The sequence below is a fragment of the Apium graveolens genome, chromosome 10 (genome assembly GCF_009905375.1).
Source record: "Apium graveolens cultivar Ventura chromosome 10, ASM990537v1, whole genome shotgun sequence".
NCBI lineage: Eukaryota > Viridiplantae > Streptophyta > Magnoliopsida > Apiales > Apiaceae > Apium > Apium graveolens.
Window position 1 is genome coordinate 175,328,752 of NC_133656.1, and position 72,089 is coordinate 175,400,840.

At 38.0% G+C, this 72,089-nt stretch overlaps 1 non-coding gene across 1 annotated transcript; it reads right to left on the reverse strand.

Moving 5' to 3' along the window:
- Positions 1 to 38,043: 38,043 nt before the first annotated feature.
- Positions 38,044 to 38,150, reverse strand: LOC141694347 (small nucleolar RNA R71). Its single transcript, XR_012563661.1, has one exon. It is a non-coding gene; the product is annotated as a small nucleolar RNA R71 (small nucleolar RNA).
- Between the last annotated feature and the right edge of the window lie 33,939 nt (positions 38,151 to 72,089).

Consider the following 72,089-nt stretch of genomic DNA (forward strand, 5'->3'; position numbering starts at 1 on the left):
CCAGGGGCGAATCCCCAAGAAGTGCAGGAAAGGATCAGGGCTCATGAGGCTGAAATCCAAAGGCTGAGGCGTGATTTGGAGGCTCACCAGGCCACCAGACCCCAGATACCTCCTAGGGGGAGAAATCCTCCTCCTGTCATAGACCTGGATGGTCCGGTACGAAGAAGGGCTGTTGTCCCAAGAACTGATCCAAGCAATCTCCTTCCCCTTGGAGATCCTAATGATCCAACTCCACCCTTCACAGAAGAGATAATGAATGCCCATATCTCAAGGAAATTCAAGATGCCCACTATCAAAGCCTATGATGGCACGGGAGACCCCGCTAATCATGTTAGGACATTCTCTAATGCACTGCTGCTGCAACCCGTGAATGATGCTATAAAGTGTCGGGCCTTCCCTCAAACCCTGTCGGGTATGGCTCAAATATGGTACAGTCGCCTGCCCCCAAACTCTATTGGATCGTTCAGAGAATTAAGTCAGGCTTTTATTAAGCAATTCATCAGTGGAAGAGTCCATGAGAAAAGTTCAGCATCTCTTATGAGTCTTGTGCAGGGAGCTAAGGAATCCTTGAGAGATTACCTGAATCGTTTCACAAAGGAGGCTTTAAAAGTCCCGGACCTTGATGATAAGGTAGCCATGATAGCACTGCAACAAGGAACTAGGGACGAGTTTTTTAAGATGTCCTTGGCCAAACGTCCCCCTGAAAGCATGTTGCAGCTCCAAGAGAGGGCAGGGAAGTACATCAAGGTTGAAGAAAGTATGAGGAAGACCGTAGTAAGTAATGAGCCCACTGGAGGCAAGAAGCGGAAAACTGATTTAGAATATATTGCAAAGGACAAATATCCTAGAACCGAACAAAACCCTGATTCAACCCCCAAGAAGGGAGGACCTAGGCAAAAGTTCACTGAATACGCTAAGCTGAATGCTCCTAGAAGTCAGATTTTGATGGAGATTGAGAAAGATAGAGATATTCGTTGGCCTAAGCCCTTGAAGGCTGATCCCGCCAAGCTAGATAAGAGCAAGTATTGCAGGTTTCACAAGGATGTTGGCCATGACACCGATGAGTGTAGGCAATTGAAAGATGAAATTGAGTTTTTGATTCGAAAAGGAAGATTAAACAAGTATACTGGAGATGGAGGGGATAAAAACAATAATGGAAGGAAGAACTTTGAAGATCGTAGGAGGGACCAAGATGATCAGGGGCGGAATCCCCAACCTAGAGGGCAGTTATAAATGCAATTTTTGGAGGACCGCGACGCCCTCGAGGACCTGTGATAAACACGATCTTTGGAGGTCCAACTGCTGCTGGATTGTCCAAAAATTCCGGAAAGGCATATACTAGGGAGGTTATGCATATTGTTGGAGAAGCCCCGAAGAGGGCCAGGACAGAAGTAACATTGGCTTTTGATGATTCTGACCTAGAGGGAGTGAAGTTTCCCCATGACGACCCGCTGGTCATAACACCGATAATAGGAAATAGCCCGGTTAAGAGGGTCCTTGTGGATAATGGTGCTTCTGTGGATATCTTGCTCCACGACACCTTTCTAAGGATGGGGTATAACGACTCCCAGTTGACACCAACTGACATGCCGATATATGGATTTGCTGGAGTAGAATGTCCTGTGGAAGGGATAATCAAATTTCCAACCACCATAGGTACGGAACCAAGTCAAGCAACGCAGATGATGGATTTCGTGGTGGTAAAGGCTAGTTCAACTTATAATGCTATCATGGGGAGAACAGGGATACATGCCTTCAAGGAAGTCCCCTCTTCCTACCATTCAGTCATGAAGTTTCCCACCCGAAACGGGATTGGAGAAGAGAAAGGAGATCAAAAAATGGCTAGAAGCTGTTATGTGGCCTCTTTGAGAGCGGATGGAGTCGGGGGGCAGGTTCTTCCTATTGAAGATATGGATGTTCGAGAAAATGACGAGAATAGAGGAAGGCCAACAGAAGAATTGGTTTCGGTTCCTTTAGACCCCGAGAATCCTGAGAGGATGACTTTCATTGGAGCCACATTAGAGGAACCCCTTAGAGGGAAGTTAGTGAAATTTTTGCAAGGAAATAGTGATGTGTTTGCATGGTCAGCAGCTGATATGCCAGGCATAGACCCGGAGTTAATTACTCATAAGCTAAACGTAGATCCAAGCCGGAAGACAGTGAAACAAAAGAAAAGAAATTTTGCCCCGGAAAGACAAGATGCCATAAAACAGGAAGTAGAAAAGCTCTTAGAGGCTGGTTTCATTGAGGAGATTTAATTTCCGGAGTGGTTAGCAAACCCTGTAATGGTGAAGAAGGCTAATGGAAAGTGGAGGATGTGTATAGACTTCACTGATCTGAATGATGCATGCCCCAAAGACTGTTTCCCGCTGCCTAGAATTGATACTTTGATTGATGCCACTGCTGGACATGAGATGCTGAGTTTCATGGATGGATTTAGCGGATACAACCAGATCAAAATGCATAAGGATGACATTCCAAAGGTATCATTTATCTCTGACTTTGGTGTTTATTGTTATCTTGTTATGGCGTTTGGTCTCAAGAATGCAGGAGCCACCTATCAAAGGTTGGTGAATAAAATTTTTAAGGATCTTATTGGTAAGACTATGGAAGTCTATGTTGATGACATGTTAGTCAAGAGTCTAGTAAAGACTGATCATATAGCCCTTTTAAGGGAAGCTTTTGAGGTCCTGAGGTACCACAAGATGATGTTGAATCCTACGAAGTGTGCTTTCGGAGTAGGATCTGGAAAATTCTTGGGACTGATGGTCTCAAAGAGGGGAATTGAGGCTAACCCGGATAAAATAAAGGCGATCCTGGACATGCAAGCACCAAAAACTGTTAAGGATGTTCAGAAGCTTACAGGAAGGGTTGCTGTGCTAGGACGATTCATCTCCAAGTCGGGGGACAAGTGTTTGTCATTCTTCAAGTCGCTAAAGAGCATCAAAGACTTTGTATGGAGTGAGGAAAACCAGAAGGCATTTGAAGAGTTAAAGAAGTATATGGCCCAGGCCCCGTTGTTGGCCAAGCCAGTTCTGAGTGAAGTTTTATTCTTGTACTTGGCTGTTTCAGAGAGCGCCTTGAGCGCGGTGTTGGTTAAGGAGGAGCTAAAAGTCCAGAAACCCGTGTATTATGTCAGCAAAATTCTGCATGGTGCTGAATTAAATTATTCAACTATTGAGAAATTTGCTCTAGCCTTGGTAATGGCTTCAAGAAAACTGCGTCCTTACTTTCAGGCTCATCAGATTGAGGTGCTAACGAATCAGCAACTGAGAAATATCATTCACAGTCCCAAGGCAAGTGGGAGATTGATTAAGTGGGCAATAGAGTTGGGAGAGTTTGATCTCAAGTATAAGCCACGTACGGCCATAAAAGCCCAGGCACTAGCGGACTTCGTGGTGGAATGTACCATACCCAACCAAGAAGTCGGGGGGCAGGAAGATACCATACCTCAAGACAAGGGAGTCGATAATGGGGACAGAGAGAAGGATGATAAGGAGAAAGAATATTGGGTTCTCTATTTTGATGGAGCATCAAAAACAAATTCCAGTGGAGCAGGGTTGGTTTTGCAAAGTCCTGATGGGTTCTTAATTGAGTATGCTATGAAGCTAGACTTCCCAACCACAAATAATGAGGCAGAGTATGAAGCCCTGATAGCTGGCCTTGGTCTAGCTGGGACACTTAGAGTCAAAAACTTAAAGGTCCGTGAAGACTCGAAGCTGATCATATCCCAGGTAAAGGGAGAATTTGAGGCAAGGGATGATACGATGGCTAAGTATGTCCGCCTAGTAAGGGCTGTGATGACCCAATTTAATGAATGCCATGTTGAACACATTCCAAGGGAAGAAAATGCTAAAGCAGATGCGCTATCAAAGTTTGCTTCATCTGAGATAGAAGAAAGTTCAAGAAGTGTGTACTTCCGTGTTTTGAAGACACGAAGCATAGATGTTAAGCTTGTGGCTCCCATAGGCCTGGGGACATCCTGGATTGATCCCATTAAGGCTCATATTCAAATCGGTTGGTTTCCAAGTGATGCAACTGAAGCACGGAAGTTAATTGTTCGGGCACTAAGGTACTCTTTGATAGATGGGATTCTTTACAAAAGATCTTTCGTGGTTCCCTACTTGAGGTGTCTCAGGCCCGATGAGGCACGCTTGGCTCTTGAAGAAGTGCATGAAGGTATTTGTGGACAACACTTGGGGGGCAGGGCCTTGGCTCATAAGATAACTCGTTTAGGCTTTTGTTGGCCAGAAATGATGGCTGATGCCAAAGAATACGTGAAGAAATGTGACCGCTGTCAGAAGCATGCACCTGTTGTTAGACAACCCCCCGAGATGCTGAACTCTATCAACTCGCCCATTCCTTTTGCTAAGTGGGGAATGGATATTTTGGGGCCTTTTTCCCATGGCCACAGCACAAAGGAAGTTTCTGATTGTAGCCATTGATTATTTCACCAAGTGGATCGAAGCCAAACCCTTGGCCAAGATCACAACTAAGCAGGTTGCACAATTCCTGTGGGAAAACATTATGTGCCGATATGGAATTCCCCGTATCCTCGTCACTGACAATGGAACACAATTCAACAATGAGGAATTCAAGAAGTATTGTGAAGAAAATGAAATTGAGTTACGGTTCACCTCTGTGGCTCACCCGCAAGCCAATGGGCAAGCGGAGGTAGCAAATCGGATAATCCTGGATGGACTAAAGAAGAGGATCGAGAAGTCAAAAAATAATTGGGTGGATGAGATACTTCCCATATTATGGGCCTATAGGACTACCTGTAGAGTCACGACAGGAGCGACGCCCTTCATGTTGGCATATGGGGCAGAAGCAGTAGTTCCGGTGGAGATATCACATTCCTCTCCAAGGATTCAGGCTTTCAATGCAGAAGAGAATGAAGAAGGGCAGAGGTTATCCCTGGATTTAATCGATGAAGTGCGAGATAAGGCTCATGCAAAGATAGTAGAATATCATAAAAAGGCTTCATTCTACTACAACCTAAGGGTTAAAGAAAGGTTTTTCAAACAAGGTGACCTAGTCTTGAGAAAGATAGAAGCTTCTGGGGTAGGACAGAAAGGAAAACTTGCCCCGAATTGGGAAGGGCCGTACAAAGTCAAGAGCGTTCAGGGTAGAGGAACCTACAAGCTGGAAACTATGGATGGTTCAGAAGTCCCGAGAACCTGGCATGCACAAAACCTGAAGGTTTACTATGTGTAAGATAGTCGAAGTACGATTCTCGCTTGTCATTATGACAAGCAGATTTAAAAGCACCTTGAAGCTTTGCTTGCGTAGGACTTTATATTCTATTAGAATTTACATTGTCAAGTTATTATTGATTAGGGTCGAACCCATGCTATGTAAGGTTTTGGAAAACCAGACTTCGTATTAAAGAGTTTGAAATTATTTCAATCTAAGGATGCTTAAAATTTAAGTGCATATTAAGTATTGTAAAGAAGAAAGAGGCAAATAAGGAAAACAGCATAGCTAATATAGCCCCGAAGGGTAACAACTTCTGACATAAACTAAAATCACATATTGTCTCAAAAAAGATATACAAAAAAAAACTTAGGCCTCGGAAGGTTGAGATTCTTCGGAACCACTATCCGAGGTCTCCTCGGACGTCTCAGTGGTCCCTTCAGAAGTCCCTGCAGAAGTCCCGTCAGAACTGCCTTCAGATGCTTTGGAGGATGCGGGAGACACTGGATTCTGAGGCGCAGCCCTTGGAGGTTCTTCCACCCTGATCTTCTTCGCAGCAGGCGCAGGGTCTTCTTCGGATGAAGCCTCCTCCTCCCCAGAGCTAGACTCCAGTTCTTTCCTCTTGTGGCTTGGGCTCCCTGAAGGGCCGTCTTTGATCATATCAGCAAGCTTATTAGTAACGCCCCCCAGCTCCGGAACTCGCACAGGGCAAGGAAAAGAGGACTACTCTAGGACTTCCGAAAATTCATCTTGGATGGCTTCCACAGCAGCATCCCAGCCCTCCTTATAGCTAACTGGGTGTAGGAGGGCATCGTGCTCCACCATCAAGTCCTTGAACTCCTGGGTGTCCATCCAGCCATCAAAGGCTTTATCCTTCTGCGCCTTCAGAATAACATTTTCGGCCCGGGCTGTTTCCAGGTAAGAAGTGGAAGAGGCCAGTTGAGCTTCAAGGGCCTCTATTCTCTGGTTGGCCTCCTCCAACTTCTTGTTAGCATCTTCCAGGCCAACCTTCCAAGCCTTAGCTTGGTGAATTGCCCCTTGGAAGTGGGCGTTAGCCTGCAAGAGAAACAGCAAAAGTATGAGAAAAGAAACATGAAGAGACAAGTATAAAGGGCATAAGAAAAGGACGTACCATCGCCAAAGCTTGGGCTCCGAAAAGCTCATTCCCCTCTAAGTCCTGTTGAAGGACAAAGTCTTGATAATCCACCGGGGAGATGGAATGCTTGGACCATTCCTTGGACAGCGTCGTGCTGCCAACGATTGAATCCTTGCCCCGGATACCCCAAGCAGGTTGAAAATAGGCCCCTGGCCTCTGCTTGGTGCGCAAAACTTGGCTGGGGCCTTCCTCGCTTGGCTCCGTTGCCTGGAGGAGGAACTCAGGGAAGCGGTCACCAAGGCGAGGGTCTTTAAAGACCTTCCCAGCCCTCTTCATCCTGGTTGTCTCCAGGTCCTTAGGCTTGGTAGCCTCCTCAATCTTCTCAGCCACTGCAACAAACGAAGTCAGTTGAAAAATCAATGGAATAGAAAATGAAGGAAATAAAAAGGAGGTAAGAAAGGGAACTTACTTTTCTTATGAACGGGCGAGAGGCCGCGTTCTACCAGGACGGTCTCCCGGATAAGGTCCCAAGAATGGGAAGTCCCATTGTCTTCTGTAAGGAGGTTGAAAGCTCTAGCCTCCTCCTCAGACAAAGTTATATCATTTGGGCTCCCATCCACGGCCAGCCCGAAGGACGATCGAAACAGGGAGCCCCAGTCTCCACCTTCCCAAACAATGAACAAAAAATCTTTCTTCCACCCCAAGTTGTTGTCGGGGATGGACTTCCCATTCACGATATGTGGAATAGTGGGGCGCTGTTTCAGAGAAACCCAACCCGGACTTTTATCAGGGCTGTTCTTGACCTGAAAAATCTTCCTGAAAATAGCAATGGAAGTAGGGACCTCGTGCTTGGCACATTGTGACAGGTTGCACAGAATAAGCCTCCAAGAATTGGGGGGGGAGTTGGCAAGGGCTGATGCCCACATCAGCCAACAACAAAGGAATGAATGGATGAAAAGGGAGTCTGATACATGCCCTTAGAGTATCCCTATAGATGCATAGCGCGTCCTTCTTCCACTGGCAGGCCCTGTCGGCCGGACCTGCAAGAACCAACTTAAAAGGTTCCTTGATTTTGAAGCAGCTGCTCAACTTTTCCAGCTCCTTGGGATCCCGTAAAGCACTAATATGATCGTGCACGTCCAGATGCGCATCAGACGGGTACTCATCCCCTCGAGTGTTGATCATGTCGATTAAAGAAGTGTACCTCGATCGGATAGGGAACTCACTGGACTTTCTAGCCACGTTCATCTTGGCCAAGCGAGTCATTTTCTTGTCAGCCATCTGCAAAAAGGAATATTCCAGAATATTCCTAGGAATTCTAGAGGATTCTAAACGGGGAAAAGCCCAATAAAAGAGGCCCACTAAGATTTGGAAAAGCCCAATAAAAGAGGTCGAGTAAGATTTGGAAAAGCCCAATAAAAGAGGCCCAATAAGATTTGGAAAAGCCCAATAAAAGAGGCCCAGTAAGATTTGGAAAAGCCCAATAAAAGAGGCCCAATAAGATTTGGAAAAACCCAATAAGGCCCAATAAAGAAGGCCCGACCCAAATCCAATTAGGATTTGGAAAATACAAATACCTTAAATTAAAGCCAAATGAAGAAGGCAAGTGAAAGACCAGGATTCAGGTCGAAATCCAGGTCGTGAATCCTGCCCGAAAACTTTCGAACAGGCACCCGAAAATAACAGGTAAAAAAGACCAGAATTCAGGTCGAAATCCAGGTCATGAATCCTGCCCGAAAACTTTCGAACAGGCACCCGAAAATAACGGGTAAAAAAGACTAGGATTCAGGTCGAATTCTAGGTCGTGGATCCTGCCCAAAATTTTTCACGAAAATAACAGAAATAATGGGACTGCATTGAGGTCGAAACTTCGACTAGGAATGAGGTCGAATAAACCAAGCAACTTACAAGAATGGGGATTAAAAACCCAGGTCGAAGTTCGACTAGGATTCTGGTCGAATTTCAGGTCGTGGATCCTAGTCGAAATCCTTCGACCAGGAAGCAAGAGAATCAAAGAATTTTCGAACAGGATTCAGGTCGAAATTTCGACTAGAATCCTGGTCGAAATCCTAGTCGAGGCTCAAGACCAGGAGCTAAAAAGTGGGGGAGTTTTCGACCTAGATCCAGGGTCAAAAGTTCGACTAGGATCCTGGTCGAATTCCAGGTCGTGGATCCTAGTCAAATTCCTTCAACCAGGATGGCAAGGCTGACCCCTATTTCGACTAGGATCCAAGTCGAAATTTCGACTAGGATCCTGGTCGAAAAAGGGCTGGAAATCTGAAAAATCAGAAAATTAGGGAAAAATCCCAAAAAATTAGGGAAAACCCCAGAAAATTAGGGAAATATCCAGAAAATTAGGGAAAAATCCCGGAAATAAGTGAAAAATTCCTGGAAATTAAGATAATTCCTGAATAAAAGGAAAATCATTGTAAATGTGTAGGTCGCTCCACACTTTACGGAAAAATGAAACCCTGTAAGGGAACGAATAGACTTAACTTCTACGAAACCTAATCAATATTTCCCAAAAGTTGGGGGCAAATGATAGGGAAAAATAAATTATGATAGTATAATTAAATACTGCATTAATTATTTAGCAAAAAAAAATACTGCATTAATTGTACAAGGTGTGAACTGCTAGACCCAATAAGAAGATGTATGACATTCAGACCAGAAATGTTAACATGCTGATCTGGCCTGATGGACCAGATCAGGCCTGATGGAACAAAGAAGGCCCAAAAACCCTGATTATTAATTAATTTTGTAATTAATTAATAAGGGAAAAATCAGCTATTGAGAAGAGTCCCGATAAGCATATAAATCCTTACAAATTATCCTCAAGGGGACCTAAAAGGATAAGGAATCAGTTTCCTACTATCTAGGACTCCAAAGTCCATTCTAATTATGAGACTTGCCCACCAAGTCTCCTATACCAACTCCAATTCAAGGACTCCCAACATCTATATAAGGGGCCTCACCCCACAGATCAGAACTACGTTTTTTGACTTGATCCTTGGCAATCAGCAAGGTACGTAGGCATCTTGTAAGGCAGATTGAGTCACGAAACACAAGAGCAGTCAAATCGAGCCTTGGAGCTCATGTTCCTTATTATTAAACACAACAATTATATATATTAGTTTTAAATCCATAACAGTTCTTTATAATTCACATGACTTCTCTACATAACTTTTTAACCGTTCATTATTCTTTTATCGAGAAGTCACAACTATACACTATGAATACCCATATATCTCGACATAACCCCTCCTTACGCTCTCGAGATCTCAATTAACCTAACTACTGATTTTTCACCATTCTCAAACTTTCAAGCTTTTTCTTTCTCAAAAATACTTATCCACTCAAATTTATATAATGGCATCAAACACCAACACTGTCAGAGCTGAAATTCCCAAGGATGGAATAAACTATATCACTTTTGTTGACCCAACACAGGCACCTGATAATTTCAAGTGCATTGTAAAGTTTGTTACTTATTCATATCTTACAGGGGCACTAACAGCAAACCCTATGTTGTATTTAGACATTCTCAATAAATTCTGGAACAACGATATTCTTACCACTCATGAAGATGGCAACCAAGTGATGACGATGGTGGTAAATTATAGTATCAAAGGGGTGGCTATGGAGTTTAATGTTCTTGACTTGAACAAAACAATGGGCATCTCTGCATAGAAGATTATGGAAGCATCTACTTTTCAAGAACTAGCTAAATTCATGGACTTCATCAATTACAGTAAGAAGATTAATTTAGCCGGGATGAATAAGAAGAACCTCATGAGATAATGGTCCTTTGTGTTTGATACAATCATAAGGGCCTTCACTTGCAGGAAGACAGGCTATGGCAACATTTCCAATATCGTCCAGAAACTGGTGTACTCCATGGCATATGACAAACACCTGGATATTAGAAGTCTCATTCTTGGAGAGCTAGACACAAGTCTCACAATGCCTTTGGTAAGTAGAGGTAAGGAAATCTTCTTTCCTAGATTTATCATGCATGTGTTAAATTACAAGGTGAATGATTTTCATCAAACACCGAGCATTAATACAAATCAAGTAGACATTTGTAAATCAGTCTCCAAAGTTCTATTTGGAAGACTGAATACAACAAATAAGGTAAAGGTAAGCCTAAATGTCACTAACTTTATCTTAGAAAAGTTTAGGACTTACCCTTACCCTGTTCCTGATATGAGGAGTAGTGCAATATCTAGTGAAGCTATGGCTCTTGCTCCTATAGCAACACAAATGCAGGAAAACCCACAGGAGCCTACCACAACTGAAACCACCTCTTCACAACCCCTAGATGTTATCAAACCAACTGATTCATCCTCTTAAAAGGATGAAGTTAGTAAAAAGAAGAGAAAGCATATTAACCTTGCTGTAATTAGTGAGAGTAGAGAGGAACCTATTGTGGATGTGTCACACCTGGTCAAGAAACCAAGAAGAAAGATGATAGAGCTGACCACTCATATTACCACCTCTGCATCTTCTCAAAAAAATGTAGTTGTAAACAAGGGAACCAAACAGTCTCTAGTGACATCTTCTCAACAAGGTATCATTATTGAATCAAACACTCTCCCAAGTGCAATCTGTAAAGAGTCTGCACTCCATCTTGAGCCAAACAGTCTGTAGTGACATCTTCTCAACAAGGTATCACTATTGAATCAAACACTCTCCCAAGTGCAATCTGTAAAGAGTCTGCACTCCATCTTGAGCAAACTCAAGATGGTGAAAGAAGTCAATAGCTTGGCACACACAATATTGATAGCACATCTCTAGAAACTCCCTCATTTATTCAGGGGAAGTTGCCAACACTCAACTCTGAGCTCACCAATCTTATATCTCAAATTTCTTCCTCATATAATAAAGAGCGTGAATCGACTTCTCAAGCTCTGCCAACATCAAGTGACACAGTTCATGAGACTGTGCTCACCACTCGAAAATAACATTCAGATGATGAGAGGACAAGTATTGAGTTGGACCTTGATGACATTATAAAAAACATAAGGGTTTCATATACACCACAACCTTCACAGGCTCAAAGGTTTGAGGGTGGTCCTCCTGAAGGGGAGCTACTTAAATCCTCTCCAATTCAATTGAAGATTTCTCTTGAAGAAACATCTCCCCTCAAATTACTAGCTGAAATTACACTTAAAATTGCAGCTAGGAGTCCAGTTGCCAATGATCCATCTATTAGGGAGGCAAGTATCACATCACATTTAAGTGCCAGTTCTTTTCAAGAAAAACAAGGGTTTGAGTCCATGGTACATGACAGTAACCTGGTCAACTCCGCTTCAATTCAAATGGAGGTCCACTCTTAAGATGATCAACACACTGTCATAACCACAATACCCACTGTGAGTCAAACTGTGACCTCTGTCACAGGTGTACCATCCACCTCGATCACCATTCAACCAAACACAAACATACCTTCCACCTCTACACAGGCTCCTAAACACCTCCTCACCACATGGATTCAAGATGCTCAAGATCAACCAAACTCTATAGATGATATGTTAGTAGATCAAATTGAAGGCCTAGCCAACATTGCTCAACAGTTACTAACATCTGAAATGACCAATCAAGATTATCAAGTTATTTTGCTATCTTACAAGGAGGAGGTTGAATACAAGCAAGCTAAGATAGTAGATAAAGCAGAACATGATGGAAATGTTGATGCATGGTTGTCTCAAACAGTCACTATTAATATGGAGGAGGCCTTGTCCAAGTTTAGGGAGGAGTATGTCACCATCTTAGGTATCAATGTCAATGTGCTTACCCCTCAAGAAGTATATGATGCCACTACAGAGGTCTACAAGGCACAAATCAAAGTCTTTAACCTTATGGGAAAACCCTTTACAAAGACTCTGGATAGTCATCAAGAATCTGTCAAGCAAATGGTGAGTGAGAGAATCGATGAACTTGTGTCTTCACAAATCGAAATAAAAAAAAAGTTCAATAAATTTATTGAGAAAATGGCCAGTTTCAGTTTAATAAGTGTGGAGTTAATCATCAAAAAACTAAAAGAATCATTTGTGGCTTTGCATAATGTGCTCCAAACTCAAATATCTCACAACAATGACACCAAGGTCAAGGTGGAGCAACTTCACAAGGCTAGATATGATTCTTCAGCCTTGATTATGGAAGAAGTTAGAAGAGTTATGCAGGACACCTTTGGAACTCAAGCATCTTCTAGTGCACCCTCCACTTCTTCCTCTACACAAATTCATGGCCTTAACATTCAAGTGGCTGATCTTCGACATTTCAATGCAGATCTAGTGTCTCAAGTAACACAACTAACTGGTCAGGTTCATATCCAATAGACTGATATAAAGACCCTGATAGACTTCAAGAATTACTTTCAAATGCAGATAAATATGGCATTGGGAGCTATCATGGGTGCTTTAAAGGTCCCTCTTCAAGAGACCCCTCAACTTATCAAGGCTCAACTATCTCATACCTCTATTGCACCTGATAACAAGCCTAAAGGGGAGATGAAAGCATCCAAGCTCAAAGCTATAAGTCAAGATAAAAGTGGTTTAGACGAGAGACTCAAGAGGGCAACTGAAGGTCTTTTGTGTTCAAAAAAATTTGGTGAGTTTTTGGAGTGCCTGAGAGTCTCAGTGAACCATAAACATCACACATACAAGATAACACTTGACAGGAACATCAACTTTATGAGGGTACTATTGGTCACCAAAGATATGCTAAGGGAGAAGAGGGTGGTTGTCAACATTAATAATTCTGGGGTTGACAAATGTGTACAGGTCTCACTAGCATTTATCAAATCCATAAGAGCCTCAGAACTTAATATCTTCATAAACAAAGTTAGAGTGATGATTTCAGAGGATACTCAATTTCTAAAGGAAATTAAGGGAGGCCAAGATGGAGCTTTTAGTGAGGCATTTCTAAAACCTAGCAAATGGGTAGCCTACATATGTCCAACCACCAAGAAATCTGCATTTTTGAATCCCAAAGCACTGTGTTATGAAAAATAAAAATTTACCGACGGTGATAAAATCTGAGCTAAAAGTGAAGAAGATCAAAACTGATGAAGATCTTGTGATGATCAATATTTTTTATAGGTACTCGATGCATGTTGATGTCATGCTACCAAAGACTGCTATAAATGATAAAGATGATGACTTGGATGATGGTGAGTGAAAGAAGGGTGAACACAAATATTTTTGCTCAAATCTAAGTAAATCCAGAAAAAATAGTGGTAGTCAAAAGATTAGAAAACATCACTAAATGAAAAATCTACAACTCTGCAAACCTCAGCCCAAAACCTTAGCCAAACAAAATCTTAAAACATCCAAACCTCCAAGCCTAAATTCCTTTACAAAATCCCAACCAACTTTCTACGTAAAATACCTATCTTGGCCAACTATACCTCCTTGAAGAAATTTACTATACCTTCATCATTCAAACCACCATTCAAAACACACTTCAAGTCTACTGGAAGAAAATCAAAGAAAATAAAAGTTGAATTGGGTGCTCTATGGAACTACTTTAATTAATAAATTTTTTACCAATTTTAGAAGAAATATAAGATGATGACTACAACAATCAACTAGCTGAAGAAATAGTCAACTCTGTGTGGAAACTCTGGGAGAGGTGAAAATTTATTTCAAAGATGGCACATTCAACTTACTCAACAAAGAAGTAATTGAAAATTACTCAATAATAGAACTTGAAAGAGTGATTAGTCTGATAATTGGGAAGGATGTTTTTACAAAAATGAGGAAGGTTGAGCCGGCTAGAAGGTTGAGAGAAAGAGGTGAAAGAAATGCAAGGGAGAAGGCTGAGAGGGAAGAAAATACAATCAAAAAGGCTAAGGAGATGGAGATGTTTGAGAAAAGATCAAATGAGCTAAAAGCTACAGGGTTGCGTCGAGCCTCTCCAGATGGTGCATTTCTAATATTCAAGACTCACAGATTGTCAAGGTACGAAATCAAATATCTTGACAGTTACTCAGTAAATGAATGGCTGAAGCTGGTGGAAGCTCTAAGGAGGACTGAGATAATTTAAGAACTTGAGTGTCTTGTCAAACTTAAGGATTTGATTTGGGAGCAACCGATATTTGAAAAGTTTAGCTGATTCTTTAAATATAACTGTAAGATGGATGTTATGAAGAAAAGCATGTACTTTGTGTATCTATTGGTTTCAAATTTTAGCTTGGGATTAGTCTTGTTATCATGCATGAATTTATGACAAATAATCTTCTTACAATTTGGGGGAGATTGGTGTGCAATACATGCCTTTACATAACAATAGAGATGTTGAAAAGCCAAACTGTATATAGAGAACTGGAGATATCGATAACTCATTCTACATATTGACATGAGACATCTCTAAACAGTAATGAAGATCTCGATAACAACTCAAATTACAGAATACAATCAACTTGAAGATTCAAGATTATCAGTCAACAAACCATTTTATCACTGAAATGGAAATTCTACAAATGTAGCTTGAGGAGTGCAAGATCAATGGCCTAAATGAACTGGACAAAGGAGGGTCACAGACCTAGAAGATTATATACATATTTGTTACACTTAAAATAGAAATAGACAAATTAACTTTAGAAAGTGTGTTAGTCTATTTTAGTATAAATCATGTAAACTGTGCATGCTGATCTATAAAACATGTCACGGGTTCTTTGTTTAGAAGTAACAAAATCAGATCTAGAAATCTTGTATTCTATCAAGAGTAGCTGAGTTTTTATTATTCAAGAACACATATTTGTAGCACAACTAGTTTTATTTAATATAAATCAGGTGAGTTTTGATAATTGTTTTTGTGTCTTTTACATTGAGTTAATTATCACTACAATTCATATCTAGTTGTTCAAGTTCCATAGCCTAAACACTAAACTTGATATTTAAGTAAGTAAAATCAAGAAAATATATTCACCCCCCTGTGTTGCATTTCATACCTAACAAACCCAAATTATAATAATTTAACATATACACATAACACATAATTTTAAAAAACACTGGTAAGATCAATTGGAAACTTAATTTAATTTGATAAAATTTGCATTTAGTCTATTTTACCATAAAAACAATGTTTTCTTGAAAACACAAAGAACAAGAGTTGTAGAGAATAAAAAGATTTTTTCAAAAAGTTCGGAATTAACGAATTATTTCTTACGATCAATTACTACAATATTTACTATATAACATAGTTGTGTCTGAACAAACAAATTTTAATAGTACATACAAGGAAGTAGAATATGACGTAGACATGATGTTATAAAACTTTAACTTCAAACCTACTTATTACTAGTATTCAAGTCTGGTCCATATTCTAAACTCATTACTCTAATAAACTTTTAAAACCTAATCATTATCAAATATTTTTTTTTATTAATCTCCTAAAATTTACGGGATATTACAATATTATGATGACTAATGGCCTTCGGAAACTCGACAAGAAAATACGTGGCAATTTTTTTTTCTTAATGATTGATATTTGTCCTTTTCACCCAAATTTATCGAAGGCCTACAATTATTTTTCATATCTCCTCTCACAACATAAAGGTTCAACATTGTAACGCTGGCATCATAAGAAATTTCAAGTTTCAAAATCGTCATAGATTTTTTATAATCTTTCGGGGTGATTTGAAATCAGAACTTCAAATCAAACGAAGATAAATATTTTAGATACAATAAAATTAGCAATTTCAACATGGTTAACAGATCTTCAACAAAAAAATATTTGCAAGTTATTTTTGACATTTTAAACTAAGATATACCGATGTCATTTTAAAAATTGTAGACCACATGTTTAAAGATCTCTAACAATTAAGTTTTCTTATCAAAATATTAAAAAAACTATGATGCAATGGATGTTGTAAAAGTTATTGATTATCATGACGAAAATGAAAGATAGACATGATTGTTTAGTGATGAACAACTAATAAATTAGTTTTAAAAGTTAACTTTTTAATATATTTAATTTTTGATCTGGGTACTCGTTCCAAGTACTATCGAATTAAACTGAATACTCCGGACTAGGTAAACTCACTTATTGAAACTTAATAAAACTGAATTATGATTTTGTAAAAACAATTCCAAATAAATAATAAAAAAATATTTAATGTTATAAAAAATGTCAACAATTAACAAAATAATATATATATATATATATATGTGTGTGTGTGTGTATGTGTGTGTGTATGTTTCTTAAATAACAAGTGGTGGTATTTTGAAAAAATAGAAAAAAACTACAAAAACTAAAGTAAAAACACATAGTCACGTAAATAATATAAACCAACATTTATTCACTCAAAAGTTAAAGTTATAAAAAAATAGTTTGACAAAAAAGAGAAAATGTTGCTTATCTAATAAGAATTTCAAAGTGAACTAAAAAACTATATGTTATGGATTAAAACTAATATATATAATTGCTGTATTTAATACTAAGGAACGTGAGCTTCGAGGCTCGATTTGACTGCTCTTGTGTTTCGTGACTCAATCCGCCTTAACAAGATGCCTACGTACCTTGCTGATTGCCAAGGATCAAGTCAAAAAACGTAGTTCTGATTTGTGGGGTGAGACCCCTTATATAGATGTGGGAGTCCTTGAATTGGACTTGGTATAGGAGACTTGATGGACAAGCCTCTGATTTAGGATAGACTTAGGAGTCCTAGGAAGTAGGAAGCTGATTCCTTATCCTTTTAGGTCCCCTTGGGGCTAATCTCTAAGGATTTATATCCTTATCGGGACTCTTTTCAACATCTGATTTCTCCCTTATTAATTAATTACGAAATTAATTAATAATCAGGGCTTTTGGGCCTTTTTTATTCCATTAGGCCTGATCTGGTCCATCAGGCTTAACCTTTCTGGTCTGAATATTATACATCTTATTATTGGGCCTATCAGCCCATTAATTATAAAATCAGGACTTATTTATCCCTATCATTTGCCCCCCAACTTTTGGGAAACATTGATTAGGTTTCGCAGAAGTTAAGTCTATTCATTCCCTTGCAGGGTTTCGTTTTTGCGTAAAGTGTGGAGCGACCTACACGTTTACAACGATTTTTCCTTTTATTCAGGAATTATCTTAATTTCCAGGAATTTTTCCCTAATTTTCTGGGATTTATCCTTAATTTCTGGATTTTTTCCCTAATTTTCCGGGACTTATCCTTAATTTCTGGATTTTTCCCTAATTTTCTGGGATTTATCCTTAATTTCTGGATTTTTCCCTAATTTTCCGGGATTTATCCTTAATTTCTGGATTTTTCCCTAATTTTCCGGGATTTATCCTTAATTTCTGGATTTTTCCCTAATTTTCTGGGATTTATCCTTAATTTCTGGATTTTTCCCTAATTTTCCGGGATTTATCCTTAATTTCTGGATTTTTCCCTAATTTCTGGATTTTTCCCTTAATTTTCTGAAAATATTAACATTTTTCAGAAATTATTTAAGGAATTTCCTTATTTTTCTGGATTTTTTCCCTAATTTCTGGGATTTATCCTTAATTTACTGGATTTATTCCTTATTTCTGAAAATATTAACATTTTTCAGAAATTATTTAAGGAATTTCCTTATTTTTCTGGATTTTTTCCCTAATTTCTGGGATTTATCCTTAATTTTCTGGATTTATTCCTTATTTCTGAAAATATTAACATTTTTCAGAAATTATTTAAGGAATTTCCTTATTTTTCTGGATTTTTTCCCTAATTTCTGGGATTTATCCTTAATTTTCTGGATTTATTCCTTATTTCTGAAAATATTAACATTTTTCAGAAATTATTTAAGGAATTTCCTTATTTTTTTTTTTTTTTTGTAATTTTCCAGGATTTTTTTTTTTTTTCCCCCCCCTTTTTTTTCTTTTTTTTTTTTTTTTTTTTTTTTTTTTTTTTTTTTATATACGGTTTTCGACCAGGAATCCATTCGGCCAGGATCCTGGTCGAATTAACCTTCTTTCAGCCCTGGTCGAAGGAAATTCGAGCAGGAATATTCGAGCAGAGGTCCTGGTCGAATTTCGGCCAGGATTTTTTTTTTTTTTTTTTTTTTTTTTTTTTTTTTTTTTTTTTTCGAGCAGGAAATTTTCGGTCAGGATTTTAGGTCAGAAATCTTCGTTTTGACCGAATTAGCCGCCTTCCTTGCCTTGGTCGAAGGATTTTCGAGGAGGATGTTTTCGGTTAGGAGTCCTGGTCGAATTTCGGCCAGGATTTTTCCTCCTTTTTTTTTTTTTTTTTTTTTTTTTTTTTATAAAATTTTCGACCAGGAATTTCTTTTCGACTAGGATGTTCGTCCCTTTCGGTCAGGATTCTAGCTTTTTGACCGAATTAGGCTTCCCTTGCTGCCCAGGTCGACAGAATTTTGACCTCAATGATTTCGACCAGGAATCTTTCGTGTTTCTTGGTCGAATGGGTCTAACTCTAGTCGAATTAAGCCTTCTTTTCAACCCTGATCGACAGAAACTCGACCTCAAGAGCTTCGATCAGGATTTCTCTGTATTTTCTGGTCGAATTGGTCAAGAACATATAAATTTTTGTACATACCTGGATTTAGGCCTCTTATGCTGGGCTAAAACTTGGGCCCACTCTAAAACTTGGGCCCATTTTAACTGGGCTTACTCTCTTCTGGGCTTCACAGGCCTTTCAGTTGGGCCTCTAATTCTGGGCTTTTAATTTGGGCCAACGTTTTGGGTTCAAGCCAATTTTTTTTTTTTTTTTTTTTTTTTTTTACAGGCTTTTCAATTGGGCCCATTGTTTTTCCTGGTTTTTGAAGATAATACCCACATATATTTTCTTCCAGATTTTGGACCCTGGTGCAGGGCTTTGATTTGAATATTTGGGCCCTTAAACTGGGCTTGTTTATTTCCTAAGGAATATTTTTGACCGAATTAACCCTTTTTCTTAGCCTTGGTCGAAGCCTTTTCGACCTCAATTAATTCGACAAGGATTACAACATGAAACCTGATCGAATTGAGTCAAGAATTTAGGATGTATCACTTTTTGTGACTCCATATGTTTGATTTGGGCCCTAAGTCTGGGCAAGATTCTTTTGGGCTCCTGATTTGTTGAATATTTGGCTTCTTCTGAACTTCAAAAATTGTTGGGGATTCATCCCTTGCACAAGTCTTAATAAAATCGTAATAAAACCAGAACATACAAATCCTAAGTAAGCAGAGCTTCAAGGTGCTTTCCAACATACTCGCCATCTTGACAAGTGAGAATCGTATCCGGCTGCCCTACACATAGTAAACCTTCAGGTTTTGTGCATGCCAAGTTCTTGGGACTTCAAAACCATCCATAGTCTCTAGCTTGTAGGTTCCTCTACCCTGAACACTCCTGACTCTGTACGGCCCTTCCCAATTCGGGGCAAGTTTCCCTTTTTGTCCTACACCAGATGCTTCTACCTTCCTCAAGACTAGATCACCTTGTTTAAAAAACCTTTCTTTAACCCTTAGGTTGTAATAGAATGAAGCATTTTTATGATATTCTACTATCTTTGCATGTCCCTTATCTCGCACTTCATCGATCAGATCCAGGGCTAACCTCTGCCCTTCCTCATTTTCTTCTACGTTGAAAGCCTGAATCCTTGGAGAGGAATGTGATATCTCCACGGGAACTACTGCTTCCGCCCCATATGCCAACATGAAAGGAGTTGCATCTGTCGTGACTCTACAAGTAGTCCTGTAGGCCCATAATATTGGAAGTATCTCATCTACCCAATTATTTCTTGACTTCTCGATCCTCTTCTTTAGTCCATCCAGGATTATCCGATTTGCTACCTCCGCTTGCCCATTGGCTTGCGGGTGAGCCACAGAGGTGAACCGTAACTCAATTTCATTTTCTTCGCAATACTTCTTGAATTCCTCGTTGTTGAATTGTGTTCCATTGTCAGTGACGAGGATACGGGGAATTCCATATCGGCACATAATGTTTTCCCACAGGAATTGTGCAACCTGCTTAGTTGTGATTTTGGCCAAAGGTTTGGCTTTGATCCACTTGGTGAAATAATCAATGGCTACAATCAGAAACTTCCTTTGTGCTGTGGCCATAGGAAAAGGCCCTAGAATATCCATCCCCCACATAGCAAAGGGAATAGGTGAGTTGATAGAGGTCAGCATCTCGGGGGGTTGTCTGGCGACTGGTGCATGCTTCTGACAACGATCACACTTCTTTACATATTCTTTGGCATCAGCCATCATTTCTGGCCAATAGAAGCCTAAACGAGTTATCTTATGAGCCAAGGCCCTGCCCCCCAAGTGTTGCCCACAAATACCTCCATGCACTTCCTCAAGAGCTAAGCGTGCCTCATCGGGCCTGAGACACCTCAAGTAAGGAACCACGAAAGATCTTTTATATAGAATCCCATCTATCAAAGAGTACCTTAGTGCTCGAACAGTTAACTTCCGTGCCTCAATTGTATCGCTTGGCAACCAACCGGTCTGAATGTGAGCCTTGATGGGATCAATCCATGACGTCCCCAAGCCTACGGGAGCCACAAGCTTAATATCTATGCTTCGTGTCTTCAAAACACGGAAGTACACACTTCCTGAACTTTCTTCAATCTCAGATGAAGCAAACTTTGATAGCGCATCTGCTTTAGCATTTTCTTCCCTTGGAATGTGTTCAACATGGCATTCATTAAATTGGGTCATCACAGCCCTTACTAGGCGAACATACTTTGCCATCGTATCATCCCTTGCTTCAAATTCTCCCTTTACCTGGGATATGATCAACTTCGAGTCTCCACGGACCTTTAAGTTTTTGACTCTAAGTGTCCCAGCTAGACCAAGGCCAGCAATCAGGGCTTCATACTCTGCCTCATTGTTTGTGGTTGGGAAGTCTAGCTTCATGGCATACTCAATTAAGAATCCATCAGGGCTTTGCAAAACCAACCCTGCTCCACTGGAATTTGTTTTTGATGCTCCATCAAAATAGAGAACCCAATATTCTTTCTCCTTGTCCCCATTGTCGACTCCCTTATCTTGAGGTGTGGTATCTTCCTGCCCCCCGACTTCTTGGTTGGGTATGGTACATTCCACCACGAAGTCAGCTAGTGCCTGGGCTTTTATGGCCATACGTGGCTTATACTTGAGATCGAACTCTCCCAACTCTATTGCCCACTTAATCAGTCTCCCACTTGCCTTGGGACTGTGAATGATATTTCTCAGTGGCTGATTTGTTAGCACTTCAATTTGGTGAGCTTGAAAATAAGGACGCAGCTTTCTTGAAGCCATTACCAAGGCTAAAGCGAATTTCTCAATGGCTGAATAATTCAACTCAGCACCATGCAAAATTTTGCTGACATAGTATACGGGTTTCTGGACTTTCAGTTCCTCCTTAACCAACACCGCGCTCAAGGCGCTTTCTGAAACAGCCAAGTACAAGAATAAAACTTCACCCAGGACTGGCTTGGCCAACAACGGGGCCTGGCCCATATACTTCTTTAACTCTTCAAATGCCTTCTGATTTTCCTCACTCCATACAAAGTCTTTAATGTTCTTTAATGACTTGAAGAATGACAAGCACTTGTCTCCTGACTTGGAGATGAATCGTCCTAGCGCAGCGACCCTTCCTGTGAGCTTCTGGACATCCTTGATGGTTTTTGGTGGTTCCATGTCCAGGATCGCCTTGATTTTATCGGGGTTAGCCTCAATTCCCCTTTTTGAGACCATCAATCCCAAGAATTTTCCAGATCCTACTTCGAAAGCACACTTCGTAGGATTCAACATCATCTTGTGGTACCTCAGGACCTCGAAAGCTTCCCTCAAATGGGTTATGTGATCAGTCTTTACTAGACTCTTGACTAACATGTCATCAACATAGACTTCCATTGTCTTACCAATAAGATCCTTAAAAATTTTGTTTACCAACCTTTGATAGGTTGCTCCTGCATTTTTGAGACCAAACGCCATAACAAGATAACAATAAACACCAAAGTCAGTGATAAATGATACCTTTGGAATGTCATCCTTATGCATTTTGATCTGGTTGTATCCGCTAAACCCATCCATGAAACTCAGCATTTCATGTCCAGCGGTGGCATCAATCAAAGTATCAATTCTAGGCAGCGGAAAACAGTCTTTGGGGCATGCATCATTCAGATCAGTGAAGTCTATACACATCCTCCACTTTCCATTAGCCTTCTTCACCATTACAGGGTTTGCTAACCACTCCGGAAATTGAATCTCCTCAATGAAACCAGCCTCTAAGAGCTTTTCCACTTCCTGCTTTATAGCCTCTTGTCTTTCCGGGGCAAAATTTCTTTTCTTTTGTTTTACTGTCTTCCGGCTTGGATCCACGTTTAACTTGTGAGTAATTAACTCCGGGTCTATGCCTGGCATATCAGCTGCTGACCATGCAAACACATCACTACTTTCTTGCAAAAATTTCACTAACTTCCCTCTAAGGGGCTCCTCTAATGTGGCTCCAATGAAAGTCATCCTCTCAGGATTCTTGGGATCTAAAGGAACCGAAACCAATTCTTCTGCTGGCCTTCCTCTATTCTCATCATTTTCTCGAACATCCATATCTTCAATAGGAAGAACCTGCCCCCCGACTCCATCTGCCCTCAAAGAGGCCACATAACAGCTTCTAGCCATTTTTTGATCTCCTCTCTCTTCTCCAATCCCGTTTCGGGTGGGAAACTTCATGATTGAATGGTAGGAAGAGGGGACTGCCTTGAAGGCATGTATCCCTGTTCTCCCCATGATAGCATTATAAGTTGAACTAGCCTTTACCACCACAAAATCCAGCATCTGCGTTGCTTGCCTTGGCTCCGTACCTATGGTGGTTGGCAATTTAATTATCCCTTCCACAGGACATTCTACTCCAGCAAATCCATATATCGGCATGTCGGTTGGTGTCAACTGGGAGTCGTTATACCCCATCCTTAGAAAGGTGTCGTGGAGCAAGATATCCACAGAAGCACCATTATCCACAAGGACCCTCTTAACCGGGCTATTTCCTATTATCGGCGTTATGACCAGCGGGTCGTCATGGGGAAACTTCACACCCTCTAGGTCGGAATCATCAAAAGCCAATGTTACTTCTGTCCTGGCCCTCTTCGGGGCTTCTCCAACAATATGCATAACCTCTCTAGTATATGCCTTTCTGGAATTTTTGGACAATCCAGCAGCAGTTGGACCTCCAAAGATCGTGTTTATCACAGGCCCTCGAGGTCTCGGCCCTCCATAAATGGTGTTTATAACTGGTCCTCTAGGTTGGGGGTTTCGCCCCTGATCGTCTTGGTCCCTCCTACGATCTTCAAAGTTCTTCCTTCCATTATTATTTCTGTCCCCTCCATCTCCAGTATACTTGTTCAATCTTCCTTTTCGAATCAAAAACTCAATTTCATCTTTCAATTGCCTACACTCATCGGTGTCATGGCCAACATCTTTGTGAAACCTGCAATACTTGCTCTTATCTAGCTTGGCTGGATCGGCCTTCAAGGGCTTAGGCCAACGAACATCTCGATCTTTCTCGATCTCCATCAAGATCTGGCTTCTGGGAGCATTCAGCTTAGCGTATTCGGTGAACTTTTGCCCAGGTCCTCCCTTCTTGGGGGTTGAATCAGGGTTTTGTTCGGTTTTAGGATACTTATCCTTAGCGATATACTCCAGATCAGTTTTCCGCTTCTTGCCTCCAGTGGGCTCATTACTTACTACGGTCTTCCTCATGCTTTCTTCAACCTTGATATACTTCCCTGCCCTCTCTTGGAGCTGCAACATATTTTCAGGGGGACGTTTGGCCAAGGACATCTTGAAAAACTCATCCCTAGTTCCTTGTTGCAGTGCTATCATAGCTACCTTATCATCAAGGTCTGGGACTTTTAAAGCCTCCTTTGTAAAACGATTCAGGTAATCTCTCAAGGATTCCTTAGCTTCTTGCACAATACTCATAAGAGATGCTGAACTTTTCTCATGGACTTTTCCACTGATGAACTGCTTAATAAAAGCCTGACTTAACTCTCTGAACGATCCAATAGAGTTTGGGGGCAAACGACTGTACCATCTTTGAGCCATACCTGACAGGGTTTGAGGGAAGGCCCGACACTTTATAGCATCATTCACGGGTTGCAGCAACAGTGCATTAGAGAATGTCCTAACATGATTAGCGGGGTCTCCCGTGCCATCATAGGCTTTGATAGTGGGCATCTTGAATTTCCTTGAGATATGGGCATTCATTATCTCTTCTGTGAAGGGTGGAGTTGGATCATCAGGATCTCCAAGGGGAAGGAGATTGCTTGGATCAGTTCTTGGGACAACAGCCCTTCTTCTTACCGGACCATCCAGGTCTATGACAGGAGGAGGATTTCTCCCCCTAGGAGATATCTCGGGTCTGGTGGCCTGGTGAGCCTCCAAATCACGCCTCAGCCTTTGGATTTCAGCCTCATGAGCCCTGATCCTTTCCTGCACTTCTTGGGGATTCGCCCCTGGGGTGCTTTGGGGGCGTTGCCTTCCATCGGTCATTGGCTCTTTTCCAGGACGCCTCCTTCTCGGGGCCACTTCATCATCCGAAGATTCGGAGTCTCTCTCAGTATAAGGACCAGAAAATTCCCGATCCTCAGGAATAGGACCCAAACCTCGTATATAGGGGGGTGACTGCCCTCGTGCTTCGCCTCGCCTAGCATATCCGCTTCCTCCAACCTCAGGGCGAAGGGGCATCCCATAAGGGGGGTTAGTGGTAACAATAGTTGAATATTCATACCCGACGGGTCGAGAATTCACAGGTATATGTATTTGTTGAACTTGAGGATTCGTACCTTGAATAGTCGGGGGAGTTGTCCCTTGTGGCTGAGGATGAGTTGCCCCTGTCTGGGCTTCCCCCTGAGTAGATGCATAAGTTGAATGGGGAGGAACCTCCACGGTTGATGAAATCACCTGGGTTGTCTCTGATGGTGTTCCTTCCTCTAGAGCTCCAATTGTTCTCCGTGTTCTCGCCATGGTTGTTGTTGTTTTCCCACAGACGGCGCCAAATGTTATGGATTAAAACTAATATATATAATTGCTGTATTTAATACTAAGGAACGTGAGCTTCGAGGCTCGATTTGACTGCTCTTGTGTTTCGTGACTCAATCCGCCTTAACAAGATGCCTACGTACCTTGCTGATTGCCAAGGATCAAGTCAAAAAACGTAGTTCTGATTTGTGGGGTGAGACCCCTTATATAGATGTGGGAGTCCTTGAATTGGACTTGGTATAGGAGACTTGATGGACAAGCCTCTGATTTAGGATAGACTTAGGAGTCCTAGGAAGTAGGAAGCTGATTCCTTATCCTTTTAGGTCCCCTTGGGGCTAATCTCTAAGGATTTATATCCTTATCGGGACTCTTTTCAACATCTGATTTCTCCCTTATTAATTAATTACGAAATTAATTAATAATCAGGGCTTTTGGGCCTTTTTTATTCCATTAGGCCTGATCTGGTCCATCAGGCTTAACCTTTCTGGTCTGAATATTATACATCTTATTATTGGGCCTATCAGCCCATTAATTATAAAATCAGGACTTATTTATCCCTATCACTATATAACACATATAGTAGGGACATGAAATTTGTAAGTAGGAGGTGTGAGATTCGATTTCTATTGGATACACTAATAGTATTTAATTTTAACAAAAATTGCATAAAATTGACATTTTTATAATTTTCCAATAAATGGGCAAAATCATAATTTCACAATCATTAAATGACTCTTTTTATCCTTGTTTTGTCATTTAATATGTAGTAATATATAAAAGTAACAGATTCAACTCTAATGAGAGTCGACCCCCATTTTTCAAGATCTAGGGTTCTCAGAATATCCTTAATAAGGAGTTTCCAAAATAGTTGTCAACCTTGCCAAATCATCCTATATATTATTATTTTATTTTTCACTCAATTTTATATTAACTTGACAATATTCTATTTCAATAATTAGCAACCTTTAAAAGTTGCCTATATGATCACTAAATTAAATTGTAAATGCCTCATACACTAAAAAGAGTATTATTGATATACACTTTTTACACTTATATATGTATATTAACCAATTTGGGAAGTTATCAAGTTTTGGTAATCTTGGTGGGTAACCTCTTGGAAAATGGCAATCATACAATAATTCTAATAGGTTGGAAACCAAGGTTGCCATACTACATAAGATTTGGCAACCCCTTGACAACCTTTATTGGAGATTATATATTAGCCTCCTCTTCCATTCACTGTTTCACATATTTATAGTCATCTTTTACCGATTAAGCCCCCTCCGCTCTTTCAACTTCTCTTTTATTTTTTAGTTTTTTTAAAGTTTCGAATAAACATCCTTTTTGGTTGTGATCTAATATATTTTCGTGGGATCTTGTTAATACCTTGTTATCAAGGTTATACCTATCTTTTTGGATGTTAGTTGTTTTGTTTAAAATACTTGTGTGTTTTAGTGTTGATTTGGTTAAGAATGAGTTACATGGCTTTCTTGGAGGTCTAAAAATCTTTCATCGAAACTAGTACAATGGTGATATCACAAAAGTTTACCTTTCACAATAAAAAATTGTTCATAATTAATTTGGGAGCATCTATTCTCCCAGTTTTAGTTGATGAACTAAAAAATCCGAATACTGTGCTATAGATGACATCTTTGTGGCTTAGAATTAAAGTCATCATGAGAAAAATCCTAGTCATTATGATTATAAATTCTTACTCGTTTAAACCTGTGATAAGGACTAATTTAAGCCTTAACACGACTGGAATCCTACTCGTGTGGCTTAGAATTGAAGTCGTCACGAGAAGAATCCTAATCATCATGACTATAAATTTATACTCATTTAAACATGTGACAAGGACTAATTTGATCCTTAACATGACTAGAATCATAGTCGTGTGGCTTGGAATTGAAGTCATCACGAGAAGAATCCTAGTCATTATGACTAGAGATTCTTACTCATTTAAAGTTATCAGAAGAACAAAAAAAGGGCAGCAGCATGACTAGAATCCTAGTCGTGGGAGTAAACATGCCAGATGCTCTTTTAGGAGATAACAAAAGGGATGAGCATAAGGGGAACTTATTTTCGATATGTACTACAGACACTTAAGTGTAATTAGACCAACATGCGTTCAAGTTAAAAAATGCTTTTGATATTTAGAATACCCGTCATTTAACTCAGTCAACTCTGGTAATTGTTTTATAGAAAACTAGGTGAAATAACTGTGCGTTGTGCGGTCTTAGAAAATTTTGATAATGTAAAAATTATCAGAGTAATCTGTTTTTCCTGCTAAAGAATGTGCATACACCACCGTCTTCATAAAACAAATTAGCAGAATAATAGATTCAACTCTAATGAGAGTCGAATTCCATTTTCCAAGATCTAGGGTTCTAAGAACATCTCTAATAAGGAGTTTCCAAAATAGTTATCAAACTTACCAAATCAACATATATATTATTATTTTATTTTCACTCAATTTTCTATTAACTTGACAACATTCTATTTGAATAACTAGCAACCTTTAAAAGTTGCCTATATGATCCCTAAATTAAATTGTAAATGGTTCATACACTAAAAAGAGTATTATTGATACACACTTTCTATATATATATATATATATATATATATTAACCAATTCGGGAAGTTGTCAAGTTTTGGCAATCTTGGCGGGTGACCGCTCGGCAAATGGCAATCAAACAATTTTCATAGGTTGGAAACCAAGATTGTCATGCTTCATAAGATTTACTAACCCCTTGAAAACCTCAACTGGAGATGATCTAATAGCCTCCTCTTCCATTTTCCATTTCACAGATTTTCAGTCATCTTATACCGATTAAGCTCCCTTCGCTCTTTCAGTCTTTTAAAAATTCGAATAAACATCCTTTTTGGGTGAGATCTAATTCATTTTGGTGGGATCTTGTTAATACCTTGTTATCAAGATTGTACCAATCTTTTTGGATTTTAGTATATTTTGTTTGAAATGCTTGTGTGTTTTGGTGTTGACTTCGTTAAGAGTGAGTTATATGGCTTTCTTAGAGGTCTGAAATTCTTTCATCAAAACTAGTACAATGGTGAATATCGCAAAAGCTTAATTTTTGCAACAATAGATTATTCATAATTTGGGAGCATCTATTCCCCCAGTTATAGTTAATGTAACTAAAAAATCAGAATATTGGATAAAATCCGAAAAAAACACTTCTTCAAATATTATTCTAAGCTTGAAACACAACATTATTAGCATTTGGAATAAAAAAATTAAAAAACAAAAATGCAAAACACATGTTTAAATAGCATTTCTCTTTCAAAACCAAACTTCAAATGCCATTTTTTATTAAAAAATGTAAACATAATACGCAAATGTGTTTTAAACAAGTTTTTTAACCGCCGCACATACTGCTATTTCCGAGTGATATTTGGGACCATATATGAAGCCCCCGAACTCGAGATGACCTTAGAAAACCGACCCGGGGACGTCAAACAAACTTTACAACTCTATATATGCTTACATAACCTTAACTTAAGTAATAACATGAAGTCCGTACAATTTTTTCATGGCTATAATGAAAGCTTACGTTACATCATAAGATCATAGCTTGGTACAAACATACGTCTATTATATAAGCATTATCCATTACAATGATATGTGCCTATTGTCGACCGATAAAACCTTAATTCATCTATTTATATCTTTTCCTGATCATCCTTCTCTGAAATTCTTTCTTGTAAAAGTTAGTCACATAAAATTGTGAGCTTGTAAAGCGCAGTAAGCATATATTGTATAATTTGACCTAGGTTTGTCCAAGAAATCAGAGTTCTTCATATCATCAAATAAATACGCTTTCAAAGATTCATCAGAGTTCATCACAATCATCAAGAGTTCATCCAAATAGTTCTCACAAGATTAAAACATAGTATTAATGTAATATCCGGGAGAATTCTGTGAATATTTTGTGATAAATAAATAAAAATTATGTGTTTATATAAGTTTAAAATGTTCTTGCCATGATATGACATGCGGTAGTTGTTATATGTGGTCCCATAAGAACCAGATTTTTTTTAATTATTTGTTACGTGTTTAAAATACAATTGTGTTAGGAATATGTTGTAGGCTTGATGATATTTTACCAAAACACCTTAGTAGATTTAATTAAGTGTGTTTGTAACTTTCAACGGATAATCTTACTTTGTCATCCGTAGAAAGAGTAGCTTACGTTTAAATAAGTTTTTGTAGCACATTCCTGTATACTGTAATGTCTTAGAGAATTAGAGGTTGTAGGATATTTTAAGTCATGCTGACTACTAGAATGATATGTAAAATAGGTTGGCTAAGTATAAATATTAGATGCCTTGTAATTTTGTATAAATGAAATTGTCTCAACTGCTATGGAAATACTTTTAACTGATGATTCTACAAGGCTTCGATGGATGACTCGAGATACTCTCAATGGATGTTCCAATAGAGACTCAACGGATAATCTACGAAGTCTCGATGAATAATAAATTCAAATAGCAGTTGATCATGACTTGACAGTCACATGGGTTGATTGTATACAAAAGGAATGTGGCAGCCTATTTGCAGGTTTTTTAGAACAAAGAAGCATTTCCATTTCCATGCTTACTTGAAGAAATACAAAGATACTGGATAGAGAGATGAAGAAACATGTGATTAGTCTTAACATTTTGTTTTATATGTTTATCTTTTTCATATGTAACTTGGTGATATATAAACCAAGAGTAGCAAGTAGAATAATTATCGATTGAACTGAGAAATAGAAAAAGCTATACCTGTTAGGAATTTCTCTATTCTTTCTTTGTAACTTTACTTGTAAGTAGCTATGTGCATTCTTGCATCACAGAGTTCTCAATCAATATATATCTCTGGTGGAAAAGATCAATCCACCAGAAAGTTTTTAAATTTTTGGGTTTAATTAATTTATGTCTTAAATACATATACATTTCATTTCCACACACTTGCATATTCAAATACAGATATATTTTGGTAAAGAATTTTCTTAATTTCCAAAAGAAATCAAGAATTACATCCATCCCCCCTTCTGTAGTTCCATTGTTAGATTGTTTGGGAATAATAATTGATATCAGAGCAAGCTCTTGACACACTAAGAGTTTAAAGATCAAAACAACTAACAACATAAGTAGGAAGGATGTTAAAGTGAAGATCTGTTTTCTAGATAAAGACAACTATCACCATTGGAATGTGAAAATGCACCTGCATCTTCTCTCTCAAGATGAAAGGTATGTTGATTGCATTGAGAAAGGCCCTCATGTTCCTCGAAGAGCTGCTACAGATACTGAAGGAGCTGTAGGCAATGAGCAAAGCATTCCAAAGCCACAATCAGAATGGATAGATGAAGACATTGAGCAAGTGCACAAAGATAAAAAGGCTATGTACATTATGTTCAATGGTCTTGATGGAGATATGTTTGACAATGTCATCAACTGTAAATCTGCTAAGGATATTTGGGATACAATTCAAATCATATGTGATGGAACTGAACAAGTGAGGGAAAACAATATGCAACTTCTAATCCAGCAGTATGAGCACTTTCACTATGAAGACAGTGAATCTTTAAGTGATATTTTTAGTAGGTTTCAAAAACTACTAAATACAGTGAAGATGCATGGAAAAATCTACCAGAAAAAAGATTCAAACCTGAAATTCCTTAGATCTCTAGCAAAAGACTGGAAGCCTATGACTGTCTCTCTTAGAAACTCTCAAGATTATAAGGAGTTTACTTTGGAAAGACTGTATGGCATTCTAAAAACTTATGAGCTTGAGTTGGAACAAGATGAGCAGTTAGAGAAAGGAAGGAAGAAGGGAGGATCTATTGCATTGGTATCTGAACAAGAAAGAGTGAAAGTGATGAATGTTGAAGTTGTGGAATCTGTAACAAACTCAAGGGTTTGTGAAGGCAAAGGAAAAGGGCTAATGGCTGAGCATGAAGATCATCTTAGTCAGGATGAAATGGAGGACATAGATGAACATCTAGCTTTCATATCAAGAAGATTTTCCAAGCTCAAATTCAAAAAGAATTTTGGAGCAACCAAGCCAAATAGAAACATGGTGGATAAATCTAAATTCAAGTGTTTCAAATATGGCTTGAGTGGTCGTTTTGAAAATGAATGCAGAAAGCCTGATTCTGAGAAAAGAAAGTTTGAGCCTATGGATTATAAAAAGAAATAATTTGATTTGCTCAAACAAAAGGAAAGGGCTTTCCTTACTCAAGAAAATGACTGGGCAGCAGATGGGGTAGATTAAGATGAAGAAACAAGTTATGTCAATCTAGCTCTAAAGGCCAAATCAGATGAAGCAGAGGTCAGTTCTTCAAGCAATTAGGTAATCACTACTAATCTAGAACACCTTTCTAAATATGAGTGTAATGATGCTATAAATGGCATGTCAGCAGAATTATATCATTTGCGTGTTACACTTAAATCACTCACTAAAGAAAACACAAAAATTAAAGATAATAATCTATTTTTAAGTGAGAGGAATACCGTGTTAGAAACTCAATTTGTTGAGTTTGAGAAACTGAAGATAGAGTGTAAGATTACAAAAGATGAATTGACTGAATTTTTGAAGAAAAAGGAAATTTTGAGAAAATGGCTTAAACGAGAGAAAGAGGTAATCAAGGCTTGGAAGTCATGAAGAAATATACATGCCCAAATTGCTAAATTTCAAGGAATAGAATCATTCTGTGAAGAAGCCTGGAAAAAGAGAAAGGAGAAACTGGATCTTGAGTTCGTAGAAGTATCATCAACGGATGTGGATTCAAATGATGATGAAATTTATCCGTCAAAAGGTAAAAAAGATTATCCGTTGAAAGACAAGGAACCACATCCGTCGATAGAAAAGAAGCCTATTAGCAAAGCCAAACTAGATAAGCTAAATGAGAAATATGGATCAGTTTCCAAGAACTTTGTTACAGGAGAATCAGGTCAAGTCAAGGAGAACAAAAGAGTGAATATGGGGCATCTATCCATGAAGCAACTGAATGACAGATTGGAGAAAATTGAAGTCAAGGCGGACTCCAAAAAGAAAAACAACAGGAATGGAAAAGTAGGAATTAAAAAATATAACAACTACACACCTGATAAACATGCACCTAGAAAAATCTGTGTTAAGTGTGGCAGTGTTAATCATTTGTCTGTTAATTACAAATTTGTTATGCCTGCATCTATGTGTGCATCTCCCTTATTTCCCAACATGCCCATAATGCCTATGAATGTTATGCTTGCACAGAATTTGAATGCACAATTTGCTAAAATGTCATTTGCACAAAATTCTTACTATATTGCATTCAATATGCCTCAAATGTCATTTAGCATGTCATACTGGAATAACATGTTTGCACATAATATGCTATTCCATGTTAACCAACCTGTACATGATAATTCTGCAATCACCTAAGTCAAGTAAGGAAAATCCCAAGAAACCTAAAAAGAAGGCTAACAAGACAGGACCCGAAGAAACTTGGGTACCAAAATCAACTTGATTTGATTTTGATGTGTGCAGGGAAATAGAAAGAATCTCTGGTATCTGGATAACGGTTGCTCAAAGCACATGACTGGAGGTTCTACCCTGCTCACTAAGCTCAAGAACAGAGCTGACCAAAGTATTACTTTTGGAGATGATAACAAAGGGTATATTGTGGGATATGGCTTGATTTCCAAGGAGAATGTCAGTATTAAAGAAGTTGCTCTAGTAGATGGACTCAAACACAATATTTTGAGTGTCAGCCAGCTATGTGACAAGGGCAACTCTGTAACCTTCAATTTAGAAGCATGTGTTGTTATAAACAATAAGAACAACAAAGTGGTTCGCACAGGAGTGAGAAAAGGAAATGTGTATCTAGCTAACTTTAACTTATCCGATGTAGATTCAATTACTTGTCTTTTCAGCAAAGCAAGTCAAGATAAAAGTTGGTTGTGGCACAAGAAGCTGTCCTATCTGAACTTCAAGACTATGAATGAATTAGTAAGGAAAGACCTAGTAAGAGGGATTCCTCAAGTTGAGTTCTCAAATGATGAATTGTGTGATGCCTGTCAAAAGGGAAAACAAATAAAGGCATCATTCAAGAGGAAGCTTGAATATACAATTGAAGAACCACTGCAACTATTGCACATGGATCTGTTTGGACCAGTCAATGTGTTATCAATCTCAAAGAAAAGATATTGTCTAATGATTACTAATGATTTCTCAAAGTTCTCGTGGACATATTTTTTCAAATCTAAAGATGAAGCTAGTGAAATCATTATCAATCATATAAGGAAAGTCAACAATCATCCTGATCTCAAAGTTAGAAGAATCATGAGTGACAATGGAACTGAGTTCAAGAATTCTGCAATGAGGTTGTTTTGTGAAGAAAATGGGATCATGCTGGGACTCCACAAGAAAATGAAATGGTGAAAAGAAAGAATAGAAGTTGCCAACTTATTTTTGGGAAGAAGCTGTAAATACTGCATGCTAAACTCAGAATATTTCTTTGGTCAATCATGTAAAATGCATGAATCCTTATCAATTGTTCAAGAACAGAAAACCAACACTTAACTTTCTTCATGTCTTTGGATGCAAATGATACATTCTAAGGAATTAAATTAAGCAACATGGAAAGTTTGATGCCAAAACTGATGAAGGTATATTTGTTGGATATGTTGTGAGAAAAGCATATAGGGTCTACAATCTTAGAATCAGCATTGTTATGGAATCTGTACATGTTGTGTTTAATGATAAGAAGATTGAAGGACTGCAATATAAAGGTTTCCATGAAATTCTCAAATTTGACAATGTTCAGATGAACTGTGATGAAAGTGATGATGAAAGTGATCACAAAACTATTTCTAAGGAACTTACAGAAAAATCAGCAACAAATAAAGCACATAATTCTACATCCGTCGAAAGATAAAATACATCATCCGTTGACAGACAAACCGCATCATCCGTCGAAAGGCGAAATTCAGCATCCGTTGAGCCATCAATAGGATTTGAAAGTCATTTTAGATCACACACAGAAAGAACTCCAACCTCAAGTCAAAGATCCACAAACTCAAGGGGAGTTTATTCAAGTCAAAACTCAGTCACACATCAAGACAACCATGAGGCCTATTCATCAAGAGCTAATCTACCACAACAAAGGAAATGGACTAGAGATCACCCATTTGAACTAATTATTGGTGATGCATCTTCAATAGTGCAAACAAGGAAAGCAACTCAAGATGAATGTCTATATACCAGCTTCCTATTACAGGAAGAGCCAAAGAAGGTAGAAAAAGCTTTATTGGATCCTAATTAGATTTTAGCTATGTAAGAAAAGCTAAACCAATTTGAAAGAAATGGAGTATGGAAGCTGGTACCCAAACCAAAAGGCAAGAATCCTATCGACACCAAATGGGTATTCAAAAACAAGATGGATGAGAATGCTATATTCATAAGGAACAAAGCTAGATTGGTTGCTAAAGGTTATTGTCAACATGAAGGGATAAATTTTGATGAAACTTTTGTTCATGTTTCAAGATTTCAAGCTATTAGAATTTTTCTAGCCTATGCGGCCCATGCCAATTTTAAAGTCTATGAAATGAATGTAAAGAGTGCCTTTCTAAATGGATATTTGGAGGATGAAGTCTATATCAGTCAGCCTCCTGGTTTTGAAGACCCCATCTTTCCAGAATATGTCTACTATCTTTTGAAAGCACTCTATGGATTGAAGCAAGCACATAGATCCTGGTATGACACTTTGTCAAAGTTCCTTTTAGAAAATCATTTTACAAGAGGTACTGTTGACAAAACTCTTTTCTTTAGAAATGTTAATGGCTCTAGTATACTTGTTCAAATTTATGTAGATGATATTATATTTGGCTCTACATATGAAAAACTTTGTAAAAAGTTTGCTAAACTAATGCAAAGTAAATATGAAATGAGCATGATGGGAGAATTAACTTACTTTCTTGGTCTCCAAGTCAAGTAAGTTAGTGATGGAATATTCATTAGTCAAACCAAATACATTTATTTTAAAGAAGTTTGACTTAATGGATTGCACATCTGCAAAAACTCCCATGACCACTTCCACTAAACTTAAAATAAACACAACTGAAAAGTCTGTAGATATTTTAAATTATAGAGGCATGGTAGGTTCACCTTTATATTTAACAGCCTATAGGTCAGATATAATGTTTGCTACCTGTCTTTGTGCTAGATTTCAAGCTGATCCTAGATAATCTCATTTAGTAGCTATTAAGAGAATTTTCAGATATCTCAAAGTAACACAAAAACTTGGCATTTGATATCCTAGAGATTCTGGTTTTGATCTAATTGGTTATTCAGATGCAGATTATGCAGGTTGTAGAATAGATAAAAAAAAGTACAACAAGAACCTGTCAATTTCTAGAAAACAAGCTAGTGTCTTGGTTTAGTAAGAAACAAAACTCAGTTTCTACTTCCATGACTGAGGCTGAATATATTGTTGCTGGTAGCTGTTGTGCACATATTCTATGGATGAAAAATCAGCTATTGGATTATGGTCTACATGTGGACAAGATTCCAATATTATATGACAATACAAGTGACATTGTCAATACTGAAAATCATGTACAACATTCAAGGACAAAGCACATTGATATAAAGTACCATTTCATTCGAGAACATATCATGAATGGTATTGTGGAACTTCACTTTGTTTCAAGTAAGCAGCAACTGATAAGTGGCATTTTATACCACTTAGAACATCTTAAAATGGCTTAAATTGGTGCCTTGAAATCAAGTATTTTGTGTATTTGATGCGTTTTTCTAGTGTTTATGCATTTCAGGGTATTAGTTGCATTTCGGAGGAGTAATTATCAAGAATAAGCCTTGGCATGTGTTCACCATCGAGAGAGGAAAGAAAGGGGCAGGTTACGGCGAAGAAACTGAGCAAACTCAGGATTTTTCCAGTAGGGTCCTGTGCGCCCGCTCAGCAATGCTGAGCGGCCGCGCAGGAAACTGAGCGCCCGCTCAGCACCGCGCAGGGTCGGGAAATTAAATAGTTGTTTTTAGACTTCTACTTCTGTTTGGCTTCCACTTCTATGTAATCTGAGTTTTATGGGACTATTATATAAGTAGATTTGGAGACGTTTTCACGAGAGAGGATCGTGGTATTAAGCAAGGAGCGAAGGAGATAAGGAAGAAGACTGTTTTAGCACACAGCAACGAAGAGGAAGCACATTTTCTTGTGATTCTTGTTTCGTTGTAACGTTGGATGCTAGTTTTCTTACTTTCAACCTATTTACTCTTGTGACGTACTCTAATTTAATATAATTAGTTAGTTATTATTTTCTTGTGTTTGTTTATCATGATTTCATATGAACCCATGATGACGATAAGTGCTATTATGGGCTAATCGTGATCATGGGGTCGCAACGGATTTATTATGGAATTCTTTAGTTAATTGTTTAATACTTTAGTGTGTGATGATTGTATGATATCTAGTATTGGTTGTGCGTATTCGTCTTATGTGCGTCGCGAGCATATAAGATAGGGTGTTAATCTCTTGTGAAGCGACGGTGGATCTTGAGATTTAGAACTTGCCATGCTAGCTTGGGTTCATGTATGATGTGCATGATTAGTGGGTAACTCTAACAGTTTTATTCACCCTGTGTAATCAAAAGGAATAACTTGTGCTTAAATCGTTGTGTTCTCAATTTCTGTAGACATATAGGAACTTAACATAATTGATGACTATTCAACTTCTATCTTAATTGTGGATGATTGGTAGAATGGTATTAGTACAATAAAAGTTGGCTTTTATCAGTTTCGTGTTATTCGATTAATATCATCGCTGTCACATGCTAAAGGTAATAACAATAACTATTGAAGGAAGTAGTAATGAAGTTGTGATCTCATGAGTGTTTTAATATTGGTAATTGAAGTGTTAATTAAGTGATAAATTAAGTAATTAATTGTAGTTAATATTTAGTTAACAATTCTAAGTGTTAGTGTCTTAACATTGAGAAGTAATCATACATTGGTGCGTGAGTTTAATTAGACAATAATTAGTCTGAGTCTCTGTGGGAACGAACTAGAAAGTATTCTATATTACTTGCGAATGCGTATACTTGCGTGAATATTAGCGCGTGTTTTCGCCCTAACAAGTTTTTGGCGCCGCTGCCGGGGACTCGGCGTATTTGTTTAGTTTATGTACTTACCATTATTGGTCATTAGGACTCAATGATTAGGACGTAGTTGTTACTTATTGTTTCCGGTTGTGTTTCAGGTACTTTAGCGAACGTTTATGCAAACTCGTTCTCGTACTCGCAAGAGGACTTTAGATACAGCTGAGGAGACAGACGAAGTTCTTGATATTCCGGAGAAGATAGATTTTGAAGATTCAGATTCAGGAACTGAGTGGAAAGAACCAGTAATCATGGGTGATCGTATTGTTCAGGCTGATCCAGCTCTTATGGACTTTTCTCGGCCAAAAATTGATGACATTCAGTCAAGCATTCTTCATCCGGCTATTCAAGCTAACACCTTTGAAATCAAGCCGGGCACTATTCAGATGGTGCATAATTCTGTTTCTTTTGGAGGGGCTGCGACTGAAGACCCCAACATGCACATAAGGAATTTTGTCGAGATCTGCAACACTTTCAAGTACAATGGCGTGACTGATGAGGCTATCAAGCTGAGGCTTTTCCCATTCTCACTGAGGTACAAAGCTAAGGAATGGTTACATTCTGAACCAGCTGGGTCCATCACTACTTGGCAAGATCTTGCACAAAAGTTTTTGGTGAAGTTTTATCCGATGGCAAAGACTGCTGCTATGAGGAGTGCTCTTACTCAGTTTGCGCAGCAACCTACAGAATCTATGTGCGAAGCTTGGAAACGCTACAAGGAAATGTTGAGAAAGTGTCCACATCATGGAATGCCCGATTGGATGGTGATCACTGGTTTATATAATGGTTTGGGGGCCCAATCTCGGCCCATGCTCGATGAAGCAGCTTGAGGTGCCTTATGGGCTAAAAGCTATACTGAGGCTTATAATCTTATCGAGACTATGGCTGCAAATGAGCATCAAAACCCAACTCAGAGGATGATGCCTGGGAAGGTAGCAGGTATTCTGGAAGTTGATGCAGCCACTGCTATTGCAGCGCAGCTCCAAGCGCTGTCAATGAAGGTTGATTCTCTGGCTACATATGGAGTTAATCAAATAGCTATGGTTTGTGAGCTTTGTGCAGGTTCTCATGCTACGGATCAGTGTTCTCTTGTCAATGAATCTGTTCAGTATGTGAATAATTATCAGCGACAACAGCAGCCTGTGCCAGCTACTTATCATCCTAATAACAGAAATCATCCAAATTTCAGCTGGGGTAATAATCAGAATGCTATTCAGCCACCATATCAGCAAGGTGTGAGTAAACAGTTTAATCCACCTGGATTCCAGCAAATACAGCAGTATGCTCAAAGGCAATCATATCCTCAACAGGGAAGTGCAGCTGCACCTACTAGTGCTGATTTTGAGGAACTTAAGTTGTTATACAAAAGTCAGGCGGTTTCTATCAAGACCTTGGAAAACCAAATAGGTCAAATAGCCAATGCAGTGCTCAATCGTCAACCTGACACTCTTCCCAGTGACACGGAAGTACCAGGCAGGAAGGAAGCTAAAGAGCAAGTCAAGGCTATTACCTTAAGGTCTGGAAAAGTTGCTGATGCTGAAAAGGCAAAAGAAGGAGAAGCTGAAGTTCGAGATGAAGAAGCTAAGCAAAAGGAGAAAGCGGTGGAACCAAGGAAGACTACTGTTGAACACACTCTGCCTGAGGGTAATACAGGGGAGAAACAGCTCTATCCTCCACCACCTTTTCCTAAGAGATTGCAGCAACAAAAGCTGGATAGACAGTTCGGTAAGTTTCTGGAGGTGTTCAAGAAACTTCACATCAATATACCTTTCACTGAGGCTCTGGAGCAAATGCCTAGTTATGCGAAGTTTATGAAGAGTATTCTTTCAAGGAAGGTGAAACTGGATGACCTAGAGACCGTTGCTCTCACGGAAGAATGCAGCGCTGTTCTGCAGCAAAAGTTACCTCCAAAGCTGAAAGATCCAGGTAGCTTCACCATTCCTTGTACCATTGGCAAGTTGACTTTTGACAAGTGCCTTTGTGATTTGGGAGCAAGCATCAATCTGATGCCGTTGTCGATCTTTAAAAAGTTGGATTTGCCTAATCCAAAACCCATATACATGTCTCTACAATTGGCTGATCGTTCTATTACTTACCCAAGGGGCATAGTGGAGGATGTGCTAGTCAAGGTGGATAAGCTCTTCTTTCCTGCAGATTTTGTTATTCTGGATTTTGAGGAAGATAAGAAGATTCCCATAATTTTGGGAAGACCTTTCTTGGCTACTGGCCGTACCTTAATAGATGTGCAGAAAGGTGAACTTACCATGCGGGTACAAGATCAGGATGTGACCTTCAACGTATTCAAGGCAATGAAATTCCCTACAGAAGATGAGGAGTGCTTAAAAGTGGATGTGATTGATTCTGCGGTTACTTCGGATCTCGATCGCATGCTAATGTCTGATGCATTGGAAAAGGCCTTAGTGGGGGATTTTGACAGTGATGATGAGGATGGCAACGAGCAATTATAATATCTGAACGCTTCTCCCTAGAAGCGAAAGCTGGACATGCCGTTTGAATCTCTTGGTGCTTCTGACCTCAAGAATGCTGAAGGAAAGCTCAAACCATCAATAGAGGAAGCACCTACCTTGGAGCTCAAGCCATTACCTGAACACTTGAGGTATGCTTTTTTAGGTGATGCATCTACTTTACCTGTTATTATTGCATCTGACCTTTCAGGTAGTGAGGAAGACAAGCTCTTAAGGATTTTAAGAGAATTCAAATCGGCTATTGGATGGACCATATCAGACATCAAGGGGATCAGCCTTTCATATTGTATGCATATTCTGCTAGAGGAAGGTAGTAAACCGACTGTTGAACAACAGCGCAGATTAATCCTATCATGAAGGAGGTGGTGAAGAAAGAAATTCTGAAATGGCTCGATGCAGGCATCATTTATCCTATTTCTGACAGTTCTTGGGTGAGCCCCGTACAATGTGTACCTAAGAAAGGAGGTATCACTGTGGTAGCAAATGAGAAGAATGAGCTCATCCCCACTCGAACAGTTACAGGATGGAGAGTATGCATGGATTATCGAAAGTTGAACAAAGCCACGAGGAAGGATCACTTCCCTCTTTCATTCATTGATCAGATGCTTGACAGGTTGGCTGGTCATGAGTATTATTGTCTTCTGGATGGCTATTCAGGGTATAATCAGATTTGTATTGCATCAGAGGATCAGGAAAAGACTACCTTCACTTATCCATTTGGCACGTTTGCTTTTCGCAGAGTTTCGTTTGGGTTATGTGGCACCCCGGCCACTTTTCAGAGATGTATGATGGTTATATTCTCTGACATGATTGGAAATAATGTCGAGGTGTTCATGGACGACTTCTCCGTCTTTGGACATTCGTATGATGAATGTTTGAATAATCTTCACACCGTACTCAAAAGGTGCGTGGAAACTAATTTGGTGCTCAATTGGGAGAAATGTCATTTTATGGGGCGTGAAGGCATTATTCTTGGGCATAAGGTCTCTAACAAAGGTCTGGAGGTGGACAAGGCCAAGGTGGGAGTCATTGAAAATCTTCCACCACCTATTTCTGTGAAAGGAATCCGTAGTTTTCTTGGTCATGCAGGTTTTTATCGGCGATTCATCAAGGACTTTTCAAAGATATCTAAGCCGTTGTGCAATTTGCTTGAGAAAGATGTGCCTTTCCAATTTGATGATGAATGTTTGGCGGCATTCGAGACTTTCAAGAAGAGTTTGATCACTGCACCAGTTATTACAGCACCAGATTGGACAGAGCCGTTTGAGAAGATGTGTGATGCGAGTGATTATGCGGTAGGTGCAGTTCTGGGGCAGCGCAAGAATAATCTATTTCATGTGGTCTACTATGCGAGTAAGACCTTAAATGGGGCCCAAATGAACTACACCACTACGGAGAAGGAGCTCTTGGCTATAGTCTTTGGTTTCGACAAATTTCAATCTTATCTACTTGGGACTAAAGTAACAGTATTCACTGATCATGCGGCCATTCGCTATTTGGTTTCCAAGAAGGATTCGAAGCCGAGACTCATTCGTTGGGTGCTCTTACTTCAGGAATTTGAGTTAGAAATCAAGGATCGAAAAGGTACTGAGAATCAAGTAGCTGACCATCTCTCTAGGTTGGAGAATCCCGAGTCTACTTCACAAGATAGGACATTAATCAATGAATCTTTTCCGGATGAGATGCCGTTAAATGTGATGTTTGAAGTCGAGGTATTTGATGTTTGGGGAATCGATTTCATGGGGCCTTTTGTCTCCTCCTGCAATAATCAGTACATCTTGCTGGCAGTCGATTATGTCTCAAAATGGGTAGAAGTCAAAGCTTTACCGACAAATGATGCAAAGGCAGTGCTGAATTTTCTTCATAAGCAGATTTTCACAAGGTTTGGAACACCTCGGGTAATCATAAGTGATGAAGGGTTGCATTTCTGCAACCGCAAGTTCACTTTTATGATGTAACGTTATAATGTGAATCATCGAGTTGCTACTGCCTATCATCCGCAAACAAATGGTCAAGCGGAAGTGTCTAACAGAGAGATCAAGCGCATTCTAGAGAAGGTTGTTTGTCCGTCAAGGAAGGATTGGTCTTTAAAGCTCGATGAAGCTGTTTGGGCTTACAGAACATCATACAAAACTCCACTTGGTATGTCCCCATTTCAGTTGGTGTACGGTAAGGGATGTCATTTACCTGCGGAGCTTGAGCATAAGGCCTACTGGGCGTTGAAAAAGTTGAACCTGGATTTAGATGCAGTTGGTAAGAAAAGAATGCTTGAGCTTAATGAACTTGATGAATTCCGACTTCAAGCGTACGAGAATAACAAAATGTACAAGGAAAAGGTGAAGAGGTGGCACGATAGGAAGCTACATCCTAAGTTATTCGTGCCGGGGCAACAAGTTCTCTTATTCAACTCTCGTCTCCGACTTTTTCCTGGGAAGTTGAAATCGAGGTGGTCTGGACCTTTTATTATCAAAACTGTGTTTCCACATGGAGCGGTGGAAATTTTTGAGAATGATCCGGACCAAGCATTCAAGGTTAATGGTCAGTGTTTGAAGCACTACTATGGGGACATGGCAAACCGAGAAGTGGATAGTGCCATTTTATTGACAACTTGAGAAAGGTACGCAACGTCAAGCTAATGACGAAAAAGAAGCGTTGCGTGGGAGGCAACCCATGATTTTTTATTACAGGAACCCTTAGAAGTTAATAACCTATCCAAAAACACAAAAAAATCAGAAAATCGGGACTTAAAAAAAAATTCCAGTGACCTCCTGAGTGCCCGGTCAGCTCTGCTGAGCGACCGCTCAGCAAGCTGAGCGCCCGCTTAGCTTTGCTGAGCGACCGCTCAGGGGTCGGCTGCCAGAATTTTTTTTTTACAGTTCATAAAAATTACAAAAAAAATTCAGAAAATTAAAAAAACCCAACACAGCCCATAAACCCACGAATTCTTTTCCTATTACTCCATGATTTTTATCCCTCAACCCCACTCCTAATCTAATTTAACCTAATCCACACCCTATATATACATACACCGATCCTACATATCTCCCAAAAACTTTCTACACTTAAACTCTCTCCCAAACACAAAAACTCAGTTCTTAAACACTTTTATTCAAGATTCAATGGCACCCAAGAGAGCACGAACTATTGATAGCAGCAGCACAGTCCCTACTGCTGATTCATCGAGGGGTACTGCTGCAAGGCCTCGGTTGAATGACAGAGTTGCGGAGGAGGAGTACACTAGGCTTTTGGGGAAGCCGATTCTGAAGGAGAGAGGGTTTTTACCATCGGGGAGGGATGGTGAGTTGCTACCCATGATTGCAGAGAAGGGGTGGATAGCTTTTTGTGAGTCGCCCGAAGCAGTATTGATGAGCGTGGTTCGCGAGTTCTATGCGAATGCGAAGGCCGAAAAGAATGGGTTTTCTGTGGTCCGAGGGCTGACGGTTGATTATCACCCAGCGGCGATTCGCCGTGTGATTGGGCAGCGAGAGAGGAAGCCCGAGGAGGAGAACTGGAATGAAAAGACTGCTGAGGATTTTGACTTGGATTTGATTTGTGCTACTCTTCGTAGGCCGGGCACAGTTTGGACCTTCAAGACCGGCACTAATGAGTATCGTCACTTCCCGGCGATCGCTATGAACAGGTATGCCCGTGCATGGAATGCATTTATTTGTGCTAATATTTTGCCTTCTTCGCATGCACACGAGGTCACAGTTGAGAGAGCACAGTTGTTGTGGGAAATTCTTAATGAGGAGTACTATATGGACCTTGGTGAGTTTATCTACCAAGGAATTCTGAAGTTTTTGAGGGGAGCTAAGCATATGAACATCCCTTATGCATCCACGGTTACGAAGCTTTGCCGAGCAGTGGGAGTGAACTGGCCGGCTCATGAGCAGTTGCAGTTACCGGCCGCTCCGATTGATTCTGGGACTCTGAATGGGATGCATGAGTGGACCGGTGGTGAGCCCGAGGAGCATGAGCTGGGTTATCATCTTCCAGGAGGGCGTCCAGCAAGAGGTGCTACTATGGCTAGGCCTAGGCGTGATGAGGCTGGTTCTTCGAGAGCTCAGGAGGGTGCTGGGATGGCTGATACCCAGTATAGGAGGCTTTCACGGTGGATGGATGCCATGTACGAGACGTAGAGCAGGTTTGCTCAGGAGCTCACCCTTGCGTTAGGGACTTTTTTTTCGGGGCCTTGGAGCTGATATCCAGTGTCCAGTTTTTGGTGAGGACTCTGCATACTCGCCGCCTGATACTCCACCCACTGAGGGTGATGATGATGATGACTCCGAGTAGGTATACCCTGTGTTCCTTTCTACTACCTTCACTAGGGACAGTGAAGATTTTAAGTTTGGGGGTGGTAGTTAAGGAATATTTTGTGTGTGTCATATAGCTGCATATTCATGATAGTTTAGTTCATATAGTTGCATAATTTTTGCCATATAGTTTTTTTTTATTTTATAGCTTTATTTGTTATCATGTCATGTAGCTCATGCATATACCATGATCCCTTTTGCGATGATTTATCGACTGAATTGTGATATTGATGCAAGTGTAGTGATAGCATTAAAGTGATATTGAGTCATGTAGGTTGATATGCATGCTAGAAGCACTTGTAGTTTTACTAAGTCTTAGAGAATGCTTAAGGGCTAGATTGTTGTTATGATCTGATTGTTTTCAAGGTTAATCTATTTATTATGCTTAGAATTCGATAATAGGTTCTTAGTGATAAAAGCATGAAAAAGAAAAAAAAATGGAGTAAAAATGGAATTTGTTGCTAGTTGTGGCTAGGCGTCAAATGGCTAGTAGCCGGCTCGCATGTTATGCGAGTAGTCTAGGGTTGAGCAAGATGTAGCGAAACGCACTTGCTCAGAAATTTTAAAAAAAAAAAAAAAAAAAAAAAAAGAAAAAAAATTGTGGTGTTTATGCATAATTGATCACGAGTGGGCTCTTTGGTATTCGAGTTATTAAGTTCTTAGGGGACTTTGTGCCTAGTGACCTAAGGCTTTTAGAGTCTGGGATCCGCTAACCTAACGCTCGTTACATGGATACCATTGTATAAGTCTTTTATGGACCTCACCCATTGCACGGTCAAATAAGCATTATTATCATAAATAAAAAGCATGATTCCGTAATAAGCTCCAAAATTCTTGTAGTGTTATATGTCGCTTTGTGCCTAGAATTTTTATTCTTTGTATAATCATGTGATTGCCTTGATCATAATTGAGTCAAAATAATTGGTCTAGTTCCGAAGCATATCTGTTAAGCATCTGCACACACCATGTTTCTGGCTGTATGTTCATTTGCATGAGTTTATTGATCTTTAGTAGCCTAACTGCATTTGTTGAGATGTTGCAATTTGGTTGGTTTGTTCGTAGTAAGGGGGATCGCTGCTTTTTTATATAGATTGCATTCATGCATGTTTTTATTTATTTTTGAGTCTGTGACGCTTGAGAAAAAGCATCGATTTAAGTTTGGGGGTGTGATAAGTGGCATTTTATACCACTTAGAACATCTTAAAATGGCTTAAATTGGTGCCTTGAAATCAAGTATTTTGTGTATTTGATGCGTTTTTCTAGTGTTTATGCATTTCAGGGTATTAGTTGCATTTTGGAGGAGTAATCATCAAGAATAAGCCTTGGCATGTGTTCACCATTGAGAGAGGAAAGAAAGGGGCAGGTTACGGCAAAGAAACGGAGCAAACTCAGGATTTTTCCAGTTGGGTCCTGAGCGCCCGCTCAGCAATGCTGAGCGGCCGCGCAGGAAGCTGAGCGGCCGCTCAGGGTCGGGAAATTAAATAGTTGTTTTTAGACTTCTACTTCTGTTTGGCTTCCACTTCTATGTAATCTGAGTTTTATGGGACTATTATATAAGTAGATTTAGAGACGTTTTCATGAGAGAGGATCGTGGTATTAAGCAAGGAGCGAAGGAGATAAGGAAGAAGACCGTTTTAGCACACAGCAACGAAGAGGAAGCATATTTTCTTGTGATTCTTGTTTTGTTGTAACGTTGGATGCTAGTTTTCTTACTTTGAACCTATTTACTCTTGTGACGTACTCTGATTTAATATAATTAGTTAGTTATTATTTTCTTGTGTTTGTTTATCATGATTTCATATGAACCCATGATGACGATAAGTGCTATTATGGGCTAATCGTGATCATGGGGTCGCAACGGATTTATTATGGAATTTTTTAGTTAATTGTTTAATACTTTAGTGTGTGATGATTGTATGATATCTAGTATTGGTTGTGCGTATTCGTCTTATGTGCGTCGCGAACATATAAGATAGGGTGTTAATCTCCTGTGAAGCGACGGTGGATCTTGAGATTTAGAACTTGCCATGCTAGCATAGGTTCATGTATGATGTGCATGATTAGTGGGTAACTCTAACAGTTTTATTCGCCCTGTGTAATCAAAAGGAATAACTTGTGCTTAAATCGTTGTGTTGTCAATTTCTGTAGACATATAGGAACTCAACATAATTGATGACTATTCAACTTCTATCTTAATTGTGGATGATTGGTAGAATGGTATTAGTACAATGAAAGTTGGCTTTTATCAGTTTCATGTTATTCGATTAATATCATCACTGTCACATGCTAAAGGTAATAACAGTAACTATTGAAGGAAGTAGTAATGAAGTTGTGATCTCATGAGTGTTTTAATATTGATAATTGAAGTGTTAATTAAGTGATAAATTAAGTAATTAATTATAGTTAATATTTAGTCAACAATTCTAAGTGTTAGTGTCTTAATATTGAGAAGTAATCATACATTGGTGCGTGAGTTTAATTAGACAATAATTAGTCTGAGTCTCTGTGGGAACGAACTAGAAAGTATTTTATATTACTTGTGAACGTGTATACTTGCGTGAATATTAGCGCGTGTTTTCGCCCTAACAGCAACTTGCAGACATCTTTACCAAGCCACTTGATGAGTCAACTTTCATTAGGTTGGTAAGTGAGCTAGGTATGCTTAATTATTCCTAAGTTATTTTGATGTCTAAGTAATTTGTAATGCATCCAGAAATAAATTTATTTTTTCCTAAAGAGATGGAATTTTGGCTAATTTAAAATTTATATCTCGAAGAATGTTCATTATCCGTTAAAAATAAATATCCGTTGAATTTCATTATCTGTTGAAAATTAAATAATTTTATGGGTACTTTATATCTCGATGGATAATTATTAAATCTATATCCATTGAATTGCTTTAACCATAGCCGTTAATTCTATACCTTATCCGTTGAATTTACTTACAGTGTGTATGTATATGTCGATGGATAATCATTAGAATTTCTATAGTTTATTTCATTTTTAAATGACTATTTTTTGGAAATTTTCATTGGTTCTTTAGTGTTCTTTTTATTTTTATTTATCTATTTATGAGAAAGTATAAAAGCCCCTTTTAACTTTTCATTTTACTTTTTTATCTTCATTCCCAAAGCAATTTTACTCTCTTCATCTCCAACACCCTCTTTCTCTATAACTGTTTTCAATCACAAAAATGGTACATGTAGTCAAGATTATGTCTCAGTCTGGATTTGTCTATGAAAAGAACAACTTCGTTGCACTGGTGGATAAGAACATTGTTGCTTCTGATAATTATCACAAGATGATGGACTTCATTCGCAACTGCAAACTAAGCTATGCTATGCTTGAGTCTCTAGTAATCTATTGTGAAGTTGTGGAGCAGATCTGGACTACGGCTGTGTACAACTCCAAGGATAAAACCATTGAATTCTCTCTCAAAGGTAATGATTACTGCATTAATTGTGATGAAATACAAGATTGCTTCTATTTGCCTAAAAATAACACTAATGTTCCACACAGAGACACAGATGTGAGCACCATGCTTGTGTCTCTCAATCCTTCCAAACTAGGTGAGATTAGGAGAATGGGCCTTAGAAAAGAATGGAGCTTTCTCTGTGATTCTTTTATAAAAGCATTTTCTGGTAAAATTAGCAACTTTGATGCAGTTACTTATTCAATGATTAACATGCTCTATATGCTCTTGAATGACAAGTACTTTAATTTCAGTAACTCTTTCATGATAGAATTAGGGTATAAATTAGGAGATATCAAGAAAAGGTCCAAGAATATATATTATGTTAGGTTTCTTATGATGCTAGCAAACCATGTTTCTAAGGACCTCTTAATTGAGAACCCAAAAAATAAGCTTAATTGTTGGGTCCAAGAAAAGAGGGTACTTGCTGATTTGAACAGGAACAAACTTCATAGTGAAGTGCCTCTCAACTATCTGTCAATCATGGAGGCACCTCAGGTAAGTGAGGTAACTGTTTCAGTCACAACTCTTTCCCAACCTCCAGTTTCTTTGCACTCAATTGTGGCTATGGCATCTGTGAATGTGACCAAACAGATACCTACCCAAGCCACAAAACCTAACATTTCAAAATCTAAATCAAAAAAACCACACTCTAGTTCATCTCAAAAGAAACTAGTTTTAAAAATTACCACATCACATGCGGGGAGTGTGAAGGGTAGTGAGGAATGTGAGGGATATGATGAACATCAAAAAAGCCCGAAGGATAAGGTGAGAGAGGTTAGTGAATCCCAGCCTAGCCACACCACAGTCTCCCAACAGGCTGTGGTGATTAATAAGGAAAGTACCACATTGCTAGTTGCATCCTCCAAAAAGGATGTAACTATTGAAAATAGCTCATCTCCAAGAGCACTGAACAAAAGGGGTAGGGACACTACAGACCAAACTGAAACCTAAACTAGAAAGAAGAAATCAAAAACTTTGAGGAAGTCACAGGGTGCACACACAGTTACAACTGCAGTCAAAGACTCAGTTAATGTGTAACTTCTGGGAAAATTACGTCTGTATTATATTATAATTATAATAAATTATGTGTGTTAATGTGTCATTTATGTGTAATTAGCTGTAAAACCCTAATTGCTATATGTTACTTGCTTCTGTGTTGACCAGATATTTTTCGAGTATTTTTCAGATATTTTATTTTGCATTTACAGCTTTCATATCAAAAGTTATACGACCGGAATGATGATTTTATAGCTAATATTTCAAATAAAATAATGGGATTTATTTTTCATCAAACGGCTTGTACCATCGCATTATTCATAATATCTAGGTATTTTTGCATTATTCACAATTTTTGGGAAATTTTGGCATATGTATTGTATATATAAAGTATCTATAAATTAAATTTTAATACTCAAAAATTATAAAATTATGGGCGAATTAATTTTAAATGATGTAGAATTAGGGCCTTAATTATAATTTGGAGTATTAATTTTATAACTATAAATAGCCTAATTATTATTAATTAATTAATTAAAAATCAGAAAAATTCAGAAATTTCCCCAAATTTCCAGAATTAGGGTTCTTGAGTTCGTGGATTCAAGCAGCGATTTTAACGTGATTCTGTTACTCAAATCGTTCATGTAAGTAATCAATTGAAAGCTCTTGAACTCTATTCTTTGATTTTGCTATCAATTTCATGTTTAATTTCATCGTTCTTCAATTTAATTTTTAGGGTTTATGCTTCGAATTAGGGCTTTTAATTCCAGGGGTTATTAGATGTTATTGATGTTTGATATAGCTTCTTTAGGTTGTGTACAATCGATTCGAGTATAGATTTGGACTAAACAATTCCCTGAAAGTGATAAACGAAGTCTTGAAATTTTTGTGATTTTATTTTTAGTTTTCTGAATTATTGATTGATCTGTGATTGTTGTGGTGGTTGGGGATCGATTGTAAATGTCTTAAGCTTTGATTTAACACCCGAATCATCGAGTTTGGTTCTCGTTTTAAGAAGACCCGTTTTTCCGGTTTAACCCGTCGGAAAAGCTTTGTTTTTGGTCGGAGAAGACAAACAAGCAATCGTCGGTTGTTTTGGACGATGGGGTGGAGTTCCTGGGATGAAACTGAGTGAAAACCCTCTTTGAATCACTCGAATTCATCTTGATTTGGTCGAGATATGATGGCTGCCGGAAATTGGGGAGGGGTCGCCGGAATCTGCTCCTCCAGCCGACGACCCGCCGGTGTTCTTCGTCGACCCGAGTCAACCCGGTTACGACCCGGGAAATGACCCGGGTTTGATCCTCAAAGTCCCAATTCCAATTCCCTGTTTCTTTTTTTGATTTATTAATTATTTATTTATATTTTATTAAATTAAAATCAGATTTGTAAATTATAAAAATTAATTAAAAATTAGTTTTAAATTCTGAAAATTTCTATAATTAATTTCTAAATTATTTTATTAATTTAGAAATTTGAAATTGATTATTTATTTAATTATTTAATTATTGAATTATTTATTTATCTATTATTTAATAATTAAGTAATTACTTAATAAATAAAGATTAAATATATGAAATAATTCGAATAATAATTCGATAATTAACAGAATAATACGAGTAACTCGTATTTATACGAGTAGTTGACCGATAAATTGGGTTATTATCCGAGGTTAGTCTATTAATTCAAAGAATGTCGTAATAGTTATTCGTATCGAATAATTATTCGTAAATGATCAATTTAGTTGTATAATTAGTAATAAATTGTGATTACTTATAATAATTTGTAATTAATTCTAATAATTAAGGATTAATTATTTTAAAATATAACAAATAGTAAATAATCATTTAAAATATAATTAAGGTTTATTTAATTATGATAAAATATTTATAATTAATTATTAATTAATCAAATAATTTTCAATAAGTCATAATAAATTCATTTTAATTCCAAAAATTATGGAAAAATCATTTTTAGTTCTGATTTTTCTTAAATAATTATTTAAAAATTATTTTAGGGTTTAAAAATTAGTAATAACTATTTATATTGAATAATAAATTGATTTATCTGTATTTAATTGATATTAATTAAACCGTTAGTCCGATACGAGCGAAACGAAAGCCCTTTGACTCAGGAAAATGAATTATTTTCATTAAAAATAATATTAAAACCTAATTCCTTCTAGAAATTAGTTGACCCTTGTTATTTATTTGATTATAAGCCGAATTATGTGCCGAGACGAGTCCGATAAATCCCGAAAATAGGAAACGAGTCAGATAATGATCAGTTAAGCGATCAGCGAGTCGATTTTGATTCTAAAAATTATTTTAACTACAAAAATGATTATATGGCTTATGTGCTTATATGTATTATGTGATTAATCGAATCTTTCTTGTTAATAAATAATATATGAGTCAATAATACGCGTATGGGTAGACAATAGGAATGACATGGAGTCGGTTCAAGACGCAATTGAAGTACGAAATGACTAAATCAGTCTATTGCTCTAACAGAAGCTAAGCCAGCAAGGTAGGTTGAGCCGGTGATAGACGAAGGTGACATATTTGAAGTGAGTCGCGAAGAAGGCAAGTTTTTCCCCTATTCTAATTTCATAATAGTGATGTTTCTTCAGATTCATATCACGCTTGCACTCTTTTGAGTTTTGTTCATAAACACTGATACACACTTGTAATTCTCTTGTTCATATTTCATTTCGATTCTTGATTTCTCGTTTTCTTTGAATCCCTTATTCATATTCCAATTATTACACACACATATTGGTATATTTTGGTGGCTAGAATATATATCAAAGCATACCGATTGTTCCGGTTGCTACTTCATGGCCTGGATAGTGATACTTTGGGGATTAAGTTTTATTAATCCTAAGGACCGGGACATAACCGGATCCTTGAGATGGACCGTAGAGCCTGGGTACCCGACTGGATCTATATGGGGAGATATAGATTTGCATTGTATCCTGGCTAATCAGCGGGATATAGATGTGAACTTGTGTCCAGTTTAGTTCATTTGTACTCGCCAACAGTGGCCTTATTTCTATTCTCGCGGGGTTATATCTTTGCAGATGTACCCCGATTACCAATTCATTTAAACTGCTTTGTCATTGTTTATATTTTGCGGACTTGTTGAGTAATTTTTGGCTCACCCCTTTTTGTTGTTATTCACCTTATTATTTTCAGTTAAGAAGGAATATGAAACCCATCAGAACTCGAGTGGTAAAGAAGCGGGTCAAGTCTCGGGATTCTCTCATACCCAAGGTGTTGATCCCAATCCAGGAAGAAAGCTTTGAGTTGCTCGAACAGGTGGAGTGTAGATAGTTAGTGTGTGTGTTTGAATAAAAGATGAAATTAGTTTAAAACTGGTTAGACAATGGTTTGTAATAAAGAGAGTTTGTAAGGTTTTAAATTTGGTTTGTAATAAAGTATTTAGGGGTTGTTATTTTCATACTTCAACCTAAAAAGATCTTGGTTAGTGTTAAAGGGGTTTAGATATATTCCATTATTATTGTTATTCAGATTGTACAGGTTTGGTAATTAGCTAGTAATCCCCAAACTTATACCCCGGGTATGGAGGGCATTACTGGTTTGGCATCGGAGCTGTAGGTTTGGTCCCTGAAAACAAGAACATTAGGGTTATGATAAGATAGGGAGATCATATAGGATAGGAATAGTCAACTAGGAAGAATAGCGTTAGGATTTAGATCATATTAGAATAGAAAAGTATAAGTTTTAGGATTATTCGGTGACCTTTCTTCTTTCTTTGGTATATTATCAAATGGCATCATCAGGTTATTCAGGTTCATCTGAGAGGACAGTTACAGAACCAGTTGCACCAGTTGTTCCACCAGTATCTGAGTATATGTTTCCACATCTTCCACCTCCTCCACCATTGCCTCAGGAGCCAGTGCCACCAGTGTCAGGGATAGTTCATGATCCTGTAGAGATGTTTGATCTGTTAGAGTTCTTTGAGCTAGAGCTTCCACCACCACCATTATTGCCTCATATTCTTGTACATGCCCCAGAGCCAGAGATATTCCAGATGGTTCTAGTTGAGGGTATGGGTGAGCATGAGGTAGAGTTACAGTTGGGAGCCCCATAGCAGGGTGTTGCAGGGATGTAGAGGGTTCAGTCACAGGAGTCAGTAGGACATGTTGCACAGCCACACATGGTACCGTATCATGACTACAGTGTTATGAGAGATGACGCTGAGTATTAGAGAGCCCAGTGTAGAGAGATTATGCATTTGTTTGATCAGAGAGACCGAGGACCATTAGCCACATTACAGCCAGATTATATGATCAGACAGAGGTTACAGTCTACCCTGATGAGTGCTACATAGGAGTTAGATGCTTTGACACATGACGGGCCACCTTTATTTGCAGAGTTTTATAGGATTTTTCGTCTAGCACAGACAGTGGTTCAGGTACTCCAAGACGAGGTGAGGCGTATACCGCCGGGGTTCCGAAGTTTTGACTACAGGGGACTAATTTAGTAGAGATAACTGATGTACATAGATGCAGCTAGTATAGTAGTAGTGTATGTGTGTAGTAGTTAGCCTGACTTGTAGCAGTAACCACGACCAGCAAGACGAGACTTTTTGCATACCAAGCATTCACACCTGAAGCTGGTGTTATATATAAAATGAACTTTTTCATATTTTCTTTATTTAAATTTCAGTCTTTACAGTTTTACAGTATTTACCTTTACTTTATTGTTTTACAGCTTTTCGTACTTTAAATTCTGTAGAAAAAAAAGAGAAGAGAATAATCATTTCAGTTAACTGTTTATATTTCCTGCTTTTATATTAAACTGTTTTTCTTTTCCGAACCATTATTTAAATTTTGTTAATACGGGATAAATTATTTTCTTACCAACTGTCAATTGTTCAATAAACTGTTAAAAAGATGTCACTTGTTTTATTATCAGCAAATGGCACAAAGAGAAAGACTAGGACTGAGACCTCCAACAGTAACTCCGAAGAACAGACCAATGATACCATGACCCAAATGTTCCATCTGATGCAACAACAGATGGTAATGATGCAACAACAACAACAGCAGATTTAACAACAAATGTTACAGCAGCCACCACATCCTGAACCCCAGATACCACCAGTTATACCTATTGTTACTTTCAAACAGTTTCAGTCGGTTAAGCCTCCATAATTTGAGGGAATAGCAGATTCTATTAAGGCTACCACTTGGTTGAAAGAAATAGAGAAAGCATTTGCACTTGTGAAGGTAGGTGAAGACCAGAAGACTGATTTTGCTAGTTACTTATTGAAAGAAGAAGCGAACTATTGGTGGGAATCTAAGAAGGCTTTAGAAGGTGAAGATGTTGTACCCTGGGATAGGTTTAAAGAATTGTTCTTAGAGAAACATTTTCCTTGCTATGTGAAGAATCAAATGCATATCAAGTTTTTGGAGTTGAAGCAGGGAAATATGCCTGTGACAGAGTACGAGGCCAAATTTACTGAGTTGGCTAGGTTTATCCCAGAACAAGTTGATACTGAAGAAAAATGAGTCCAAGGATTTCAAGAAGGATTACGACCGTGGATCCGTGGACAAGTTGCAGTTTTTGAATTAAAGACTTATACCGCCGTGGTCCAGAAAGCCCTAATTATTGACGAAGAAATTGAAAGATCCCAAAAGGAAAGAGGACAGGGAAGTTTCCAAAGCCGCTCCAGCAGGAAGGCGGGATTTTCAAGCCCGGATAAATTTGAATTTTAAGAAAATAGGACAAGGTATCCAGAAAATAGGTAATCATTTCCAAACCTCCAGCCAACAGGGAATTGTCAGAGTCCCAGTGCTGTATTGCAAGACTTGTGGACGAAAATATACCAGCATCTATATCAAAGCAGATGTGACGTGTTTCAAATGTAAGCAGAAAGGGCACTATTATACCAAATGTCCCACATGAAAGACAGAAGTTATTTGCTACCAGTGTGGAAAGAAAGGGCATATCGCTAGGAACTGTAAAGGACCGGTAATGGCAGCTAGCATTTCTAAAGTGTTGGCATTACCTCCTCCACCGCTGCCTAATCAACCCAGAGCAAGGACTTTCAACATGACAATGAAAGAAGCCGTGTAGAGTCCTAGTGTATTTGCAGGTACGCTCTTAGTGAATTCAGTAAATTCAAAAGTACTAATTGATTCTGGAGCTACACGTTCATTTATTTATGAAGAATTCCTTGATAAGTTACATTACGAAATTGAATGGTTGGGCGAGACAATAATTATAAAATTAGCTAATGACGACCAAGTTCCAGTAGATCGAGTATGTCCTATATGCGATATCGAAATAGCCGGACATCATTTTTTCGTAGATTTGATTCCTTTTAAGATAGGAGAGTTTGACGTTATTTTGGGAATGGATTGGTTAGCTTGTCATAATGCTCAGATCAATTGCGCCAACAAGAAAGTAAAATTATGAACTGCGAAAAATGCAACGGTAATATTCAGAGGTGAAAAACAGCGAAAGAAATTTCTGACAGTAATGCAAACCAAACGCTTGCTTCGACATGGATGTAAAATGTATATAGCCTACGTGTTAGATACCGAGAATGGAAGTCCCGAAATAAAAGATATTCCAGTTGTATATGAATTTCCTGATGTCTTTCCAGACGAGCTTCCAGGATTACCACCAGACCGAGAAATTGAATTTACGATTGACTTAGCGCCAGACACAGAACCAGTTTTGAAAGCTCTGTATCGAATGACAACAGTCGAAATAAAAGAATTGTCAATGCATTTGCAAGATCTTCTAGATCGAGGCATCATAAGACCCAGTGTATCCCCGTGGGGTGCACAGGTATTGTTCGTAAAGAAGAAAGACGGCAGCATGCGACTATGCATTGATTATCAAAAATTGAATAAGCTAACTATCAAGAATAAATATCCCTTATCGAGAATCGATGATTTGTTCGATCAGCTAAAAGGAGCCGCATGGTTTTCGAAGATAGATTTGAGATCGTGCTATCATCAATTGAAGATTAAAGCGGAAGATATCCCCAAGACTGCATTTCGTACTACATACGGACATTATGAGTTTCTTGTAATGACATTCGGGTTGACTAACGCGCCATCACCATTCATAGATCTGATGAACAGGGTATTCAAGAGGTATTTGGATAAATTCGTGATTGTATTTATTGACGACATCTTGATTTACTCAAAGACGGAAGAAGAGCATGTCGAGCACTTGAGGATAGCTTTGGAAATTCTGAGGAAAGAACAACTATACGCGAAATTCTCGAAATGTGAATTTTGGCTAAAGAAAGTACAATTTCTAGGGCACATCATGAGTAGAGAAGGCATTCAAGTTGATCCAGCAAAGATTGAAGCTTGTTGAATTGGGAAAGGCCGAAGACACCAACAGAAGTTCGAAGTTTCTTGGGATTGGCAGGATATTATAGAAGATTTGTCAAAGATTTTGCGAAAATTGCAACGCCATTGACCAAGTTGACTCGAAAAGTTGAAAAGTTCGTATGTGATGACAAATGTGAAGAAAGTTTTCAGGAACTGAAGAATCGGTTAGTAACTGCACCGGTACTTGTATTTCCAGATGAGCATGGAGATTTTATCATTTACAGCGATGCTTTATACCGCGGATTAGGATGTGTACTAATGCAACATGGTAACGTCATTGCATATGCTTCGAGACAGTTAAAACCTCATGAACAAAAGTATCCTATGCATGATCTGGAATTAGCAGCGATCGTATTTGCATTGAAACTTTGGAGACACTATCTCTACGGTGAGAAATGTGAAATCTACACGAATCATAAAAGTTTGAAGTACATCTTTACGCAGAAGGAACTTAACATGAGACAATGCCGATGGCTGTAATTGATTAAAGATTACGATGTTATGATCAGTTATCATCCAGGAAAAGTGAACGTTATGGCAGATGCGCTGAGCTGAAAAGAAAGGTTAAACTTGTTAACTACATGTGAAGAATTGGCCAAGGAATTTGATAAGTTGGAAATCGAGATTTGTGTTCCCAATGAATCAACTAAAGCTATCTCCGCGATAACTTTTCAACCAGATTTACTGGAAAAGATTCGGCGATGTCAAGAAGAAGTGATGGGTCAAGATGACGACTTAATAGGAGAAGAAATTACAACCCAGAAAGATAATGAAGAAATCCTTTGCTTTGCATCAAGAATATGGATCCTTAATGTGGCCAAGCTAAAAGAAGAAATATTGCGAGATGTGCACAGTTCGAAGTATTTCATACATCCATGAAGTACAAAAATGTATTGTGATCTGAAGGAAAACTTTTGGTGGCCAAATATGAAGAAGGAGATAGTAGAATGGGTGAGTAAATGCTACACATGTCAGCGGGTTAAAGTGGAACATCAACGTCCGAGTGGATTACTACAACCATTGATATTCCGAAATGGAAATGGGAACATCTAGTGATGGATTGTGGTAGGACTTCCAAGGACTAAAGCAAATCATGATACAATATGGGTAATCATTGACAAACTAACAAAGTCGGCACATTTTCTACTGATTAATGAGAGATTTTCACTCGACAAGCTAGTGCACTTATATCTCAAGGAAATTGTGATGCGACATGGAGTTCCAATATTTATCGTGTCTGATCGAGATCCCCGATTCAATTCAAGATTTTGGAGACAATTTCAAGAATGTCTTGGAACCAAATTAAACATGAGTACCGCTTATCATCCGCAAACTGATGGGCAAAGTGAAAGAACTATTCAGACAATCGAAGACATGTTACGATTTTGTGCGATTGATTTCGAGGGCAGTTTGGATGAGTATCTACCTTTAATTGAATTTTTTTACAACAACAGTTATCATGCAAGTATTAGAATGTTGCTTATGAAGCTTTATATGGAAGAAAATATAGATCACCAGTGTATTGGGATGAAATTGGAGAACGCAAGATTTTGGGTTCCGAATTAATTCAATTTACTAAAGAAAAGATAGAACTCATTCGGAAACGACTAGATGCAGCACAGAATAGAGAACGCAAATATGCAGATCAAGCTAGGAAGGATATGGACTACCAAGAAGGAGAGCACGTGTTACTCAAAATATCGACATGGAAAGGATTGACCAGATTTGGAAACAAGGGTAAATTGAAGCCACGATATGTTGGACCATTTGAAATTTTGAAGAAAGTAGGAAAAGTTGCCTATGAGTTAGCCTTACCACCTCATATGTAGCATATTCACAATATGTTTCACGTGTCGATGCTTAAGCGATACAATCCTGATTCTAGGCATGTAATAGAATATGAACCGGTAGATATCCAACATAATTTATCTTTTGTACAACAGCCGGTAAGAATTTTAGATCGGCAAGAGAAAGTGTTGAGAAATAAGTTTGTATCTCTAGTGCGAGTATTGTGGAGAAACCCTATGATTGAAGAATCAACATGGGAACTTGAGAGTGAGATGTTAGAGAAATATCCTCATTTGTTTTCTTAGCAAGATTCTGAGGACAGAATCTGTTAGATATATTTGATAATGTCATGGCTAATATGTTTTATGTTTAGATTTCAGATCTTATTTGAACAGGACAAATCAGTACTTAACTGATCAGTACTTATACTGGACGTCAGTACTTAAGGGATATCAGTACTTATGTTATCAGGAGATAAGCATCAGGAGATAGATATCAGAACTTAAGTGCTGAAGGATGATCAGATAAGGACAGTAGCTGATTAAAGTTAAGAAGATCAAGATAAACATAAGAAGAGATATGCATGAAGAAGGAATTCCGTAAAGAATGGAATACTTGGAATAAAAGATATCTGATTGATATATATTAGGAAGCAGAATTATATTCCATATCAATTAGCGATTATCTTGTAACTGTGTAATATATAAACACAGACATAGGGTTTACACTATAAGTGTTATCATTATCGAGAATATTATTTACTGTAACCCTAGCAGCTCTCGTGATATTTTGTTCATCACTGAGAGATAACAGTTCCAGATTGTAACAGAGTTTATTGTTTCAATAAAGTTTGTTTTCTGTTACATCAGTTCTTGAAGTTTGATTTGATTGTAATAAACACTGTATTCACCCCCTCTACAGTGAAAGTGTGACCTAACAATTGGTATCAGAGCCTTCTGTTAACACACATACAGTTAAAGATCCAAACACAATCATGTCTGACACAGAAACTCCAACTAAGCCTACCAAAACTGAGGAATCATCAAAGACATCAATTCAGAGTCGATATGAGACTATCAGAGTTCCCATATTGAGACCATCTGAATATCCCATATGGAAGGTAAGGATGACCATGTTTCTGGAAGCAACAGATCCAGAATACCTTGATAGAATCAAGGAAGGGCCTCACAAACCTACCAAGCTCGCTGTTGTAGTTGCAGGTGAAGCAGCAAAGACTGTACCAAAGGAAAAGAGTGATTACACTGCTGAAGATATAGCATCTATTGCTAAGGATTCCAAGGTACGACACTTACTACATAGTGCCATTGATAATGTAATGTCAAACAGGGTAATCAACTGCAAGACTGCCAAGGAGATATGGGATGCACTGGAGACAAGGTGTCAAGGAACTGAAACAGTTAAGAAGAACAGGAAGACAATACTCACTCAAGAGTATGAACATTTTGACTCAAAATCTAATGAGTCATTGAATGATTTATATGATAGATTTGTCAAACTTTTGAATGATTTGTCATTGGTTGATAAAGAGTATGATCTTGAAGATACCAACCTAAAATTCCTGTTAGCTCTTCCTGAATGCTGGGATTTGAAGGCAACAACAATAAGAGACAACTACAATCTTGATGAAATAACTCTTGATGAAATCTATGGAATGCTCAAGACTCATGAACTTGAGATGGAACAAAGAAGCAAGAGGAAAGGAGGAAAGTCAAGGACAGTTGCTCTCAAGGCTGAAGAGGAATCCCCCAAAGCACCTTCCTCAAAGAAAGACAAGGGTAAAGCTCTTTTCATAAAGTCTGATACTGAGTCATCAAGTTCTGAGAGTGATGATGACTCAGATTCTGAAAGCTTGCCTGAAACTGATGCTGATGAGGAGATGATGAAGCTGTGTGCTCTTATGGTGAAAGGAATCACAAAGATTGCATACAGGAAGTTCAGGAAGGGAAAGAAGTTTTCCAGGAAAGGCATAAGTTCTGATAAGAAGAATTTCAGAAGATCTGAAGGAAGAGGAGGAAAGTCTGACAGAGGAGATTACGCCAATGTTAAATGTTATAATTATGGTGAGAAAGGCCACATATCTCCTGATTGCAAGAAGACCAAGAGTGACAAAGGCAAAGCTCTTGTCACAAAGCAGAAAAGCTGGACAGACACCTCAGACTCTGAAAGTGAGGAGAACTATGCATTGATGGCAAATGCTGATAAATCAAGTTCTGAGAGCAGTTTTGAAGCTGCTGAAACAAAGGTACCTCAGACTACTTATGCTTTTCATACTGATGATATTAATGAGTTGAGAAGATATCTTAAAACCATGTTTGTTAGTTATAGAGATCAAACTTTAACATGTGAAAGATTAACTTCTGAAAATCTTGCTTTTAGGAAAAGAAATGATTTCTTAGAAAAAGAGTTAGTCATGTTCCATCAAACTCAGAAGGATAGAGATGATGCTTTTTATGTTAGGGATGAAGTGCTAAAAATGAATGAATCTCTAAAAACTGAGTTAGAAAAGGAGAGAGAGATTATTAGGACTTGGACTAACTCTGGCAAAACAACTCAAAATTTGCTAAGCAGTGGAAACTGGAAAGAGGGCTTAGGTTATGGAGAAAATAAAAATGAAAAAGGAACTGTAGAAATTAAGCCTGTTGATAAGCAAAAGCCGAAGTTAAAACCTGTTAAGTTTGTAACTGAAAAATCTGAAAATGAGAAATCAGAAGTTAAAAAGGAATTAGCTTCTGACAAACTAAAACAGGAAAAGACAGCTGAAGTTAACATAGGCTTAATGACAAAGAAGCAGCTTAAGCATAAGCTGAAAGATGTTAAGAATGCAAACAAGGTAAAATCACCTAGGAAAAACAGGAATGGAAAGGAAGGTGTGAATAAAAGCAATAACTATAAATCTGTTCCTGATGCTCCTAGGAAAGCATGTCATAACTGTGGAAGTTCTAACCATCTGGCTTCTTTTTGCAGGAAGAATAAGAATATTAACTCCTTATCTTCAAAATCAGGAGTTAAGAGTCAGTCTGTTAGATACAAACCACAAAATCCTTGTTTTCATTGTGGTAGTTTATGGCATTCCATTTATACTTGTAAGGAATATCATAGTTTGTACTATGATTATTATCAAATAAAACCTTCTTTAAAGAAAGTTTCTGTTGTTCCTTCTAGTGTAAGTTCTGATTCAAAGTCTGGTAGTATAAGTTCTGATAAGAAAACTGTTAACATAAAATCTGATGCTAAATCCGCTGCAAATGTTAACAAATCTAAAAAGGCCAAAGGATCCAAGCAAGTCTGGGTCCTTAAAACTAATAATTAGTGGTCTTTTTGATTGCAGGGCAACAAGAAAAATATTTTAGTTCTGGACAGTGGATGTTTAGGACATATGACTGGAAATAAGGCCCTGCTATCAGACTTTGTGGAGAAAGCTGGCCCAAGTGTTTCTTATGGAGATGGAAACATTGGAAAAACTTTGGGATATGGCAATATCAATCTTGGGAATGTCATCATTAAAGATGTAGCTCTGGTCTCAGGACTTAAACACAACTTACTGAGTATAAGTCAAATCTGTGACAGAGGTTATCATGTTGATTTCTTTGCAGAACATTGTGAAATAGTTAGTAAATCTAAAGGAAAAGTTGTTCTGAAGGGATTCAGGCGTGGTAACATTTATGAAGCTAAGCTTTCAACAAGTTCTGATGGTTCTGCAATCTGTTTAGTGAGTAGAGCCTCAATTGAAGAAAGCTGGAATTGGCACAAGAAACTCTCTCATTTAAACTTCAACAAGATAAATGAACTGATCAAGAAAGATCTTGTGAGAGGACTGCCAAAATCAGTGTTTGCTCCTGATGGTCTTTGTGACTCATGTCAGAAGACCAAACAAAGAAAATCTTCATTCAAGAGCAAGACTGAATCATCAATTCTTGAGCCTTATTATCTACTTCATGTTGATCTATTTGGTCCAGTGAATGTCATGTCTATTGCAAAGAAGAAATATGCGTTGGTCATAGTAGATGAGTTCACCAGATACACATGGGTGTATTTCTTGCACACAAAAAGTGAAACTGCATCTATCTTGATTGATCATGTCAAACGTCTGGATAAATTGATCAAAGATTCTGTGAAAATTTTGAGGAGTGATAATGGCACTGAATTCAAGAATCTGATAATGGAAGAGTTCTGCAAAAATCATGGAATAAAGCAGGAATTTTCTGCTCCTGGAACTCCACAGCAAAATGGAGTTGTTGAAAGGAAGAATAGAACTCTCATTGAAGCTGCACGAACAATGCTTGAAGAAGCAAAGCTTCCAACCTATTTCTGGGCTGAAGCTGTGCAGACTGCTTGCTTTACTCAAAATGCAACACTCATTAACAAGCATGGAAAAACACCATATGAGATGGTGAAGAACAAGAAGCCAAATCTGAAATACTTTCGTGTATTTGGATGTAAGTGTTTTGTTCTCAAGACTCATCCTGAACAGCTATCCAAGTTTGATCTAAAAGCTGATGAGGGAATCTTTGTTGGATATCCACTTTCCATAAAAGCCTTCAGAGTCTATAATTTGAGAACAAAAGTGATCATGGAATCTATCAATGTCTCTTTTGATGACAAGAAGATCACTGGACTTGAAGATTGCATTGATCATGATCAGCTGAGATTTGAAAATGAAGATTCATATTCTGATACCTTAAGTCCTGACAGTCTAAGTCCTGATACTGTAAACTCTGATGGATTAAACTCTGATGTTATTGAAACTGTGGTGACTACGTCAAAGGAAGATGCACCAATGCAGGGGGAGCATACTCAAGATATTATCACATCTCAAGAAGCATCAGAATATACATCTGGCTCTTCAAGTTCTGATTCGTCAAGTTCTGATAAGCCAAGTACTGACAGTGCTGAAAATCTAAATGCTGAAGGATCCAACTCAGAGAGCATAGTTTCAGGGGGAGCATCAGAAAATGAAAACGAAGACAGCATGAATCATGGGGGAGCATCCAGTTCTAGAGAAAACCTTCCATCTTCAAGGAAGTGGACAAAATCACATACACCTGATTTGATAATTGGAAATCCTGATGCAGGTGTCAGAACTAGAACAGGTACTTCGAATGAATGTCTTTACAATTCTTTTCTCTCTCAGTCTGAGCCAAAGAAAGTGGAAGAAGCTCTTCAAGATGCTGATTGGGTGCAAGCAATGCAGGAAGAGTTGAATGAATTTGAAAGAAACAAAGTCTGGACCTTAGTGCCAAGACCTAAGAATAGATCTGTTGTTGGTACAAAATGGGTATTCAGAAACAAAACTGACAGTGATGGCATAATTGTAAGGAACAAGGCAAGGCTGGTTGCAAAAGGATATTCTCAACAGGAGGGAATTGACTATGATGAAACATTTGCGCCAATTGCTAGGTTAGAAGCCATAAGGATATTCATGGCTTATGCTGCTCACAAAAAGTTTACTGTCTTTCAAATGGATGTGAAAAGTGCTTTTCTCAATGGAGAATTGGAGGAGGAAGTATATGTTGAACAACCTCCAGGCTTTGTAGATTCCAAACATCCAGATTATGTCTACAGGCTTGATAAAGCACTTTATGGACTTAAGCAAGCTCCTAGAGCATGGTATGAGACTTTAGCTCAGTTTCTTCTGGAAAGTGGATTCAATAGAGGAACTATTGACAAAACACTGTTCTATCTCAACCATGGCAAGGACTTACTTTTGGTCCAGATTTATGTTGATGATATCATTTTTGGGTCTCCAAATGACAAACTTTGCAAAAAGTTTGTCAAACTAATGCAGTCAAGATATCAGATGAGTATGATGGGAGAACTTAGTTATTTTCTGGGCCTTCAAGTCAAGCAGAGTGAAGAAGGCACTTTTATTTGTCAATCTAACTACACCAGAAACTTGCTGAAGAAATTTGGAATGCAAGACTGTTCAAGTGCATCCACTCCCATGGCCACTGCAACAAAACTGGATAAGGATACTGGAAATTCAGTAGATATTACTGATTACAGAGGTATGATTGGCTCACTTCTCTATCTAACTGCTAGTAGACCAGATATCATGTTTGCTACCTGTCTTTGTGCAAGATTTCAAGCAGATCCAAGAGAACCTCACTTAACAGCTGTAAAGAGAATCTTTAAGTATCTTAAAGGAACAGCTGATCTAGGATTATGGTATCCTAGAGAATCAGATTTCAAATTAATAGGTTACTCAGATGCAGATTTTGCGGGTTGCAAAATTGACAGGAAAAGCACAAGTGGAAGCTGCCAATTTCTTGGAGGCAGATTGGTTTCTTGGTATAGCAAGAAACAAAAGTCAATTTCCACATCAACTGCAGAAGCAGAGTATATTGCTGCAGGAAGCTGCTGTGCACAGATTCTTTGGATGAAGAATAAATTACTGGATTATGAGTTAACATATTTCAAAATCCCTATTTACTGTGATAATCAAAGTGCTATTGCTATGACAAGTAATCCAGTTCAACACTCTATGACAAATCACATCAGCATCAGGTACCATTTCATCAGGGAACATGTGGATGAAGGTACAGTGGAATTGCATTTTGTTCCCACAGATCAACAAGTAGCAGATATCTTCACAAAACCACTGTGTGAAGCTACCTTTACAAGATTGGTAAATGAACTTGGAATGATTTCAGGTTCTTTCTCTAAATCTGCTTAAACTTGTTCTATGTTATCAGACTTTATGATCAGTATTTACAGAATTAATCTCTTTGTGTATTCTGTGCTTAATTGATAAATGTTTTTAAGTACTGACTGTTGTCTGATATATATCTCTTAACTCTAATAAGTGATATATCTGTTTAAGTAATCATTCAATCCTATGAGGATAATTGTGCTAGATACTAACCTACTAGTCTTCAATAAACAAATGATCCCATGAAAGAAGTAATTATTTCTGTGGAAATCTTATGACACAAGCAAATTCTGATACTTGAGCTTAGTTTAGTTTACTTTATTCATCTTATTACTAAGTCCCAAATTAGAATAATGCTACTCATCTGTTTAAGTTCTGATTCTAGTAAAACTGCTGAATGTACTAAGTGCAGATAAACCTCACTTATCAAAAGAAGAAGAAAAAGAATCAAAGAATAATATCAGGTACTCCTTTGAGATCTAGAGTAAAAATGTGAATGGGACGACCCAAGTGCATAGCTGGTATTAAGTAAATATGCATTAGAAAAGCAAAATATTTTCTTGGTGACTTTTCACACTCTATGATTACTGGAGAAATACTCTGATAATAGCATAAATTCTGATAAGCAGTCGTAACTCACTTACACTGAGAAGCCACTGTAAAATAGAATTTAAAAAGATGCATAAAATTAGCACAAAAACAGTTGAGGTGGACTCATGCATGAACTCATTTATCAGTAGGTTTCAGGATAATGACAGCTCTTTAGCAAAATTTTAATTATGACTTATTTCTAAGATGTACTGAAGTAAATCAGACTTTACTCTTTATTAGTTATTTAGCTTAATGCACACACAAATCACTCCATATGAATGATGAAATTTTTGTGGTGGTCTATGTTCTTTAAGACAAACAGTCACTGTGTCACCTTGCACAAATTCTGAGGACACGTTCTAGTTATATGTTCTGATGATTAAGTTCTGAAGACTATAACTCAGAACTTGTATGAAAACTTACTAAGATAGATATTCCTTATTCGAGTTAAGACATTATGTTCTGATGACTGTTAAGTTCTGGTATAGGTCTAAGTTCTGATTTTTCAGTCTAACCCTTTACTTGACTTATCTGTGAGTAAAATTTGGTAACAGTCTCAGATTAATTTAGAATATGTTGAAGTGGAAGATTAATAGTCTATGGTTAGGACTAATGGCACTCGTCCTTGAACAGTTCACTCTTGTTACATGTGCACATTCCTTTTCAAATGACTGTTATTCTTTTTCAAGTCTAGGGAGACGAGGTAGACTTAACTCTATCTGTCAGCATTAAATATCTTCGCGTCTCCTGGCATTCTCTTGCCTATATAAACAGCCACTTCACATTAGCCTTTCCATCACTTTTTCTCACAATCTTAACTTCATATTCTTTTTCAAAAACATCATGGTCCGATTCAACATGTTTTTGAATTACCAAAATTTTCATATGGAGCTAAGCTGCGCCGACTGGCAGCAGGAGTGGCATGTAACTGCCATTCCTGAAGAGATATGGGGCTCTGTCCCACAGGCGGTGCTGAACCGACTTCTGTTCTTCGAGATGGACTACCAGCTTCATCTTGATCGATTGGAGGAGGAAAGGCGGGAAGCTATCCGTCAGCAAGAGCGAATCATTCGACTCGCTATCTTGTTTGTCGAAGATAGGAAGAGGAAGATGACTTATCAGTACTTACTTAACTGATTGATTTTACTCATTCTCACACACAGTTTTTTTTCAGAATATTGATATTGCAGAGTAAAATATTTGAATTAGTGGGAACAGTTTCAATTTTAAATTAAAACTGATTCACCTTGATTAATGGAATCTAGGTAAGTGGAACGGTTTTTCCTTGAAAAACTGCAAGTGGGTGGTAATTATTCCTTATTTACCGTGCCCATTACTTTTTGCCTTCTCTATGTATAACAGGTGTCAAGGTATTTACCACTACTTTTAAATGAATGTCTGCCATGTGTCCTCAACGGTTACTTTTTGTGTATAAGTAAAAGAGAGCAAAGATTGTCAAATCTTTTATTTACCTTTATATTTTATCTCTCTCTTTACTTTTCAACTCTCTCATCTACTGACGATTTTCTTTTAAGTGGCATTTTCTCAAACACATTACAGGTTACCGATTTCTTTCCAAACATAATGGCACCCAAGGACATTCTCTTTGATGGAGCAAAGTTTGTTCCTAATAACTTCTCTGCGATACTAAACACTACAGAGGCACCCTCTGAACTTCATTTCATTCAGGACTTTCTCACTAGTTCTGATATTGGGTTTGCTCTAACTGAGCCTACATCCATTTCTGGAGTTCAAGTACTGGAGTTTTGGAGGAGTGGAGTATATGACAATGGTGGTGCTCAAGGGTCCCCAAGTTTAATATTTTCATCAGGGGAAAATGAGTATGTTATGACTCTGTCTACGGTTAGACAGGCATTACAGCTACCTGAGGACTGTGTTTATTCTACTGTTGATGACTCAGTTCTTCAACACATGATGGTTAGTCTGGGATATGAAGGAACATTGACCAAGCTTGGACAGTTGAAGAGATCTTTCATAAGGAGGGAATGGAGTTTCTTCTTTGATTGCATTACTAAAGCTTTCAACAAATGTTCAAATTTTGATGCAATTCCCATATTCAGCCAACAAATCGGGTATGCACTTCTAAATCACACTGATTTTGATTATGCACGAGCAGTCTTAGGTTTTATTGGGGATAGGATGACAGAAGATCGCAATACTGTATATTTTGCAAGATTTTGTCAGCTTATTTATAGTTTTTGTTGTAATCAGCCCCAAAATTTTGGTGATCTAATTCCATCTTTCAGAATAGCTAAGAGAGCTTTTACTGATTTATTATCTTCTGATAATAAAAAGGCTGTGTTAAGACCCCTCTTAATACCTTTATCTATCAAACAAGCCTTAATCACCTATGATCCTGTGAAGTACACTGCACTTTATCCTGATGTTCAAACATCAGAACCTGGTTCATCAGCACCTACCACCTCTACTCAGCCACCTCAAACCTCTCAACCATCTCTCAGAAAATATCTCAAGTCCGATGTGAAGCCTACATCTTCTAAGTCAAAGAGAACCAAGACTGTTTCTCAAACACCTCAGAAGAAGAGGAGGATTACTTTGAGAGATGAATCAGATTCTGAGGAACAGATTTTTTCTTCAGAACCTGTGGTAAATGAAGCTGAGAAAGCAACTTCTCAGAAGGATTCTGATATTGGGGGTTCTAAGCTTCTCAAAAGGCTTAGACGAATGACTGTTCCTGAAACTCCAAAAGAATCCAAATCAAACAAGAAATACAAGAAACAGAGGGCACAAAGGCCAGTTTCAGATGATGAGGAGGAAGCAGCTATGGAAGGGGATCAGGAATCTCTGATCTCTTAAGAAAAAGAATTTGATCCAGTTACTTCTTCTCCATCCACTCCATCTCAGGAAACTGTATCTGACAAGGCTAATTTCCCATCTGTGTCTCTTGGTAATCAAGGCACAAGTGCTGATAATGCTGATCAACACTTAGTTGTGCCTGGAGTAATTTTCTTAGAAGCTCCAACAGCAACAAATCTTTTGCCAACACCTGTTCCTGATGCTATTCAAACTCCGGAATTCTCTAAGTCACCTTCTCTGCATCTAGACACTGATGATCAGACTTTAGGTGAGCATCAGGATATGGCTGTTGATCAGAACTTAGCATCAGCTCAGCAATTAGAGGATGCTGACGCCTCCATTGCTACTCACACTGCTATTATATCAGATGATACTGATTTTATAAGTTCTGATGCTGCACATGCTGGAGATACTGGTGATGCTGCTCCAACTGCAAATACTGATGCAGCAGGTCCTTCAGGACACATTCCTCTTTCTAAGTCTGAACTAGTAAAGAAGTTTGTTACAGAGGAACCACCAGTGCCTTGGAGTGAAACTCCTGCAGGTCAGGAGTGGACTAAGGAATGGAACTCAGTTACATGTATTCAATCTGCGTTACATCTTACTGAGCACTTGACTAAAGCTGATGAAATGTTAAATTCTGATGATTTCAAAACCCAGCTTCGTGTCACTGCATTGAGTACTAAACATCTACAAGGTCTTCATTCAACTACTCATGCAGAAATACACAAGATTCAGGAGAACTTTATCAAACAAGAACAAATTTGGAAACTTGATAAGAAAAAGTTCTTTCAACCTTCTATTGACAGGATTGCTTCTATTGAGAAGACTCAAGATCGTCAACAAGCACAGATTGATCAAATTCTGCAAAATCAAGCTTCTCAGCAATCACAATTGACTGAAATCCAATCTTTAGTGGAATTGCTTATCTCTCTTCTACTTCCTGCTGATGCCAAAAAGGGGGAGAAAGTGATTAAGTCCAAATGCAAGGATGACAAGACACTGCAAGGAAAGGATGATGAAAAAGATGACCAAGGAAACTCTGGAATGAGTGGAGGTCATAGTCAAGGTAAAAGATTCTCATCAAGAAATGCTGAAATTGCAAGTCACGGGATAAGTTCTGATACTGGGAAGAGAATAAGTTCTGATACTGGTAAAAGAATAAATTCTGATGAACTTCTAGATCTTGATGAAGAAATGTCAAGACAGTTATTTCTTCAAGAAAATCCAGGAATGGACTTGGAAAGTTTAAAGGAAGAAGAAGCTAGACTTAAATCAAAGAAAGCCACATCTAAATCTGAAGCTTCTGGTAAAAAGTCACTTCCAAAACTGAAAGGTATTGTGATTAAAGAAAAGGCACAAACTGAAGCAACATTTGCTAAATCACAACCAAAGATAGATCCAAGATCCAAGGGTAAAGAAAAGGTTGGTGAACCTGTTAAAGTTTATGTACCTCCTGAAGATGAAGAAATTACTGATGACAAAGATAATCTTGCTCTGACTTCAAGAAAAGTTCTTAAAACAACCTCTGACATGGCTCAAGTTGTTCAGAGTCAAGAAATTAAAAGTTCTGATATTCAAAAGAAGCAAGTAACCTCTGACACAGCTCAAGTTAACTTGATATCAGAAGAAAGATCAAAAACACTCCTACCAGGATTCACTAAAGCAAAACAAACTCAACCTTTGAAGACTACTGCAAGTTGTTTTGAAGCTAGAGTAGTTACTGGAAAGGAAGCAAGAGATAAAACTGGATTGGGAAGTGCTGATGAAAGAAGAGTACACAACACTACCAATGATCCAACTTCCTTGAGTGAACTAGGTATTGGAGCAACTCCTGAAAGATTGAATCAACTGGAATCTGTACAAATGGTTTACCATACCTACTTGAAGGAACACATCTTGTTGTATTTCATGACAGATGGTAGGGTATATCATATAAGACAAAATGCCATTCTATTGAAGTATTTTGAAGAATTGGAGCATGTATTATTCTTACTTCAAGTGGATGACAGATTGACAGGGACTGCTGCAAACTATTTGAAAGAACAGATTCAGAGACAGAAAAGACTTTATTCTGTTAAGTCTGACAGCATATATGTTCCAAAGTACAGAAATCACAATGGTGATATTGTTGATATGAAGCCTAATACTGCACAGATCAGAACATATCTTGGTATTAAGGGGCTTGAGTTTAATCTAGAGTCTGACAAAGCCTATGTCATAAGACTAGATCATGAGTTGAGAAAAGCAAAGATTAATGATCTCAGAGCCGCAATATTTCAAACTGGTGAAGATACTGCAGAGCTTAAAGATGTCAAACGGAGAATGATTGATGAACTCAGATATGCTGAGAAATGTTTGTTGAAGAATTATCTCAGAACAACTCCTGAAATCAGAGAGATCAGAAAATGATGAAGCCAAGTCGAAGATCTACAACTGCTTAAATTCTGATGTGTATACAGACTAAAGTTGTTATCAGAAGTTGAATTGGTAAAAGCTTTAAGGACTGTAAGTTGTAGTTATCTTGTCTAATTCTCATGCATTTGTACTTAATGTTTTTGACATCATCAAATATCTGTTAAACTTGTATATTTTGCTAATTTACAAGTTGGGGGAGATTGTTAGATATATTTGATAATGTCATGGCTAATATGTTTTATGTTTAGATTTCAGATCTTATTTGAACAGGACAAATCAGTACTTAACTGATCAGTACTTATACTGGACGTCTGTACTTAAGGGATATCAGTACTTATGTTATCAGGAGATAAGCATCAGGAGATAGATATCAGAACTTAAGTGCTGAAGGATGATCAGATAAGGACAGTAGCTGATTAAAGTTAAGAAGATCAAGATAAACATAAGAAGAGATATGCATGAAGAAGGAATTCCGTAAAGAATGGAATACTTGGAATAAAAGATATCTGATTGATATATATTAGGAAGCAGAATTATATTCCATATCAATTAGCGATTATCTTGTAACTGTGTAATATATAAACACAGACATAGGGTTTACACTATAAGTGTTATCATTATCGAGAATATTATTTACTGTAACCCTAGCAGCTCTCGTGATATTTTGTTCATCAATGAGAGATAACGGTTCCAGATTGTAACAGAGTTTATTGTTTCAATAAAGTTTGTTTTCTGTTACATAAGTTCTTGAAGTTTGATTTGATTGTAATAAACACTGTATTCACCCCCTCTACAGTGAAAGTGTGACCTAACAGAATCCTATTAAGGGGGAAGGATGTAACGTCTGGGAAAATTACGTCTGTATTATATTAAAATTATAATAAATTATGTGTGTTAATGTGTCATTTATGTGTAATTAGCTGTAAAACCCTAATTGCTATGTGTTACGTGCTTCTGTGTTGACCAGATATTTTTCGGGTATTTCTCAGATATTTTATTTTGCATTTACAGCTTTCATATCAAAAGTTATACGACCCGAATCATAATTTTATAGCTGATATTTCAAACAAAATAATGGGCTTTATTTTTCATCAAACGGCATTTACCATCGCATTATTCTGAACATCTAGGTATTTTATAAATTTTCTCGTTTCGCGAAAAATGACTTTTTCGGGCCCCATTGGGTGTTAAAAACCCAAAAAAATCAAATTTTTATTTTTTATAAAATTATAGATCTTTCATTTATACCATTCCTTTGTATTTTTCATTATTCACAATTTTTGGGAAATTTTGGCATATATTATATATATAATATTTATAAATTAAATTTTAATACTCAAAAAATTATAAAATTAGGGGCCAATTAATTTTAAATGATGTAGAATTAGGGCCTTAATTTTAATTAGGAGTATTAATTTTACTACTATAAATAGCCTAATTATTATTAATTAATTGATTAAAAAACAGAAAAATTCAGAAATTTCCTCAAATTTCCAGAATTAGGGTTCTTGAGTTCGTGGATTCAAGCAGCGATTTCAACGTGATTCTGTTACTCAAATCGTTCATGTAAGTAGTCAATCGAAAGCCCTTGAACTCTATTCTTTGATTTTGCTATCAATTTCATGTTTAATTGCATCGTTCTTCAATTTAATTTTTAGGGTTTATGCTTCGAATTAGGGCTTTTAATTCTAGGGGTTATTAGATGTTATTGATGATTGATATAACTTCTTT